This window comes from Cyrtonyx montezumae, unplaced genomic scaffold (genome assembly GCF_038088225.1).
Source record: "Cyrtonyx montezumae isolate F1298 unplaced genomic scaffold, pur_monq_1.0 scaffold_4, whole genome shotgun sequence".
In the NCBI taxonomy this organism is placed as follows: Eukaryota; Metazoa; Chordata; class Aves; order Galliformes; family Odontophoridae; genus Cyrtonyx; species Cyrtonyx montezumae.
In genome coordinates, this window is record NW_027072045.1 from 19,864,557 (window position 1) to 19,932,978 (window position 68,422).

Sequence of the window (68,422 nt, forward strand, 5' to 3'; positions counted from 1 at the left end):
CTCAGAGATTTCACGGTGCTGTTTTATGGCCACGCTGTCTTTAAAGCAAGTCGTCTTGAAGGACTTCAGGTCACATGAGAATGGACCTTCTGCGGGAAACAGCAGAATGAACAAGTTTTCTGCACGATAATTCCAGCTTAATGAACAAGCACGTGGCTTTTGTTTTCATGTTCTTTCATCCTTTTTTACTCTTACCTCTTAGAGTTGAACATCTGTATTTATGGTAGTTAAGTACAGTCCCAGTTAGTTAGTATCAGTTGCTCTTCTTGCTGAGAATGACTTCTGGATAAGTGTGTCTTGTCTTTTGAATACTGAACTTTTGTTTTTTGTATTTTTCCCCAATAGTATAATTCAGAAGAAAGGCATGGAGAAAGAACTCTCTAAAGATGAAATTATTGTAGAATTAAAAGCTGAACTGCAACGCTTATTGAGCAGTAATAAAACAAATAGAAAGCAGATTACTCAATTACAAAATGATCTTAAAGATTGCCAGAAGGAATTAGAGGAATTCAAGCAGTTGTCGAAAGCAGAAAAAACATCAAAAGAGTCGGAGGTTTGTTCTTTCACATATTTTTCAAGTCCTTGTAATTTGTACTGGGGTTTAATAAATGAAACCAATATTTAAATTTCTTACGAAAAGTGAGCAACAACAACAAAAGCTACGTAGCATTCAGAGCAGTTAAGGAGATTTGCCTTTGATCTTAAGGGAAATCTTGTTGTTTTGGCAATATTCTGTTTTGTATCTGTGGTGAGAAAGAAAGAAACTGAATAGCGTGACTTGGGCAGAATGTCTTTTTTAAGTTCTGATACAGTAGCTTACTTGGCTGATAGTGTATAATAGCCACTGTGCTTTGTTAATTAAACCTGAATTTCACCGGGGACAGTAGGTTTTCTTTTTCCCCCTGAAGACTTGTTATTTCTCTGAGAGTCGATGTGTGTAATGGATGGGACGTTAAAGCAGATTGCTTTCTTTATGGTATTCACGCTCTCGTGTGATCAATCCTATCCTGGGCTGCGTAGAAAGAAGCATGGCCTGCAGGCTGAGGAAGGTGATTATTCCCCCTCTCCTCTGCCATTCTAAGACCTCACCTGTGGTGTTGCAGCCAATGCTCTAACCTGGAGCACAAGAGAGACGTTGACCTGTTAGAGTGGACCACAAAAATGTTCAGAGCGCTGGAGGAGCTGTGGCTGGAGCCTTTCTTTGAAGAAAGCCTGAGAGAGCTGGGGTTGTTAAGTCTGGTGAAAGGAAGGATCCAATGAAACCTTTTTTGCAGCCTTTCAGTACTTAAATGTTGCTTATAGGAAAGATTGAGAGATTTTTGCAAGAGCATGTAGTGACAGGACAAGGGATAGTGTTTAGAGTTGATGAAATAATAGATTAAAGTAACACCTAAGGAAAATTATTTGCTTGATGATGGTTGCAAGGCACATTGCTCAGAAGTTGGGGTTGCCTCATCCCTGGATGTATTCAAGGTCAGGTTGGATGGGGCGGATTTGGATTTTGTGGGAAGTATCCCTGCCTGTGGCAGGGGGTTGGACTAGATGATCGTTAAAAGCCCTTTCCAACTTGGTCAATTCTGTGGTCTTCTGTGTCTCTTTAATGTTGGGTGGGATTAATGTTGTCTCTTGGCCACGTGATCAACTTCAAATTGTAATGTGATTGGAGCTGTAGCACGCACTCTTTGTAATCTGTGTGTTCTGACCTGGGTGTGGGACAGGAATACAGTTTGCTTCAGGGGTACAGTCTCTCAGTGGAATAGTAGCAGTCATTCAGCTAACAAATGCAGTGCTGAGTGTACGCTTCTGAAAAGTTTCATACTGCTATTCCTAAAGAATAACAGCGTTACTATTACTGCACTGCAGTATTTTCCTTCTTGCTTGGTTTTGCTTTCTGTAAGTAAAATACAGTTGAAACTCTTTCATGAATCTGTTTCTAGAGCGTGTCTTGAGAGTTATCATCTTAAATTTATTTTTTAGCCAGTGACAAATCAAAGTGAAGCTGTGGTGGCCAGTCCATTAGTTCCTGGCAATCTTATGGAAGAAGTTTTAGGACTCAGAAGGGCGAATGAAATTTTGCTTAGTGAAGTTCAGGTGAGAGAAAAATGCTTTGAATTCCTATTAAAAAAAAAAAAACCCAACACAACAACACAACTGAACAAACCCAAACCTGCAAATATAGAAGATGCCTTAAAACTCACCTGTTACTTGTCTCCTTTTGGTGCAGAACCATGCATTGACTATTAAACAACTAAAAGAAAATGAGGAAAAACTGAAAAGCTCAAACCAGGATCTCTGCTGTCAAATGAGGAAGGTGGTTCAAGAATCTGACAAGGATAAACAAGAAGCCATTGACAGGTTAAGTCTGTTAATAGTTTAGTTTCTTTTGTGAACTTTGATACTGCAGGCGTTCATGAGGAGGATGTGACCTGGAAACGTAGCTTCTTTGTTAAAGAAGTTGAACCCCATTTAGAAGAGGAAGAAACATAGGCAGTGTTTTTCTTTCTTGAAATCATAGGTGCGAAAGAACTTATCAGCAGCACCATGAGGATACAAAAGCCCAGCTTGAGAGAGACATGATGCAGAGGTATGCTGCAGAGAAGCAGCAGCTTATTCAAAGTTATGAAGAGACTATCTCCAACCTGAAGTAAGCATTTTCAGTTTTCTCATTGTTACGAAACGTTTGTGCTTCATGTCTGGCAATTAGTGCTTTCAAAAATGCTCTTTTGAAGTGCTTAGTGTCCTGCGAGTTTAGAGGTTGATTGCTAACGTGTGATTCGTCCTGTGAAGGGCTTCCATAGAGGAACTGAACAGAGAGATGACTACAGTGAAGGAGCGTTACGTAGAAGTTTGTGCTATTTCAAAAAGCAGTGTGAGCAAGGGGACGTTTTTAAGGTTTCAGCTCTCCTGTGCTGAAAGACTTGTATGCTTTTCAGGACGCTGTCCACGGGGAACATCTCCAAAGCCTGTGACTGCAAGAAAGGGCTGGAAGAATTGCATGCTCAGTACATTAGAGCCGTGACTAAGATAAAGAGTAAGTACAAGAAGTCCAGTTAAAAGGTTAGGAGAGCAAAATAATTTACTCCATACTTCTTCCTAACTTCAGTCAACTCGGCCTGGGAGTCTGACAGCCAAGTCCCCTGAGAATTCCTAGTTCCTTTCTTACTGCCAGGAATCTTGCCATAGTCTTGGGCAAGCTTCTTTGCAGGGATGAAGCCTTGTTATGCTGTCCCTGTGTTGTTGCACTACTTCCTGTGTTTTTTAAAAGGTACATGCCCTGCGTGTGCCAATTAGCATTCATCCCGAAGCTCTGCCCCTTGTGTTTGCTGTGAGCTAAATGCTGATGGAGGTGCAGAGTGAGCCAACTAGGCTGTTGTATGCAGTGTGCTGTAGGTACTGGCTCTGGGTCTTTCTGCAGTGTAGAGCCTGTGGAGCACAGTGGGCGTGTGGATCTGGGCAGAAGGTTGGCTGGTAAAGGTGGGCCATTGCTGCCTTGCTGCAGGTCTGATCAGCAGTCTGTTTGGAGGTGTTTGTCTCCTCTGTGGCAGAGCTGTCCCTAATGAAGTATGTTTCTTTAGGTGACATGCTCTGTTATATCCGTGAGAGTAAGCGGAGAGCTGCTGCAATGATTAAGGCAGAAGTTGTCAGAGAGCGCTGGGAGATGGCACGGAAAATGCAGAATTGCTACCTGACATGTCTCCAACAGCTTACTGACCATGGGAAACATGAAGGGTAAGCTCAGGCACGATTGGATATCTTTGGTTCCAAAAGAAGTATATAAACTTGGTATGATGCTGTTTGTCCAATAGTGTTGTTCATCCTGTGTTGGAGCAAGCATTGGCCTGTCCCGATCTGATGCGATGGGTGTGGAGTCATGGCTGAGCTTGCTGACAGAGACTTGATGAGCTGTCTCACACCTTGTCTTCTCAGTATTCTTTGACTTTTGCTATCGTAGCTTTGTATGAAATGCGGTGTCTGGAGAGCTTAAATTTTTTTTCATGCTCCATGGTCACCCGCAGAGCTGAGAAGAAAATAACGAATGCTGCCAGAAAGCTTGTTACAATGGCTAAAGGACTTGAAACACCTCTTCAACACACATGGCAGCACAAGTCTACCCACTCAGGTGTGTGGAATTGGGCATGCTTGCTTCTTCACCTTACAGATGGAATGCACGTAGTAACCAAATTCAGGACTTCAGGGATGTAATAGGTGTTTGTGAATGGATTTGTAAACATAGGCTGCTTCTTGTGTGAATGCTGACTGAGCAATATTTTAAAAGAACCAATACCCCCCCCCCTCCCTCGTTTGTTTTTTCTTTCTTTGTTAATTTGTCTTTCATTTGATCTTTTTCTTTCTCTCGTGCTCTAGCTCTGCTCTTAAATTCTGACCTGCCCACTGGAGCTGAATATTCAAGAAGAGATTGCCCGTTTGTGTAACTCTCGTTTGCTGATATACTGTGTGCTGCTGAATGACCTTTAAAATTTTTAGAAAATATAGTTTTTCTCTAATTTTCTTCAAGCTCAGAAGTTGGTTATTATATTAGAAATAATAATTAGAAAGATGTAGCTTTTTTCTAGCTCTAGTTTTTCACTTCTCACTTGACCTAGCATTTGATGGTTGAGCTTTGAAGAAATTTTGAATATAACTGAGTCAAAGAAACTTTATTGTTTATCACATTTTAATATAAATAATGTAGTTTAATCCTCTTCATTCTGGTATCATTTTTTTGCATCTGGCAATCCATCAGACGGAGTTAGTTTGACGGACGACGGACAGACGATGGACGACGGACGACAGACAGACGACGGACAGATGACGGACGGACGACAGACGGACGATGGACGGACAACGGACGGACGACGGACAAACGACAGACGATGGACGGACGATGGACGGACGACGGACGGACAAAGGACGGACGGACGCACGACTGACGATGGACGGATGACGAACGGACGACGGATGATGGACGGATGACGGACGGACGACGGACGGATGATGGACAAACGACGGACGGACGACGGACGGACGATGGACGATGGACGGATGACGAACGGACGACGGACGACGGATGGACGATGGACGACGGACGACGGACGGAAGATGGACGGACGACAAACGGACACACGGACAGATGGACGACGGACGGACAGAGATGATGGACGACGAGATGATGGACAAATGGGGGCTCAACAGCACACCCACAATGGATGGACGACTGGGGGCTGAAAAGCACACCCACGATGGATGGACGACTGGGGGCTCAAGAGCACATCCAGGATGGATGGACGAGTGGGGGCTCAAGAGCACACCCACGATGGATGGACGACTGGGGTCTCAAGAGCACACCAAGGATGGATGGACGACTGGGGGCTGCCGCTCCGCTCCGCCTTTATAGGCACCCGCAGGCGCGGACCTCTGCGACGTGTGGCCGTGTCACTGAGCAGAACGCACCAGGTGGGCTCTCCGCACGCGGGGGAAGCGGGGGGGGAGGTAAGGCAACAGGCGGCCCCAAACCCTCCATTGTTATCTCCCGTCCGGCGGTGCCGCTCCTCCGGGACCGCACTCGGAGCAGCCCCCGTGCCGTTCGGCCGTTGGAAACTGCGGCTGCCGCTGCTCGCCGCGTGGGCACCGGACAGAAACGGACCCTCCCCCTGAGAATAGACCGTACCTACCCACCCCCCTTGGGAGTTTTGTCCCCGTTTTCGATTTTCATGAATCTTTCCCCCCCACCCACCCAAAAATGGACCCTCCTCATTTTCCATTATCCCTTCCCCCATGGATACCCATCTGTTATTCCTGTGGGAAGCGGCCGCAGCCCCTCCGTCACGTGCACAAAGAGCTCCTTCTCAATGGGAAGATCTCAACCCGCTGTGCCGTGGCATTGCACAAACCCTTCCAGGTGCTCCGCTATGGGATTCTTCCTCCTGACACACGGTTGCTGTGAGTGGGGAGGGGGGGGGCGAGGAAAAGAGCAGAGCACAGGATGGGGGCACGTGGCCCGGGGTCTGAGCTCTTGGGAAGAACGCAGGAATGCTTTCAGGGCCTGCAGGGATGCGATGAGGAAGGCCAAAGCCAACCTGGAATTGGGTCTGGCAAAGGAGATAAAGGATGTGAGCTTGAATATAACTGTGAAACTCGATGTAACTGTGAAATATTTACACTGCTCTCCACAGTTCACACCTCAAGGGCTTGAAACAGAACACAGAAGCTCAGGGTTACTGAGTGCTTACTGAGTGATGAGCTACTGGACAGAGATTAGACAGAAACATCCAGGTCCCACAGGAAGCAAACAAAGCTGAACCATGAAGAGGGACACTAACAGATCCTTAAGATTTCCCCTGCCTTCCTTCAACTAGTCAAAAAAATTTTGTAAATAAAGGAAATGGAAAAGAACCCCCCCCACCATCTCGTGCAGGGTACCCCCCTCCCCCCCACCTCGTGTGCCACTGCTCCCGTGTGCGTACAGCTCACGGCACAGCGGCACCGGGTGCAGCACCTACTGCTGGCACTGCGGGACGGCTCTGGGGACACAGCCACGCAGAGGGGACGGGACAATCTGGGGCCACCATGGGACGTGGGCAGCACGGGACACGGACACCACGTGGACACATGGGACGTGGACTCATGGGACACCAAGGGGCACGGACCCATGCAACAAAGGCACCATGGGACATAGACAACCCGTGACATGGAGCCAGGGTGTCCCTGAAGACACGGACACCGTGGGACATGGAAACCACGTGGACACCACATGGACATCACTGGAGACAGACACGATGGCACAGGGACCCACTGCACGTGGATGAAGACCAGGGGACACCACTGGAGCACCGTGGGGCACAGCCCCAAGGGACACGGGTGGACAAGCACGGGACGCGCCCAGGCGGCGCTCGGGGACACCCGGTGACACGGAGCCACGGACACGGACACGGACCCCGCGCGCACGGAGCCCGGCGGGACGCAGACAGAAGCACGGTCGAGGGGTCCCGGTGCTACAGCGGTTTATTGGCGGAGCGGCAGCGCGGGGCCGCGTTCCGGGCGCGGTGCGGCGGCGTCGGTGCGGGCGGTCGCGGCTCAGTAGATGCGGCGGCGGCGGCGCCGTCTCCCGTAGCGGCGCCGTCTCCCGTAGCGGCGGCGGCGGGGGCTGCGGTAACGGGTGTAGCGTCTGCGTCTGCGGCTACGTCTGCGTCTGCGGCTGCGGCTGCGGCTGCGGCTGCGCCGGTAGCGGGCCATGCCGGGCTGCGGCGGGACGGCTCCGCGGCGGTGCCGAGCTGTGTGGGACCGGCAGCGGCACCCGCACCGGGACTGGGGGCTGCCGCTCCACTCCGCTTTTATAGGCGCCCGCGGGCGCGGCCCTCTGTGACGGGCGGCCGTGTCACTGAGCGGAACGCGCCGGGTGAGCTCTCCGAACACGGGGGGAAGGGGGGGCAACGGGCGGCCCCCGACCCTCCGTTGCCGTCCCGCGTCCGGCGGTGCCGCTCCTCCGGGTCCTGCAGAAGAAAGCAGTGACAACCACCTGTAGGGCAAATAACCGCCAAGAATGGCACTCAAAGGAAATAGCACGGAAGACGGTACATATTTAGTAGGCTTATGTAGGTGGTATACAGACAACTAGCAAAAGGGGGGGGCCCGGCCCCTGCTGCAGCGTGAGGTCCCTCCCGTGGGATGCAGTCCTTCCTTAGTTAATCCTACACGGGCTGTCCATGGGCTGCATCCTCCTTCAGGCCACGTCCACTGCTGCACTGTGGGTTCCTCTGTGGGCTGCATTCGCTTTTCTGGAGTGCAACCAGGAATTTGTTTTTTAGTTTCTAACACTTACATGCCTCTACTTGCTTATTCATGCTGCTTTTCTCCTCTGCGGACCGCCATATGATTATGCCAAATTAAAACTTATCTGCATTGTGGAAAGTTTTCCACAATGCAATGTAGGGCAAATAATCGCCAAGAATGGCACTCAAAGAAAATAGCACAGAAGACGTTACTTATTTAGTAGGCTTATGTAGACGGTATACAGACAACTAGCAAAAGGGGGGGCACGGACCCTCTGCTCATGTCAGGAGACGCTTGCCTGGCAGGCTAGCACGGGATTTGCCACGTAGACAAGAGAAATGAAGGATAAAAGAGGGATCGACCACCATGAGGTTGTTGTGGTTTTGTTGGTGTGTCTGTGGTGGTGTTCTTCCATCAGAAACCTCATGAGCTGATCCCTGCTGCTGAACTCCCTCCTAGGCCTGCTGCCTGAGGCATGCTGCTTTCTCCTGGACCTCGCCGCTCCTTCGAGGTGTTCTACCATCTGAACCCTCACGAGCTGATCACTGTTCGCTGCTTCTCCGGTGCTGACTGATACTGTTCCTGGACTTTCCCCTCGCTGCTTCTCCTGTGCTGACCCGGTGCCGCTTCTCCAGGACAGCTGCTTGCTGCTCAGGGCTGCCCGTCGCTGCTGCTGTTCTCCCCGCTTCTGCCGCCCCTGCTCTTCTGCCTCGGACCGTCGAAGCCGCTTGCAACCGGACCGCCCCTGGGATCCTGGCTGCTGACTTTCCCCGCGTTGTACAAATCCTTGCTTCTTTCCTATCTTTCTTATCGCTCGCCTTCCCTTCCCCATCACCCTTAACAGTGTCCGCCTTCCCCATCTCCCTGGTTTATAGTGGTAATAAACTGGTCGGACCAACATTTGAACCGTTGTTTCTTAATCTCACGCTGGGTATATACATAATCAAAGCACCTTCGTCTCCCTCCTTTATATTGGAGCGTGAAACCCTGCCAGCACAGCATGGCGAGGGGGTGAGCACGGCGAGGGGGCTCAGCTCGTGGCGGCTGCGTGAGGAGCGGGGTGGCAGCAATACACCCGACAGTGAGATGCTCGTGCTCTGCCGTCAGCTTGCGTCGCCAGGCGGTCGTGATTGCCGGACGTCGGGCTCTGCTCCGATGATGGCGTCGCGCGTTGCCAGGCAACCGCCGCGAGACGGCCCGCCCCTCCGGAAACGGGCCGCAGCCATTGGTCGGTCGCTTAGCCAATCAGCGCGCCAGACCCGTTCCCGCGGCTGCACGCGCCCGCTGTCAAACCGTCGGACGGGCATGTTTGCAGCGCAGCCGAGCGCGGCTGGGGCGAGGCGCGGAGTCCCGCCCTCTGGCCACCTCGTGCACTGGGACGTGACGCCGCTCCGGCTGCTGATTGGTGCGCGCGGCTGTCGGTTAGAGCAGCGGGCGCTTGATCGGCTGTCACGCGGAAAAAACGGTTGGGCTGTGGCTGCCGTTGCAGTGCCGGGCGCGTAGCGGACGGCCGCCTTTCCACGCGCATCAGGTGCGTAGCGGCGGTTGGGCTCGCGCTTTGTCGCCTTTGCTTTCTGCCGCACTCCGAGGTGGAGCCAGCAGGGAGGACGTAACCCGCGGTGCGTGGAGCTGAGGGAGCCGGGCCGCGGCCTGCAGGCGGTACCGTGCCGTGCCTCGGGTCCGGAGCTGCACAAGGGGTAACGCTGCGGTTCGTGGGTCTCGACGCAAAGCGCTTTCACGGGGAGCCGGGCCCGGTCCTTCACAGAGCGGTAGTGTACTTGTGCTGTTCTATAGGCTTGGGACAGCGCGGCTTGAGGAATGCCCACTGGAGTGGCTGCAGCTCTTCTATCGTCGTTATCGCTACGGTCACTATTCGTGATAATATTCTTTTTAGCCACAGGTGAGCCCGAGGCCTGGGGGGGCTCCGCTGTGCCATGGGGGACTCCCCTCCAGCCTGGCACTGCCCCCCACCCCGGGATTATCTGGCCCTTCCATGCAGGGGATGCCACGTCCTTTATAGGGGGAGCAGTCAGAAATTTTGTAAATAAAGGAAATGGAAAAGAACCCCTCCCACCATCCCGTGCAGGGTTCCCTCCCCCCCCACCTCGTGTGCCAGACTCCATCTGCTGCTTGATAGCAGGATTAGGCCAATGCTTGTAAGCTTAGCCCTTCATAGGAAAAAAACCCAAAACCAAATAACTCATATAGGTCAGAAGGGAGTTAAAGCATTCTATGGGAAGATATCTAATCTGAATAGTTATTCTTCCATAACTGACAAGCGCGGAATATTTAATGCACTGCTCAATGTGAAGATGTTTGAGGCTCCCAATAGGTAACACATATAACAAGAAATGACAGGTATGAAACTTAGAAGCCTTTCTATTGTTTCTTGTCCCCAGGTATTAGCAGATAATGTATGTAAATAGATTTGTCATAAATGGTAAACTATCATAACCAAAATAAGTAGGTACAACAGGAGATATTTCAGGCGCGCCTCCAAAGCTTGTTCTCCTAACGATGTAGGACCTATGCCTGAAGTGTTCATGTCATTGCTTTGGAAGATGTCAGAAAGTAAAAGCACAGGTGGTTTTCTGTCCTGCTTTCTCAGCTTCTCGTCGAACAGAGAAAGTAAATTATTAGCACTGAAACGTTTCCGTGTTATCTTTTTCATTTAAAAAAAAAATCACAATTCTGGCAATGTGATTTTTACAATTTTATGTATCAACAGATATTGGCATCTGGGTCACTTGTTTTGTTTCTTTCTGCTCATTTTTAGGCTGTTAAACCTAGCGATGGCTGAAACTCTTGTGGAAGTTCAATTTTCATATGTTTTGGCTGTAACATGTTACTATTCTATCTTTGATTTGCTATCTCTCACTGGTGATCTTGTAAATCTTTCACAAGAGATTCTACTTTTCTTATGCAAAGAGGGTGACCAAGCTGCCTGCGGAGGGTGAGCACACCCCCGTGTGGTTTTTATTTTTTTTTTAATTTGCTTTAAAAATACAGCCTGGCACTGGTAAAAGTTGCCTTTAAGTTACATGCTTTGGTTCTTGATGTCATTGATGTTTATTTGAAGATACTTCAGAACCGAGATGTTTGTTAAAAAATATAGAAATGTGTTTTTTATTAGATAGTTCAAAGAGTTAATTCTCTGTATTTTTTTTCTCTTTCTTGTTTAACTCAGAGTTAATTCAAATGACTGTAAAGTTCAGCTTTTGACTTGCCTTTCAAATGGTAATGTTTATTTTATGTTTTGTTTGGAAATGTGGCTGGGGTGTGGAAAAAGCAACTGCTCCTTTATTCAGAGAGGCTTTCTTACACTTGTGGTGGAAATGAGTAATCATTTTTTTTGGTTGAGAGAATGAAACATGTTCCACTGTAGAAAAAGCTCACAGCTTCCTTTATGCATCCCCAAAAGGAATGATTGAGAATACCAAGCTAACACCTATGGGGAGCTTTTAGCACGGGGTGAAGACTAGCAAGTTTTATGGAACACAGAGCAGGGACGTCTAGTTTGCCCCTTACTATTCCATAGCCTGTAAGGTTTCACTCCATGTAGCCTTGCTTAGAGACCAGTGACTATCTCTTTAAAGCATATTCTCAAAAAGGCCCTCATCCTTAACTTCAAATTACCAAGAGAAATGGTTTCAGTAGTACCAGATTAATCACCAACGATGTTAAATAGTTATGAGTTATAGTCAGTTGGAATTCATCTGGATTTAATGTCAAGCCCTTTCTTAATGTTTTGCTTTTCTCTGCGGATTTGAAGAGTACTTGAGAATCTGGTACTTGCATGCTGGAATAGAGTTACTACTCAGTCCCTCCTTTTGAGCAAACTGAGCTGTTTCACTTTCTCACTGCAGGATGTTTTGTCCAATCACTGCGTAATTTTTTGAGCCTTTTTCTTTTTTCTTGGTGTTTTTTTTTTGTATGCGTTTCATATGGATGAAAAAGAAATTCAAACTGAAAGCCTAGACGAAATAAGGACGCTTACTAATGGTAGAAATTTATTGTTTCCAGGAGTTGCCAAAATAGCACTTAGATGTAGCCTTTTCACCATGGTGAGGAAAAACTATCATGTTCCATTGTTGCGGTGATGCTCAGAGCATGCACCATTACTTCTTGCAATTTGACAGTGGGATGAAGCCACTCTGCAGAGTATATAGAAGTCTCAAAAAATACACTAGAAGTTTGGCCTTCTCAGGGGGAATTTTCCTTTTACTTCAAGCTGCTGAGCACTCCTGTTTGAAAGATTAGTCTTAAAAATGCTGAGTAACATGGTTAATTTGTAAAGTACAGCGTGACTGCCAGTGGTAGATTAAAGAGAAGAAAACAAGGCAAAAGGGACACGAATAACTCTAAATGGATGGGATGGAGAAAAATATCAAGGAAGAGAATCCAAATAAAGAAGGGGTCGGTATGACAAGGAAGAGAAAGACTCAGATGGGGAAAGAAGAAAATAAAATACAATGAATCAGAAATAGAATGCGTAAGCTTCTGGGGGTTAGGAACATTTTCAAAGGTCTGTGGCCAAATCTTCCAAATAGATTGCTTTGAAAATACACACAGTTGAACTTGAAACTTTATTTTAGAAATAAAATGTTGCTTGACCTCCCTAGAAAAGGACCTTGTTGATATTGCTAACAGTGACCAGCATTTCATCTTCCATGGATTAAAATTCAAGTCCTGGCCTTGAGATCTATTTATTTTAGTGATTTGCATGTTTTGTATTTCTTGGTTGCTTTTGTTGCCAGTATTTACCTCTTGTTTTCTTTGATTTTTTTTTTGTTGTCCTTTTTTTTTCCCCTTTAATTGGAGGCGTATCTTACAGTTAATTAGTTATTAGTACCACTTTCTAGAGTGATCTGTAGTATGGAAAGTAATAGTTTCTGTTTACCATGTGCTACTGTATCAATATCCTTCGGTTCTGACCTACAGTTGAATTTCCTTAAATAAATGGTGCATCTTGTGCCAAACATTTGCACGGGATCTATTTATGTTTTATAAAAGAGATGTCTAGGAATATAAAGGTCACTGAAGAAAATACTTAAATGGAATTAAAAAGTTAGTATGAAAGCAGAGACCAAGCTGATTAAAACAAATAATCCCATAAGGCCGATAACATAAGAATTCAATATCTGTTAAGTGTTGAGAAGTAGTAAGATTCATATAAATTTTTAAGTAGGTATGGGATTAACTTGGGCAGAAAACTTAGGACACGGTTTTGCATATTTTTGGGTGCAGTAATTTCTAGACATTGGAGTCTGTGGCAATTTTGCATGAGTAGAAGTTGCTGGTTTGGTCCCCCATGATTAATTGATAAGGGTATTACTTCTGATATTAGATTCAGTGAAGGATAGCAGTTGATAATGTGGTTTATTACTAAAATAGAAGATGTAAATTCTCTCACATTTCCATGGATAAAAAGATTGCGTACTCCTGAATTTTAACATGGAATACAATGAAGTATATACGATAAGTTTTCCCTGTCTTGCTGTCAACAGTTCATGGGCTGGTTTGGCCTGATTCTGTGATGACTGACCCCTGGGGAAGGGGGAAAGGGAAAAAGGGAGAGGGAGATGGACCTAGACACAGAACAGCAGCAATGATCTGAGGAGGAAAGCTAACTTAATAAAAAAGATATCTGAATGCAAAATAACATAATATAATACAATACAGTTGGAATTGAAGCTAATAGATAAAATGAGCAAGAGAGAGTGTCCGATAAACTGAAGGCCTTATGCTAAATGCTGAAGGCAAGGAGGCTAGTGAGCACCTGCTGCTGGGTCAATACCCAAAGGAGAGAAAAAGTGTTTCGTGACACACAGTCTTTTTCTTTCCTTCTGAATGGAAAAATGTAAAAATAAAAAGCGATGCAAAGTATTCTGTGGAACCTAGTTCTTTGTCTCTTCTGAGACACGTATATCCAGAAATATCGATGATCCATGGAGCTAGAGCGTTAACTCTTTAACTCCCACTGTGCTACATGATGTTATGATGTGGAATACCAATACCAAAAATCATAAAACCGTAACACTTTCTTTGTTATAATAAATTGCACTTCCAAAGGGTGAAAAGTAGCTTTAAAGAACCCTTGCCCCTTAAGGCTGAGAAAGTATTTCACCAAAATCACTTTAAACAGACTTACATTTTGTGTTGTGATTGTATGTTTCTTCTTCAAGTGATTATAGCAGACCTGTATGCTCTTGTTAAAACCAGCTGAGCACAAAGTAGCTGACTGGTTCTCAATGAGTGAAATAATTTGCATACCTATACATGATATTGGTTGTTGGTTACAATAAGGGTAGAAATAACCACATTTGGACTCTTTATTTGGGGTGTACTGTTTGTTATGTTGAAGTAGGCTTCACCCACTTGTCTTTTTATAAGCTTGTTGAGCTGCTTGGAAAGTTAAGCCTCTCAGAATGTGGAATGCTTTGGGTTAGGGTTTGAGTTTGTAGAACTGAGCTCTTACATGCAGGCTTGAAATAAGGAACGATCAGCACACTTGGTGGAAGACCTGTTCTGTTAAAATCTCATGATGCATTTTAGAAACTAAATCAGAATAAGAGAGTTGAAAATATTTTCTGAACGACATCTTTAATGAAGGTGAAAAAAAGAATCAGGATTTTTAGTCACTTGGAAGTAACAGATTGTTTATTTTGTAGCCTAAAATAAGATTTTAATAACATATTGGTAATAGGAAAAAAATTGCTATGCTGATTGTGGAGCTCTCAGAACATCTGTGCTCTGGGATCATTGCTGCCAGCTGCAGTTCTTGTTCCCTTGAAGTGTATGTGTTCTGATGATTTAAAATAACAACAAAATACTAAAACCAATATGCAAGGGGTTGCTCTACAAATAGACCACTTCATGTTTTTTTTAAACAGCTATTAATGTAAACTAACGCTGCATTTTAAGCCTTCAGATAATTTTTTATCTTGAAGTATATGACAGGCAGTGTCAAAAGTTCATTGAAGGTTAGGGAATTTGGGAGTGATATTCACACACTGCATAGTTACGGTGTAAGGGTTTATGTCTGGAGCTTCCTAGATATGTAATTTCTTTCTTAAGCATTAATGAGTCATTGAGAGAAATTATGATGAAACCTTCCTTCCATTAATCACTTATTCTCATGTAAATTTGTTTAGCTGATTGTAGTGAGTGTTTATTCCTCAATGACATTTGTGGATGTTCAGTGCTAAAAGATTTTTTACTTAATCAGATGTATAAGAAAATTAATTGACAGTATGTATGTAAACATACTAAAGCTGAGTGACCTTTATTCTAGCATTAAATGTTGTGAAACTTTCAGTGTTGACACACTGCATGAATAATTCCATCCAAATTACTTAGGTACTCATCGGTAAAGGAAAGAAGAGTTGTTTTCCTGAGTGATATATAAATGATAGATAAATGTGATATATAAATGCAGGGGAGTCGTTTTTAGTAGTGTTAGCTTTCCTACGCTCTCAAAAAATGTTGACACTCTCCTTACATTGCCAAAAGATGGCAGCATCGCTCTTCACAAGAGTTCTGCAAAGAACTGAACGATTAATGTAAATTACTTGTGAAGAAAGTAATTTTACAGAAAATGTTGTTCTGCCACATTTTTTTCCAAGTTCTTTACCTATTTTTGCTTTAAAATAGAAGGAAGAGTCTTGGAACAGAACAGAAGTTAAGGCTGTATTTTTTGACTTAATATTTACTACAACTAGATAAGGTTTGAAAGAAAAATGTTTAGTGTATGCATGTATTTTTCAACCCCAGTACATTAATTTGAGCTAAAAAGCTTTTTTTTTTTTTAAATCAGAGAACCTACATTTGTTCATAGAGCATCAAGAGCAAATGCTGAGAATAGGACTTCGCTTGTGAATAGAAAAGAATCTGAGTAAAAAAAAACCTGAAAATAAAGCTGAACGAATATTCTGTAGAGACTTAAAATTGTTGTGTGAACAGAACTGTACTTTAAAAGACAAATTTTTATAAAGCCTACCCTAAGGAACTCATTTTCTTACTCTGTTATTAGTCTCCTGAGTTTAGCCCCAAAAGTCAGGATCTGAAAGTGTGGGATCCTATTTGAACTTGTTGAAGAATAGATTAGTTTGAAATTGTAGCATTCAGCCATACAAGAGTAAACTACTGAATGTATACTTGCTCAACACTGATTGATTTTAGCAAGGGTTGGAAGGGACGTGGGGAGGAGCAGGGCAGTGGAGGACAGGAACAAAAATACAAAGCCTTTTATAGTATCTTTTCTGGGCTTAAGATTTTCAGTCAACTCTCTCCATGAGAAGAGAGTTCCGTGAGAGAATTCTTGGAAAGAATGAAACTCGTGAATGGCATTTGAGGTTAGCAGTCCCCTCATTTCCAGAAACACCTTCAACCCAACCTAAATCTCCTTACTGGATCTTGGGTAATCTTTCATTTAATGAATAAATATCTTGAACAAAGCAGTTGAGAAATAGTAATATTCTATGTTAATTCTATACTATGTTCTGTTCTCTTTTGTGTTGGAATGCATTTTCTGGGGAGTGATAACATACATTTTCTTTCTTTGTATAAAAGTGAAGTTTGTTTCTAAGTGCCTAATAAGGACTTAGGCTTTTAAGTTGCTTAGGTACTTCTGAAAATCTTGACCTTAAGAGTCTCAGATGTCCGATTTTGAAACATTTTACTCTAACAATCAACACCGAATACGCATTTTGATAACAAATGATAACATTTGCTATCAAAAATACCAGTCAGTTTGTTTTATCAGCTGTTACCAAATCTAATCTAGAATGTAGCTATTAGAAAGTTAAGATAATCTTAAAACCTACTAGAGGTGACCAAGCATGATGGTCCTTGAGTGACTACAAACTGGCAGTTCTGCTGCTGTTTGGATTTCTGTGATGATGGTTCTACTACCTTGATCTTCTGTTGTGTAACTAGTGATAGGGCGAGAGGGAATGGCTTTAAGTTGTGCCAGGGGAGATTCAGACTGGACATTAGGAAATAATACTTCCACAAAAGAGTGGTCAGGCACTGGAACGTGCAGCCTAGGGTAGTGGTGGAGTCACCAACCCCGGAGGTAATTAAGGGACATTCAGAATTCGTGTTGAGGAACATGATTTAGTGAGAACTATTGGTGATAGGTGGATGGTTGGACTGGATAATGTTCTAGGACTTCTCCAACCTTGGTGATTCTATTATCATCTTACTAATCTGATCCTGAAAAATGCTTGGGCTAGTCCAGGGCAAAATCACATCTAAAACTTATTGAAGGTGACAAGATCCTGAACGATACCTGGGTGTGTTTCTTTAATCGATCTTCCTGTGTGCTATTTCAGGTTAATCCCTTGTCATGGTTTTAGGATGCTTTGTTATTGATATTTCACTTAACATCATATAGTGCACTGGGAATTAAAAAGTTAGTGTTGGCCAATGATGTCAAAGCTAAATGTTGGCAGTATGGGAGCAGAAGCTAAACCTCCTGCCAGCGTTCCATTATATGCTATTGCTATGTGATAGATGGCAACAGGGGACCATTGACAAAAAGGTGCCTGACATCCAGGCAGTACGTAAGAAGCAAAGGTGTGTCACTGAGTTCCTGTGTGGAAGAAAAAAAAAAAGGCATCTGCTGCCCTTCATCAGTGCTTGCTGAACACTTAAGGACGTGAACACAGAGGGGTGGTGTGTAGTGCATTTCAGCAGTACTGACGTGACTGTGGGTCATGTGTGCTGATGCAGTTTTTGATGAATGGAGTGTGTGGACTCAGGCTTATTGCTGGTAAAAGTGCATGGCTCATGGTGATGACTCTGAAAAACAGCATATTGTAGCTGGGCATTTGCTCTATCAAATGCAGTTACTATGCTCATTTTATCTCTAGCACTTTCCGTGAAAATAAATAGGAGGCATTACTTTCAGAGCAAGCTACATATATGTGGTCCTAGGCAAATTATTTTCACTCAGTGAGTCCCAAGCACACCCCAAGGTGTGATGCTCGTGCTGTACGTCATGTGCAGCACCGGCTGGAGCTCTGCAGCGCGTCAGTGAGGTGAGGAAACGCTGCCCTTAGCAGTTTTTGCTGGGACGGTGTCACGCTCCAATATAAAGGAGGGCGACGAAGGTTCATTTGATTATGTATATACCCAGCGTGAGATTAAGAAACAACGGTTCAAATGTTGGTCCGACCAGTTTATTACCACTATAAACCAGGGAGATGGGGAAGGCGGACACTGTTAGGGTGATGGGGAAGGGAAGGCGAGCGACAGGAAAGATAGGAAGGAAGCAAGGATTTGTACAACGCGGGGAAAGTCACCAGCCAGGATCCCAGGGGCGGTCCGGTTGCAAGCGGCTCCGACGGTCCGAGGCAGAAGAGCAGGGGCGGCAGAAGCGGGGAGAACAGCAGCAGCGACGGGCAGCCCTGAGCAGCAAGCAGTCGTCCGTAGAAGCAGCACCGGGTCAGCACAGGAGGAGGGGTGCGGGGTCAGCACGGGAGAAGCGGCGAGGGGTCAACCCCCGGAGGGGCAGCAGCGAACAGTGATCAGCTCGTGAGGTCTCTCCAAAGAGAAGGCCTCTCCGGGAAGCAGCAGGCAGTGATCAGCTCGGGAGGTCTCTCCTAAGAGAAAGCTTCTCCAAGAGAAAGCCACTCCAGAGAAAACCCTCCAACTTCGTGGCTGCAGGACCCGTCTATTTATCTCCCAGATTTCTCCAGTCTACATGACGAACCCCTCGAACCTCTCCTGCTTGGGCATCAGGCGGGTATCACCTAAGATGGTTATCTCCCCCTGGAGATGAGTTCCATAAACGAGTGTTCTCCGGTCATTGAGCTGCAGCGTCAGGGGAGTATCACCTGAGATGGTTATCTTCCCCTGGAGGAGAGTTCCACAAAAGTGTTCAATGGCCACTGAGCTGCAGCTTAGGCAGCCCCAGGACATGCCCATCAGCTTGTCCCTGAGACAAAGGATTTCACAACCCTTTCCCAGGACTAACTTGGACATGTTCGGACATGTTCATCAGCAACCTTTGAGGCAATGGTAAAAGATATTAGTCTCTTACAGACGGCCAGGGCAGGGAGGGTGGGGCCGGGCTCAGGGGCGATGCGGGGGCTTCCTCGGCTGGGCAGGTGGTCTCCTGCGCCGAGTTCCTTCGGCGCGCTGGGTTTCCCGTTTCCTTCGGGTGGAGGTTCTTGCTGCTCCTTGGGTCCAACGGTGTCCCGGTTCACGTTTCAGGAGCTCCTGCGGAAGAAAGAAGGAAGCAGTGGCGCGGGGAGCTGGGAGGCAGGAGGGAGCAAGTAGCGTCGTCTCTTGTTTCCTGTTCTCGTGCGGTTATCTTTGGACTCTTGCATTCTGGGTTCTAATCTGTGTATAAGTTTTGATTTGTTTCCTGTGCTTTTGTCGACCTCTGCTATTAAATGTTCTTTGCTGCTTGTTCTTCTAATGAGTATCTCTTATTACGTTTTGGTGTCATAATATTTATTGGGTTTTATGAAGCTATTTCTTTCTTAGTGCTTGATTTTTTCATCATGGCTTTAGTTGCTTTCTTTCCTTCTCTTTTGAATCCTTCAATTTTATCTTAGCGCTTCTGTTTGCCTTTTTTTGGTGTTCTGTCTGATGTGGCTGCGCTTTTCTCTTATTTTTGCCCACATCTTTTGTCAAGCTGCTCTCATGTAGGTTTTCAGCAAAATAAATGTTCTCAGTGTACAGAAATCTCATGCCGAGTTGTGCTCTCATTGCATTTTTTTGTTAGTGTTTTCAGCTGTGTTCTTTTTATATTTTTTTTGGAAGGGGGGGGGGGGGGGTGAATGGAGTGTGCTCATGCTTCCCAAGGGGCAGGAGGAGTGACTGAGGAAATGGGTATGCAGGTGGAACTCATGGACCGTGATTAAAATCTGTTTACTTATGTAGAGAATGAAAGTGTAAAATAGCTTTGTGGCCATGATGCATACACACCTTGTTTTTAACAACTGATGCTCAGCCCCCACTGACAGATGCCCTGCCAGTCTTCAGGCATCAGTTGCCCTCTTTTTGTCCTTTTTCAAACTTCCTTATCCATCGTGGTGTATGTATGGAATATCAGCCTGACCAGGTTTAGATCCCCTCTCCTGTTTCTGTTCCGACTTTTTTGCTCAGCATGTTTTTCATGTTTATCTCTGGGACTATGTCCCCTTTCTAGAGTATGCAGAAGGTTGATCAGACAGGGCCAGCCCCACTGATAGTTCACCAAGCGTTGGCTAACCGTGTGGCTTTTGCTAAATGTGTGCCCCTTGTTTTGAACGGCCTTTACCCATTGCTCTCAAGGCAGTCTTTAAGAGGCCAATGTATCGCTTGAGTTTTCCCGGCACAGTGTATGTTGGGTAATGTGATATGCCCACCCACTGCTGTACTCTTTGGCCCAGATGGTTATGAGATTGTTTCAGAAATGAGTCTTCTTGTTTGATTTGGTTCTTCCTGGGATGACATGTCACCACAGGGCTTGCTTTTCAGGGCCCGGGATAGTTCTTTGGGCAGTAGTGTGGTGCATGCAATCTGTTTCCAGCCATCTAGTGCTTGCTTCCCCTGCTGTAAGCGTGTGGTGCTTGGCTGGCCATCGGCTGTTTTCTTTTTGCACTTATGATAGCTCACTTAATGTTTGGAGTCAGTTTCTTTCTTTTTCCTGTTTTAGTCATGGCTTCACTCCACCTCCATTTTAACTTATGTATTTCTCTCCTTGTTAAACTTTCTGGCTTATGTACGCTTTTTTCTTGCTTTTAGGGGATAACAGTTACAAGCACTGGTTGCTTCTCTGGTTGAACTGTGGGGCTTCTTACAGGGATTGGAGTGATCACAAGGCTAGTTGTGAGGGTCATGGTGTTTCTAGGGCCTGTTAGAAGGATTACAGTATCCACAGATCCCTCACAAGGATAGGAGGAACTGCAGGGCCTGTTGGAGGGATTGGAGCAGGTGCAGAATCTGTTGCAAGGGTTTGAGCAGCAGCAGAGCCCATCACAGGAGCTGACATGATTGCTGGGCTGCAGAGGCTGCAACCTGGCTGTTTGTCCTTGCTGGATCATCCTGTGTTGTTTTCAATTTCTGGTACTGTGACTAAGTTCACTTGTAGCTATTATTAGGTAACATAAGTGAATTAGAAGCTGTAGAAGTCTAGGCATCAGTACTACGCGCCTGTCTGTTTTCTAATGTACTCAATCTTTTTTAAAAAGAAGAAAAAGATTGTTAGGCTTACAAATACATAACAAAGGAAAATAAGATTCAAAACTAGGTCTCTTTTGAGAATACTGACTCATACTTTCTATTACTTCTCATTTATGTTATATATTTATGGAGCAGATGTTTTCTAAATTAAGCTGATTAAGTGTTCTTTCAATGTTGTACTTGGCATGTATCCTCTCAAACAATTCACAGTAACTGCTTGTCAAAAGTCAAAGACCTTTCTCTTATATTCTCCTGCCCATATATACAAAGAGGAGGGGAGAGAAGAAACATCTTCAGTTCCTTGTGTGTCCATAGTAGGCTGTGCTGGGAGTTGGGAAGACCAAATCCTTCCTGGTGTCCTTCCATGTATGTTTATGAAGCCACAGTGGGTCATTAAATCTAATGAATTTAATTCTAGGTAGAGATTATTTTGTTCATTCAATCTGATGCCATGACTTTCAGAAATCAGGGATCTTGTCCAGAGTTCTCTAAGTAGGGATTTTCTAGTAAATCTTGCTAACTGCAAATTCATGTCTTCATTGGCATTGAGGTGTTTCTTCAGCACACAGCAATGTGGGTTTTCTTTTTGTTTTCTGTTAGTTTTTAAATACTGGATCTACTGTTTCTTCATCATGTGAACAAGAGAAATGTTTTTTTTACTCTGTTTATGTGGAATTTATTATCAGGAAGTGACCAACACCACATGCTTTTAAAAGATGAAAAATTCCTTGTGGTTATAAAATGACCACTTATATATAAGTTGCTGATGTGATTCTGGATTCATTCACTGCTTATTTATGTTTGCTTTAGTATTTTTGATCCTTCTAAGCTCTTGGCCTTTGTTATACCTTGTGAAAAAGATTTCCAAAAGATATTTAGGTCCATGTTGATAAGCAAAGCACTTTGTTGTAGTAGTATTCTCTGTTTCATTGGATGTGCCCTTCTAGAGTTCTGAGGTTTTGCATTGTAATGCTGAAACTAAACACGAAATTTAGAGAAGTTTGCAAATTGGTGAACAGTTGTCTTCTGTAAGACCACTTAGATCTATCTCTTAAAACGCAGTTGTTCTGCTCGAGTTTTTGAGTTATTCTCGATGTTTTGTATCACTTTGGAGTCTTTTCTACTTTTGTTATGTCCAAACCTGGGTATCTTATCTGTTCTGCATACTTTTAAGCAGAAAAGACCACGACAGTTCTTGAAACAGTGCATTATGACAAGTTTTTCCTGCTTCATTCAGTGCTTTTAAATAGAGAAAAAAACACGACAACTGAGTAGTACAAGTCACAGTTCATTTCTCTGTAGTGAGTACTGAATCTCAGTTGAGGTATTTAAATGGAGTAAAAAAAAAATTGGAATTATTTATTCATTACTTCACATAAGCTAATTTTTATTAACATATTTTAAATGTGTCCTTTTTCTTAGCATATCTAAACACTATTCCATAAATAGTAAGAATTTTCTTCTCTGTCAACTTGTCATAGCAATAGTAAAGGCAGTATATTTTGCAGCGTGATTATTAATTGCATATATCTCTTTGTGAAGATAGTAACGTGTTGTCAAGTAACCCCAGACAAATTTGAGGGAACGTATACCTGTGATATCATTTTTACAGTACCAGATGTTGTATGTTAAACACATGATCAATTTGGGAAAATAGTTATTTGTAGTAATTATCATTATTTAATCCAAAGAGGCTTTGCTCTTTTCTGGTTTCCACATGTGTAATCCTAGCAGGTGAGATATCAACTCTTAGATGGAAATACACATTTTTGGAAAACTGCAGTCAGATTCAAATCAGAGATGGTTATTTGTTTACATGGTGAGGCTCTGTGTTTGCCAGCCTTCTGTGCTGTGTTCAACGTACATGTCTCTAAGTTAGAATCACTTAAAATCTTAGATCATTTTTATTGCCTATCAAAACTGTGATCATCTTTAATGTTACTGAAAAATGCATGGCATGTTAAACTGCACATAATGCTAACCAATCTACGGTGGAGTATTAATCTGCTAAGAAACTGCCTAGAGTATCTAGTGTGTCAAGTCTACTACTTTTCATTCTTTTACAGTTTTCTTTCTTCTTGGATGAGGAAGAGGTTTTCTTATAGCCTTGAAATTCAGTCCATTAGTTCAGATCACGCTTCAGAGTACCCCCAGATTTCTGCTCATCTGCTTCTTCTGAACAGAAAGTGGATCTAGAATTTGAGAAGTTCTCTCACACTAACGATATTGATTAGAGCAAAGTAAACAAACTGCACACTGTCACATCATGTATCAGTTAAAGCCAAAGGTGTTTTTCAGTTTTGAAATTACAAGTGTAAATTCTGATCATTTAAAGAAATATAGTAGGATTAACAATGAAAGCAGGTTGTGACACAAATGGATTTTTACATTATTCATGCTTTAATAATCTGGGATATTGGTCTTAATAGAAAAGATGCATATGCAGCCTGCAGGTTTTTTTTTTCTCTTTTAATTTTCTTCCCTTTCTAATATCCCCCTTTACTTTAAAAAGAAAAAAAAAAAACAAAACCACCAGAATCTATAAATACAAACATCTGTGGTGAGATGGAGCATGAGAAGTTTCAGCCTTAACTGTTGTTATGTTCTGACAAAGCTGCAACAAGAATGGAAGCACAGTCTCGGCCCTAATGTGAATGTTGCCACTTCTGTGACATGATGATCAGCGGTTTTTAACTTACTGCTGTACAGTAGAGCAGTTTCAAAAATACAGTGCTGTAGGCTAGATATTTCCAAATGAAGCAGAGGGTTGCAAGGTTTTTCCCCATCGGGCTTGCAGAGGACCACTTACATTGATGTTAATTCAGTGGCTACAGCAGTCCAGAGAAAAAATCAGCTTTTGCATCCTGGTATGTGGATGTGTAGTTTGTGTGTGTGTGCTTATTTTATGTGTACATACACATTTGGCCAGATGAAATCATTAGCTTCTCTTATTTGATGGCAGTATACCATATTGCCCCTGAGACAAGTCCTGTCTGTGCAGCTCTAAATTTTAAACTAGTTAATTTAATGCATGCTTAGGGATTTAGCCCTTGCCCTCTGATCTCTACTGTAGTGTGTGTCTGTGTGCAGAGGAGAATTAGGTTAGAAAGAGTAGAGCAAGAGCGTGCCAGAAAGCTCTCCTGAATGGAGGAGCTGAAGGCTGTAGTCGGCTGCTAGGGTACCAAGTGTGCATGTGCTTTATTCCTGCAAAATGGTATTACATGCTTACTTTCAGGGAGAGTATCTGCAGCAGAGAAGGAAGTGTAATTTACATAGGCTAAATAGATACTTGGCAATCTTGTTGTTTCACTTTGGCACCATTTATTTTTCAAAGATGGAATAATAAGCTCTAAATAATAAACTCTAATAATAATAAGAGATTTATTTGGTCAACAAGTGCTATGTTTTTTAGTGAAAGCACTGAAGTACAGGTGATAAGCAATGACCCTTGTCAATGTTTAGGACAATATAAGTGCTTGCCTTCTTTTTATGTTTGTTTTTTTTTAATTTCTCTAAAGGGATGTTTCAAAATATACACAAAGTGTTTATGTAATTGTTCCCTTGAACTTTTTTTTGCAGAAAGTCTTCCAAATATAGGAGCTTTACTGATCTGCATCTACAGAATCACTCCTCTATTTCAGCTTTTAGCCTTTCTTTCCTCAAGACTGAAAATAAGTTCTAGCTGTGATTATTCTGTGTTGCTGGAACTGACATCAAGCTCAACAACTCACATTATGTATCCTCATGAAACAAGCCTCAGATAAAACTGACTATAAGGCCAGCAGAGCCATGATTTGGCACTGAAACCAAGAGTATAAACAAAAAGCTTTGTAGTCATTGGCAATACCTTGAGCTGTTCAGTGTCTTGCCTGTATGCCAGAATGATTGAAAAATCATACTGAGGAGCTGTGAGGAGAGAAAATAAATGAGTGATGGAAGGTTATTTTTCTTATTGTGTAAATTTTGTGGGAGAGAGGGAATGAGAGGAAGGAAAGAGTAGAAAGCCCTTAACTCCTTAAGGTACTGGCAAACAGCAACTCTGCTCATCTTCTCTGGACCCTCCACTTTGTTGTAAACAGCAGCCCTACCTACCATTGCGTTCTCCTTCTTTTCACGGGACCAAGCCTGCACTGAGTTGCAAAAGGCAGTTCTACTTGCCTTCACTTATCTTAAACGGACCACGCATTACTATGGTCCCTGTGTTCCTTTCCTAAAGTTACCCTTTCACTAGCTTTAACGAGACTCCTTGATTCAAGTGTTTTGTGCCAGGTGGGTCCCACAGGTGCTCACACAAGCAAGGAAGGAACACTGTATGTAAACTTGAAGAAAACCTATTGAACCTATTGTCTGTCACTGGTGTTTTCCAGAATGCATTGCTTTAATGGAAAACTGCCCAAATAAAAAGTGACTGAAGGAATTCTAATGCTTTAGTAAGAAAGGTTATCTAATTGGTTCTGTAGTCAAGTGTTTTGCAGACTGAAGTATGTAAGTATTCTGAAGTCCACACAGATTTCTGGACCTTTTCTTCTTCTGAGCACAGGAGTCTTCTACTTTGTGTTCCTCTTCCTTCCTTCCTTCCCCCCCCCCCCCCTTCCTTCCTTCCTTCCTTCTTTCCTCCCCCCCCCCCTTCCTTCCTTCCTTCCTTCTTTCCTCCCCCCCCTCCTTTTGCAGGAGCCTCTGTGTGATTTCCCCTCCTGAAACCTGTTTTGATTTGGGAAACTTGTTTTCCAGTGAAACATGAAGTCAGAAGGTAGTATATTTTGTCAGCTTCTAAAGGAGGCAAGTCTATCCTTATAGCTATTTCTGGTCAAATTATCTGAAGCAAAGTCGACCTTCATAACTATTTTCCTACTGGTATGGGAGCAGGTTCTATAGACAGCCAATTTTGAGTCTCTGCACATTTCCTGTGTTGTTTCATGGCTAGAGTTTATATGAAAGAAATCATACAGCAGTTGGGTAAAAATGTAAAATGCTTCAGGTAGTGTCCACTCTGAAGTGTTTTTAAGAGACTTAATTTCAAGGAGGAAGCTACCTCATGCTTTTTACATTCAAGAGTGTTGAAGGATTCTCAAATTAGTATCCCATAAAACAAAACAGTCTGGAGCAGTTTTTGTTTTAGAAAATCCTTTTGTATGTGTTATTTGAGGACTTTGGCAATTAAGAGTGCATTTAAATGTATTCAGCTTTTAGGACAGGCAGAGAATAACTGTTCTTATGCAGAGAGCATGAAAATATACTGAAAATGTAGATGGCACTATATGTTCAGGAACAAAACTGATTATATATATTTTTATCTAGGATGACAGCAGGAAACAACTCCAGGTTTTTTCTTTTCAGAGTTGAAAATAGAAATGAGGCTCAGGATGAATGCAGCAGCAGCAAGAGCAATGGTTAGGGAAATCAGCACCTCCATCAGTTTGTTTACAGCAGTTTTCAAAACGCATCGTTCCTCAGAAGGAAGAGGAATGTGCTCCAGCCAAAGTTCCCTAAGAGCCTCACTCAGAGGTTATCATTCCTGTGGAAAAGTTTCCAGAAATGTCTTGCTTCCCATCTGAAAATGGCAGCTAGGTAAGTTTCCATACAGTGGTTTCCTTGTCAGAAAAATATTCCGTGTGCTGCTGTAGCTAGCTCAGTTTTCTGTTTATGAATGTAGCGTCAAAGATGTGGAACTCGGCCACAGAACCTGGATAAATAGAGGGATTCATAGCAGTGAGCCGTAACCTAAACTTCAGTTAGTTCCGTGGAACATTGCAATGAATTTCAGCGCAAGCACAGCCAGGTCCGGGATAAATACTGAACTGGTTGCAGCAGCACAAGTTTCCTTCTATATCCATCCTAGTCTAGGCATGATGCTCAAAGGGCTTTTTAACGAGAGAAAATAGAAGCACTGAAGTTGTAGGAATATGTTATTTCAAATTCCTCTTGAAGAAATGACCCATTTTTAGATGCCTCTGTGTCCTCATCTGGTGGGAGGAGCTATTTCTTATAAGCTTATCAGTCAGAATGACTGTGGTTAACAAAACATGTTAAAACTGTATCCCCTTTTGGGAACAGAATAGTTAATTTGATGATCCCTGGCTTTTCTTGAATGTGAGCTATTCTGTGCTCTTAATGTTTTCACCTGTCTGCACAGCAAATGTGAGGCCACGCTATGTTAAAACCTGTGCTGATGTTTAGCTTCGGCTTATAATCACAACTGTCTTTACCAAATGTTCCTTTCTAGTTCTATTGCAGTGGTTGTAGGTCAGCAATTGGCCTACCAGCCTCAAAAGGTTCTGAAGCCCTCTACATAAAAATCCCAGATGCAAAGAGGAGTTTCTGCCCTGCCAAAGTTGTATAATCCTGTGATTCAGCAAACAATGTCATTTTGATGAATATCTTGGTAAAAAATAAAAAAAAAAAAGCAAAACACTAGGCCTTCTAAGTTTTTCATTTTTGTTTTGTCCCTCTAAATGCTTCCATGTGAGTGATTCACTCATCTTTAAAGAATGCATGTAGGAAAAAATAGTTGTATTAAAAGGTTTATATGGCATTCCTTGTACTACAGGAAGTCATTGTGGAAAATCTTCAATCTGAAAATCTCTCATAGAATTTTACTGAAGGAAATGTCTGTTGTATACAGAAAGATGTTTTCTCTCCCACCTTTCCTGGGAATGTGTTTTGGGAGCAGCTGTGTAACACAGCGCTTTGGTTAGAATTATTTTGCAGATGCTCTCTGGCATAAGTGAAAGCACAGAGGTCATTATGCTACAAAGCAGCAGTGTGTAGTGTATTCCAAACCAACACAAGGGTTGGTAAAATAGGAAGGAATCTTGGAAGGTTTAAACTGGTCTGTAAACTGTGCTGTTTCCATTTTTTGAGTCAGCTTATGGGCAGTGAATATATTGGGATAGCCAGTCAAATTTCTGATTTCACTGTCTTCCTCCACTTTTTAAGGTGAGTGAACAGCGATTATCTTCAGAAGAGTAAAGCAAGTGAGCCTGATGTTACAGTATGTTGTGTGCGCTGAGATAGGCGTGCTGTTTATTGCCTGAAGGGTCTGAACAATTCCTCTCTGAAGCAGTAAGCTTGTGGTTTTAAATCAGATGTTGTGCCAAACGCTGGGGCTGGGCAGCATCCACGTCACACGGTCCGCCGGGAGGTGACAGTCCTCCAGGCGGTGACGCGCGCTGTGTGACGGGTGGGGCTGTGCGGCTCTCATGAAGCACACTTTCCACTGGAAACTGCTTTTCGTTAGGCGTGTGTGGTGGCACTCACAACCTTGTTATTTAGGCGCTCTTTTTCCTCACTGGAAAACGGAGCTTTAGCTCTCACGCAGGCCGGGGCGCGCACCGAGACAGCTGCAGCAGCGGGAGGGACCCTACGCCCACCGCGCGGCACGCTCCGCCTTCCCCTGACGCTCCCGGGCCGGCTGCGGGGCGAGCGGGCGGAGCCACCGTGCTGCCTCCCGCTGTTCTCTGCCGCCGCCTCACAGCTCGACGGGCCGCCGGCGGAGTGCGGTAGGAGCGGCCTCGGGGCGGGGGGAGCGGGGTGGAGGGCCCCGCAAAACGGGACGGGGTCGGGGCGGGAGGGCTGCGAGCTGCAGCCTTTGCCTCGCGGGCAGCCGGGCTGCTTCTGCACGAGAGCGTTTGTTTCGCCCTCGCAGTCGCACTTGCGTGCTTTGCGTGTGTCCTCGCTGTGTGTTGAGCTTCTGGTTTTTTTTTTTCTTCGTGAAAAAGAAATTCAGGTGTCACTTCTGTGAGAACTGTCGTTAGGTGCTTTATTTTCCTTCCTTTTCTTTTTTCTTTTTCTTTTTTTTTTTAACCAGCTTCCTGCAGGCTGCTTGCAACGTACTTCCCTTTTTTTCTGGCACTGCCTGTTCTTAGAGCGTCTTACAGCGGAAGCTGTTCAGTTCCTGTTATAATTTAAACAGAAACGCGTCGGTGCTGAAAAAGAAGGGCTGGTTTTGGAGGACGGGGTGTCAGCTTCTGAGGGAGCTGCGCGGTGCGGTTGTGTCCGTGTGTGTGACGGGCCACTGCTGCGGGAGGGGGGGCCGGGGCGTGAAGCCCTTCGCACACCTCCCCAGCGCGTGGTGTTTGCTGTCGGTGAGTCAGTGGCCTCATGCAGTGCGAGCAGCGGCATCAGAAATGGTGCGAGTCCCAGAGGTAGCGTGCGGCTGGTGTAAGGCGTGCGGACACTTCCCGAGAAGCTTTGGCTGTAGCTGTAATTTCCTGCCTTAGGGCTACTCTAAGAGTCACGTGCCTGAGGAGGAGTCGTGTCTCCCTCACACCGATGCTGCAGCCTCTCACGCTGCATTACTTGCACCCTCACGTCTGGCCCCTGCACGGTTCTGCAGGGTTGTGTCTTACTGAAAATGCTTCTGCGCTTACTCCTGTAACCTCTAGAACTTAAACGAAAGCACCGTACTTAACACGGATTCAGCGAGGTTCTGAAGGGCCTAGTGATTTCATGTCTCTGTCAACGGTGTGATTTACCTTTCTTTTTTCTGACCGTGCTGTGAGGCTAGGAGACAAATATCTGTACGAACCTGAACTTGAAACTTCCAGACTAGTCATCACACTCATTCATATGTTACATCCCTTTGGCTTGTTCTAATAGTTTCTGGAAGTTCTGAATTATCAGGGTGGGAATTCTTGGAAGTATTAATAAGCAAAACAAAAAACCTGTGAGATATAGTGAAACCATAGCAGGATGAAGGTACTATATAGTGCTATATTGCTAGCATAGTCAGTGTAGTACATTAAATATGTATATATATAGTAGTATGTAATATTAAGAAACTCAAAATATGTAATCTGCCCTATTAGAAAAAGGCAAGCTGAGAATCTGGTCTGCTCTGTGGCCTGCAGCAGATACTGCTTGCTAGATCTCCAGCATGCTCCATAAGGTAGAGCATCCAGAAGATCTGTTCAGTACACTGCATTGATCAGAGCTGATGCAATGTGATAAGAGTAGGAAAGGAAGTTAAAGCCGAGATGAAAAAGTGGATGCTTTAGTCATGACAACAGCAGTAGCAGGGCTGTGAATAAATTGGAAGTTTCATTTGTTTTTAGCTAAGGGGCTGTGCTATCGTGCATAGAAACGTATCTGACAGCTTCAAATTACAGTTAAAAGACCTACCCTGGGTTAAGTATGCAGCTAGGTACTGGAATCAATGTTGTTTCTTTTGTGTTTGTTTTTAGTTCATACATTTGTTATCTTTGGTAACAGATTCTTGTTGGATATCATTTTTGGTTGTGCTATATGAGTTTGCAGGAGAAGAAAGAAAGGGAACTGGTTAGCTGTATGTAGAAACTTGTTTTGGCTGGCTTTTGCAGAAGGCAGCAAAAGCACATTTTGTAAACATGCAGCCTTCTGGTTTTTGTGCTCAAGTCATAGAGTTGCACTGTTGCTTTGGTTTGGTGAAGCAGAGTTGGTTCCTTTCTTACTGCTAGTTATTGGACAACAGTAGCTTTATTTGCACTGTCTGTTTGAAATACCCACATTTAGAAAGGGAGAGGGTGTGAAGTTGATGTCTACAGGGGGCTCAGAGGCAGCTGAGGCCTGTTGGGAGTAGGAGTGTTTTGTCCTCATCCTGAGCAGCACAGATTTTACGATGTCTTTGCAGGTGATGTAGATGTGAATTTCCCTCAAGAAGTTCCTTGAGTGGTGAGAACATAATGTGGTTTCTACTGCAGGTGGTAGATAAGCAAACCAAATATTTTCACTATACCTGTTCTGTTGTTGCTTGCTGCTGTCTTTAGATTTTATCAGTTTGCTACAAGATCTTGATAGGAAGGTAGATTTAGATGGGAATTCGGAGCAAACACAGAGTGAGTCAGAGCAGAGATCCTTTCAGAAGTCACTTGAATTAAGTGCTTGTGCTAAGCAAGCAGGCCTTCCTGTCCGTGCTTGCTAGCTGGTGTGTGTGAAGCTGAATCTGTACTGCTCAGCTGTCCCAGATGTGAGTCTGGGCCAGTGCTAATCATTGCATCCTAGGAACACAAAGCCTTTTCAGTCTGTTTTCAGAAATCCCCACTAACCTGGCTGACCATGTCACAGATCAGCATCTTTTCTAAGAACAAAGAAGTGGGCAGAAGGTCTGCCAGGGCTCTGCTTCCTGGGTTTTGTGCATTGGCTTTTTGAGAGAGCCTTGTTCCTTCACTGTATGGTATACTCTTGAGCATGCTTGGAAAACGTCACTGCTTTTTCCTTCTGTTTAGGCTTTGTCTCAGCTTTCCGTAGGAGAGAGCTCTAGCTTAGATGCTTTTCTTCTTTCCTTGTAGCTGTTAATTAGTATTTGTTAGGCAGAGAGGTAGGCCTCTGCAGACTATTGTATTCCAGCTTCTGAGGGTTTTAAGAATGGCCAGCATAATCAATCCCATGTTAAAAAGTCCACGTTAGCTTGAGATTTTCATGAGGCCTAGGTTGGTTCTAGTTCTTAGTGTATTTAACTGTATCTCATATACAATCCTTTGTATATTCAGCCAATACTTCCATGAAGAGATGTTCACTGTGATTTAGGCCTCTGATTTGCATTCCTAAAAGCATCGTCAGAATGCATTGTGATTAAAAAAGGATGCTAGAAATCTAATTTAGTTAAAGGAACTTCATAAGTTCATAAGTTCATAAGGTTGGAAAGGACCTATAAGATCATCTAGTCCAACCATCCTCCTATCACTATCTCTACCCAACTACTAAATTAAGTCCTTTAGCACCTCATCTAAACGCTTCTTGAACAGCGCTAGGGATGGTGCCTCAACCACCTCCCTAGGCAGGCCATTCCAGTGCCTGACCACTCTTTCAGAAAAGAAATGCTTCCTCAGGTAATCTAAATCTTCCCCGGCGCAACTTGTGGCCATTCCCTCTCGTCCTGTCATTACTTATCAGGGAGAAGAGACCTACCCCCTCCTCACCACAACCCCCCTTCAGGAAGTGGTAGAGTGCAATAAGGTCTCCTCTGAGCCTCCTCTTCTCCAGACTGAACAATCCCAGCTCCCTCAGCCGCTCCTCATAAGACTTGTGCTCCAGGCCCCTCACCCCTCATCACTTGCTAGAGCTTAGATGCTTAAGATGCCTGAAGAAGACAGTGCGAATATCCCTTTTTATTGTTAACTGAAGAGAGCAATTTTACCCTTGGGAAATGGGTTATGTTCTGTAAACAGGGTACCTGTAGTCCACATAACTCCTCGCTGTTTGCCCTGAGCCATGATTTGAAAATACCGTTTCCTGTTAAACTGAATAATGTATGTTAAGAGTGGCAGGATTTAGGAAGATAACAATTTGTTAGTACTTAGAGCTTCTTATTTAAAGGTGATTCCACGCAGATTTGATTTGAAGACCACGATCTTGGCTTTCTTTAACTTCGCTTCTGTGGTTACAGATGGGTGGCAGGAGATGAGCAGCTGGGTGTTTTTCTGCTAGCTGCTGTGGTGTACCGAGTGTTACAATATTGCTTTAGTTCTGTAGGATTTTCCACAGAGGGTGCTTTGTGAAATAGATTAATTAGCGTCTACCTATTCTGCTTTTCTGTGAAGATGCAGAAATTTGTCTTGTATGGTAGAACTTAAAATAGATTGATATAAATCCTTGAGGCATTAGTCAGCTGAGAATATAATATAGGCTATTTATAGCATGAGTGTTTTTGCAACAAGTGATTTTGCATGGCAGATTATGACTCTGAAATAGAACCTCATTCTTTTATTTTGTACACGTTTGGATTCACTGTGTAGTAAGTCTTGTGGAGAGAGCATTGGAAAAAAGTGCTGCAGAAGGAAGCGCTTGGTTCAGAGCAGAGGAGGAGGCTGAAATGAAGCTGATATCCTAAAATCATGTCATTGCTGTACCTGGATTTCAAGAGCCCATACAGCTTTGTCAGGTTATTTGGGCTTTGTTGTCTTGAGTATGTTTGCCAGCAATATGTTTCTGATTTCTTTTTTTTTTCTTTTGAGTTTTGGCTGATGTGAATTCAGCTACGTCAGGTCTTCTTGGAAGAGGTTAACTTCATTTGTTTCAACAGCTTAGAATCGAGAGGAAAATTAATCAGAGAGTCACGTATACAGAAGACTTTTAAAGAAAGCTGCATTGCAGGGCTCTTAATTTCACAGGGTGTAGAATATTATACCTGGTACAGAGAAGAGCAACTTCTATGCTGCACTGGGGTAAGCAAGTCAAAAATAAATCTTGCTTAGGCTGTTACAATAGCAGGTAGCTGATATGATGCTGACTGTGACTTGTCCTTGTCTTCCAAGAGCATAGCAGAGGATAGCCAGCAGACCTGTGATGAGAATCCACAGCGTACTGTAAGAAGACAAATGCTGTTCTGCTGATTCCATCATTAGGGATCAATCTTGGAGCGGACTCCGCTTTCTGCAGAGAGGAGTTGTGTAATTTATAGCTTTAGGCAGCCTTTTGTTACTACATCCTAGTAATTTACCTGCAAGAAGAGTAAAGGCCAAGGAGTTAACTTCATTCAGTGTTCCCTGGAAAGCAGTTGTAATTAAGCAAATTACTTGGAACGAGCATAGGTCATGATATTTTCATAATTTCTGCCTTCAAATTATTGTAATGTGATATTGCTGGAGACTGAATATTGAACAGTAGCCAGTAAAACTGCAGGATCTCATTTGAAGTTTTTAGATGTTATGTCGAGGGTGAGCACTGAGTGCAAGGAGGAGCTTAACAGTGTCTGTTCTATATTTAATTCAAGGCACTCCCTGTTTTTGTTCGCTTTTTTTTTCCTCTCATGGGCTGCTGCTTTTATGGCTGAGCAAACACAGATCTTAGTGTTCCCGTATCCTCCCACGCAGTATTTGTATAACAGGGTGGTAGACTCCTGAGTCCTCTTTTCTGTGGCTCGTCACCATTTTATTATCAGCAATCAAGTGTCTCTGTTATGTTTTTTACAAAGACGTAGCAGAATAAAAGTTGGGGAAATGGGCCTAGAAGATTAAAAAAAGACAAGGTGGTGGGAGTGATTGGGGAATTTAATGCAGAAGGGTAAATATTGGCTGAGCTAGGGAAATGGCCAACAGAGGCTTAATGAAGTGGTGATAGTGGAAGTTTTTGAACATGAGAAGTTGGTGTCTTTGTGGATCTAGATTGCCAGGAATCAAACCAATGTGGAAGAAATTCCCTGTGGTGATACTTGGATAAATACAGCATTCAAAAGAAGCAAGTGGAACTTCTTTATATATAGTAACATTTTTTTTTGATTGCTCATGAAGTTTGCTATTAGTTGTCAACCTCAGCTTTAATGACTAAAAGACTCTTTTCATTTTTTTTATTTTTTTTTTATCAGAAGGGTACATAGTACATAGGATTAAAAGCATGCAAGTAACGTAACCACTGTAGGGCAAACAGCTCCTATTCTTCCCTACCCTTCACCACAAGCAAAGCCTTTCTGTCTTAAAGTTATATCTAAAGCTGTATTAAAAGGCATCTTGTTTTTGTTACTGTATTTATACATGAAGTGGAAAACAAGGCAAAAAAAACAACCCATCATGATTACCATTGAAGTAAGAGGGGGGGAGTGGAATTCAGTGCTGTAGTAATTAGGGCATCAAATATATAGATTTTGTGACTAATAAGTATTATGCTTTTAGGAACCTGACTTGGCTGTGTCTTTTGGGTTTTGGTTGTGGTTTTATTTTTGGTTGCTTGTTTGTTTGGAGTGATTTGAGTAGTAACTTTTTGCTCATTGTTTTACTACCATGTCTATGCTTGCACTTAATTTTTAACGAGAGTTATATCACCTTTTAGGCAGTGGAACTGCATTGCACTAGGTGTTGAAGTAGGAAATCTTTGTTAAAGAAGAAATAAAATTTAAAGCAGTTGTCTTTCATGCTGTTTGTGCCAGAGGTATGAGTAGGCTGAAGAGAGATGTCTGCTTGTTCTGCTTCGTTCAGGAGCTGCTGTAGGGAAAAGGCAGCAGAATCTCAGCCTGGTATGGTCCTTGAACAGGTCAGATGTTATTACACCAAGGCAGTTAATAACACAGCAAGGATACAAAGCTTTTTTCCTAGTCTTGGTCTGGGAGCACCGGTACCCATGGGGTTCTGTGCTGGATCAGCCTACTCCTGAAGGATGGACCTGTGGTATGGAGCCATGTTGGAACAGTGCCTTAATAGCTGCAACCTGTGGGAGGCCCATGCAGGATCAGCTTAGGGAAGGGACCTTGCATGGAGCAGGTACAGAGTAATCATGGAGGAGCAGCAGACACAAAGTGTTAGGGGACTGACTGCAGCCCCTGTTCCTCTGTGTTACTTGGGGGCAGGATATAGAACCAATCCCCAGCCAGCGTGCAAGCAGTGGCAGCTCCCCGAGTTTTGTTGTTTAGCATGATGCCATGTGCTATAGGACATCCTTTTGGCTGTTCTGGGTCAGCTGTCCTGGTTCTGTTCTTCCCAGCTCCTCAACTGGCAGACCAGCATGAAAAGCTGAAATGTCTTTGACTTGAGTGTAAGCACTGCTCAGCAACAACTAACACACTGTGTTATCAACATAGCTCATCCTAAAACCAAAGTTCAAAGCCATACCAGCTACTAGTAAAAAAACTAGCTCTACCCTAGCAGAAAGCAGGGTACTGGAAATTGTCACTGAAACCTTGGATATGTTAATGATTCACTGAATACTTTCTTCATCTGGAACAAGCTTCTTGAGTTACTTTTACCATTCTTCCTCATAATTACTCCATTTTAAAATGACAGTTTCTGTAGTCTGATATTTTGTTCTAGATTTGTGTATTGCTCTCCTTCCTTTTTAACGCCCCACTTCTGTCTGTTTTGGACAATAATTATTTCATACATTTCTGTACATTCTGACAGAAGCACTACAAACTTTTAGAGATTCGGTTTGTTTTACTGATTTCCTTTTGGTACACCCTCTATAATGATCCTGCCAGCATGAAGTGTGTCCTTTCAGCTTCTTACCCTGACCTTGTACTTCTGCAGATGTTTCCACTTAAATTGCCTCCTACACCTCTCATAAAATTAGTCATTTGAAGATGTGGCCTGTTTATCACCTGATTTTTCTACTTTTGATTAATTAAACTGCTCTGTGTAGGATGCAAACTGGGTGATTCTTTAATAGTGCAGTAATGTAAGCATTTTTGAGTGATGCATCTTTAACAACATAATAGACCAAGTGAGGAGTAAATATAACTGAATGAATAGAAGTAGTCGTCTTAGGAGAGACTGTACAGCTGTTTAAATATCTGAGCATATTTGTTAGTTCAAAAAAAAAAAAGGAAACGGGAACTGCTTTCCCCAGAAAAGCCTCTGCAACTTATCTGGCTTACATCCAAATTTCCTTGACTGGCTACTGGAAACTATCACCTCTTAATTTCATGTGGTATAATTAGTGAAGTGCTGCAGAAAATGACTCTTATTGCATCTGCTTTTCAGATCTTTGCAATGAGTTACCCGGGCTATCCCCCAGCAGGTGGATATCCACCAGCACCCCCAGGTAAGTCAGTCAGATGAAGTATCTGTTAAGTGACTGATTTTCTTGTTGTTTTATCTTGGCTAAAAAACAAGCTTTAAAAGGTGTAGTGTCTTGTTTCAGCACAGCTGTTTGATTTCAGGTGGCAGTCCTTGGGGTGGTGCTGCCTACCCACCTTCAAATCCACCTTCAAATCCACCTTCAAACCCACCTCCAATTGGTCTAGAAAATGTGGCTGGCTATGCCAATCAGTTCAACCCAAGCTACATGGCTGGAATGGTGAGTCTGCTTTGATGTTATATATATCTTACTGTGTGTTCTGTAAGTGCAGAGTTGTGGTTCTGGTACTGTAGACAAGTAGTTTACAGCAGCTTTATTTTATGCCTTTGTCTAACCTTCGTTTAAGCACTGAGCGTTCAGTGTCATCTGTTGAAGTAAATGGTTACTTCAAACTATTTCTTATGTTAGAAAAGACAGAATCTGTAGATAAATTTTGACTTAAGACCCAAACTTCAAAAGCCAAAGACATAAAACTTGACTTTGCTGTGCAAAGGAATAGGGAAACGCATGATTAACACTGAGTATCCATTGTTAGTATATTCATATTGGCAAACACATCTCTGGTTTTGCTTATTACCTGCGTTTTGGCCTGCTGAAAAAGTAACAAGTCTCTGCAATTGGGATAAGTGACTCATCTCTGAAGAAAACATAGTATTAGCTGATCAGCTCTGTTAATGTTTATCAGATGACAGTGAAGACCCTGTATTTTGCCTTAAGAAAATGCAGACTTCCAGTGTGACTTTTTTGCATAGGGTTTGAGTGAATTATGTTTCTAACAATTTAGTCTTCAGAAATGTGCTGAAAACTTAAGGAATTCACAGTATGCAAAGACATTTGCAGCACGGATATTTCTCTGAAGTAGTGATTAAAGGAATTCAGCAGTTAAAATGACTGAAAAAATGACCAACAGTGTGATTAGCAATATCCACAGCTACTGGTTTCTGGGAACACTGCAGTCATCAAATGTCACTTCTTCTGGTCCTCTGTAGAAGAGGAAAGAGAGTGTTGCTTGTGAAGTTAATTAACAATATGGCAGTTTCTGCAGATGTCTTTCCTAATGCAGTCTTAAGAACTTGTGTTACTTAAAACTACTAATGCATGCATTTCTCATGCTAAACACCCAGGGGTTGCTTGCAGTAAATCTTTGTACGTGAATAATGCTATAGTCATGTAACAAAGCTATGGGCAGAGAAGAAATGGTTTTGTGTTTCTGGGATTAACTAGCGTAAACCTTGAAGAATAAAAGGTGTCTAGCTATTCCTTTCTGGAGGGAGTGGAATGTAAAGCTGGATGCAGTGGTTAGGGTAAGTATGTAGCTATTGACTTTGCTTCTTACAGGGCAGATTACTCTTAAAGTAAAGCAAGGATCAGCTGAATTCCGTTCTTTTTCTGACATACTTGCTAGTAAAACCTGATTGCTGCTAAGTTTCTCTGCAGATGCAGGACTATATATGTTTGGGGGTGTGGGAAGGTGGATGCATTGTGTTTATCATGTTATTTGTACACCTCTCTTGCTTTGTTGGCTTCTGTTGCAGGCATCCAATATGACAGGAACATTTGGAGGGTCAAATGTACCACCAGGCATATATCCTTCAGCACCTGGGGGTTATCCTCCAGTACCTCCAGGTGGTTTTGGACAGCCTCCATCAGGACAGCAGCCCTCTTATGGGGGGTATCCTCCAACTGGAGGAAATCCACCAGGATACCCAGGTGGCCCTGCACTGGGCCAGCCCACACCATCTCCTGGTCATCAGCCTGTGGGATTACCAGGACAGCCACTAGCACCTTACCCAGGGCAGCAGCCCATGCCAGTTTATCCACCAGGCCCAGCCGTGAATCCATCTATGCCCTCTTTTCCAGGACCTACAGGGCCTACAGTCTCCCCTGGAGCAGTAAGAGCATTCAGTTTTGTTTTGTTTTAAATGTGACTACATGTGTTTTTCTGCATTTTCTTTGTGTATAAGAGTGAGTAAAATGTGTGTAAAACTGAAAAGGAAGTCACAAGAAGAAGTTTGGCTGAAGCTGGGAGGTAAAAGCAATATAGGCATATGTGAATTCAAATATATGCTATTGTACTACATATAAAGAAGAAATATATGACATAAATTCCAATTCTGTTAATTTTGCCTTTTCTATCTTAAAGTATTTACAGTTACATCTGCGGTTTAACCAAACCTTAATTGACTTTGTGTTTTATCATAATACAGGTATAGAAACAAAAAAAAAATAGTTTAGGTTGTTGTCTGCTTTGCTTTTTAAAGAAAAAGTTGATAAAAGTAGTTTTTTTTCCTGAGTAGGAGAATAGTCTTTTACTGATTAACACTAATACATGGTTCAACTTTTATGATTTCAGTATGGAAACCGAGGCACAATCACTGATGCGTCAGGATTTGACCCTCTGAAGGATGCAGAAGTCTTGAGAAAGGCTATGAAGGGATTTGGTGAGCAGGCTGTGAATTTGCTTTTTAATTCAAGTAGAATCACAGCATTGATTCAGTAGTGCCTTTCTTCATTTTTAACATACTTATTGAGTCGGCTGTTTCACATGTGTTTGTACTTGGTAATCAGAAGAATTATTGGAAGTGAATGTAGTTGAAAAACAACATGATGAATTTGGCATTTGCTAGTTTTTGTGTGGTGGTAGTGTTTTGTGTGGGTATTTTTTGTTATTACTGTATTCTCATTGTGTTTGTGATTGGTTTGAGAAGACTTTGAAGTTTAGAGGTGATATGCAAGAGGAGATCCAACAGATAAGTTAGACACATGTGTTGTGCTTGACAGAAGTAGAATCTAATGGAAACAAAAAACTGAATCCTCATGTGACATACGTGCTCTTTCTGTGGTGTTTTTGTGTGTGTGCAGGAACTGACGAGCAGGCAATTATAGATTGTCTTGGAAGTCGTTCAAACAAGCAGCGACAGCAGATCATCCTCTCCTTCAAAACAGCTTATGGAAAGGTAAATATATCATGAGAAAAGAAAGAAGAATAAGGGCCTAAATAGAATGGCTTAAGTTGGAAGGGACCTTAAAGATGATGTAATTCCACAATCCTCTGTCCTGTGCGATGGACAGGGTTGTCATCCACACCAAATCAGGCACTAGAGCAGGTTACGCAGGACCCCATCCAGTGTGGTCTTAGGTGTCTCCTTACAATCATAGAATTGCTCAGGTTGGGAAAGACCTTCAACATCATCAAGTCCAACTGCAACCTAACCATACTAACCATCCTAACTCTAGCAACACACTGCTGAATTGTCCCTGAGCACAACATCCAAATGGATTTTAAACACATTAAGGGATGGTAGACTCAACCACCTCAGTGGGGAGCCTATTCCAGTTTTTAACAACTCTTCTTGTAAAAAAGTTTTTCCTTATATCCAACCTAAACTTCCCCTGGCAAAATTTGGGGCCCTTTACCTGTCACCAATGAGAAGAGACCATCTGCGTTCTCACTGCAGTCACCTTTCACAAATTTGAGGAGAGCAATAAGGTCTTCCCTCAGTCTCCTCTTCCTGAGGCTAAACAGCCCCAGTTCCTTCAGTTGCTCCTCACAGGGCATATTCTTCAAACCCTTCACCAGCCTTGTTGCCCTTTGTACCTGCTCCAGCACCTCTGTGTCCTTTCTGCATTGAGGTGCCCAAAATAGGGGACAGTACTTGGGTTGGAGCCTCACCAGTGCCAAGTACAAGGGGAGGATTACTTCCCTAGTCCTGCTCACCACGCCATTCCCGATACCAGGATGCCATTGGCCTTCTTGGCCACCTGGTCACGCTGCTGACTCATTTTCAGCCAGCTGTACATCAGCACACCAATGTCTCTTTCTCCAGGGATGGGTCTTCCACAGTCTATCTGGGTGACCTGTTTCAGTGCCTCACCACTCTCTCAGTGAAAAATCTCTTCCTTGCATCTAACATAAATCTCCCTTTTTTAGTTGAAAACGTTTCTTTTTGTCCTATCACAATCAGGCAGTGTAAAGAAAAGTCAGTCTTTCTGTTTATAAGTTCCCTTCAAGTTCCGGAAAACAGCAAGTTCTATCTGGAGCTTTCTGTTCTTCAGGCTGAACAGGCTCACCTCCTTCTGCCTTTCTTCATTGAAGGAGTACTCCAGCCCTCTGAGCATCTTAGTGGCCCACATCTGGACACTATCCAACAGTCTTTCTTGTGATAGGGACCCAAAACCTGGATGCTCTACTCCAGATGGGGCCTCATGAGGCCAGAGCAGAAGGGGACAATCCCTTCCCTCTCCCTGCAGGCCACTTCTCTTTTGGTGCAGCCCAGGATATGTGTGGCATTCCAGGCTGCAAGCATATCCAACTTTTTGTCCACCAGGATTCGCAAATCCTTCTCTGCAGGGCTACTCTCAGTGAATTATTCTCATGCTCTGTGGACATATTGGCCTTGTTGAACTTAATTACATTAAGTCTGTCAGGGTCCCTTTGGGTGGCATCTCTTCCCTCTGTTGTTGTCTGCACGACTTAATTGAAAGTCTGAAGACTTAGGATTGCTTAAGGGGAAGATGATTTGTAAGTCTGTAGCCTTTTTACCTACTCTTGATTTCCTTGTAGTATTTCAGATGAATTATATAAAGCAGTTACTCTCTTAGGTAGTTACTTTGGCCCTTTTGTTCTGTACAGTGTCTGTTTAGTTTGACCTTATTTATATACCTACTACGTACTACTATACATACTATGTATGTTAGTTTTTGCTGTATTTAATGTTGTTAAGTAAAATGACTTTACTTTGGTGATGGATTATTGATACTTATGCATAGAGAATTCTAAGTTATGTCCAGAATTTGCTTATATTCATCAATTTTTTTTGTTCTTTTTAATGCTCATTAGGATTTGATCAAGGATCTCAAGTCTGAGCTATCAGGTAACTTTGAGAAGACAATCTTAGCAATGATGAAGACACCTGTCATGTTTGATGCTTATGAAATCAAGGAAGCTATAAAGGTTTGTAAAGAATAAACAAATTTATAAGATGGAATATTTGAGCTGATGAAATTTCTGGTAGTAGTTTAAAAGCTCTGCATTCAGATGTCATCTCCGTTCAGATATTCAGCCCACTGTACTTGATTTATTGGAGGTTTATGATAATAAAATTGAGAATTGTTATTTTCATCAGTTATTTAAAGGTAAAGAGCATTTAATAGGCTTGTGTTGTGATAAAGATTTATGGAAATGGAAAAAATGTCAGAGGCGAAGTTCTGATAGACTTTGCAGTTAATTTATTAATAGTCTTTATAAGCTGTTGAGGTAACACTCTTTTGAGACAGCTACTGCATGGGGCACCTTTGTTTCTTGATTTTTTTCTTTGAGGTGTGGAGCAGACAGCATACTCCACTCAGAATGACCTGTGACTTTATGCTCAGTGCTCAAAAATAGCTCTAATAAGTAATTTAATATAGATTTGGAGCAGGGGGTACCTTTTTCTGTTTTGCTTTGTTTTTCTCCACACGTAAAGTGTATTCCTAGCCCATGCTGGCCATTCTGTGTCTTGGAAATGTGTTATGTGTGAAATTCAAACTATGTGCTTTGACTTCTTCTGAATCAGTGTGATATTTTGAATTGTATTTGTTCTCTCTGTGTATGCATTCTTTATTTTGTTTATTTTGATTTCATACTAGATAATAGAATTAAGATGTGAATCTGAAGACTGTGTTTTCTCTTACAGTTCGTTGTGGGTTTTTTGTTTGCTTTTTTTTTTTTTTAGGGCATTGGCACGGATGAAAATTGTCTCATTGAAATCTTAGCTTCTCGCAGTAATGAGCATATTCAGGAACTCAACAGGGTCTATAAATCAGGTTTGATTTGTTACTTTTTTTTTTCCTTAATCGCTGACTGACAATATGAATTTGGGAAATGTGCAGAGGTGTATGATTATTCATGATTGTCTCCCTTACAGAATTTAAGAAAACTCTGGAGGAAGCAATAAGAAGTGACACTTCTGGACACTTTCAGAGGCTTTTAATTTCACTTTCTCAGGTATTCCTGTGCTTGTTGCTTGTGCATGGAAGCTTGTGTGTGTAATGTCTGTTGTTGTTCTTTTTTTTTTTTTTTTTTTTTTAAAGAAACCAAAAAACCGATCAGCAAAGCTTCTGTTTTTTCAAATTCTTTCAGGGAAACAGAAATGAAAGTACAAATGTTGACATGTCTCTTGTCCAAAAAGATGTACAGGTCAGTAAGAAATTCTTCATCGTTTGTAAGTATGGTCAGTTCAGTATACTGCATGTTACTGTGTGTTCTTTTTGAATTAGTTTTGGATGTTGTGTGACTTTTCCTGCAGTGGTGCTTGCATTTCGTGGATGTAAGGATAATGAAGGGAGGTAACACCATTAGAGCTATGTGGCACCATTTCAGCAGGGAGGATCTAGGGAATGGAGTCCCTTTTATTTTTTTGTTTGCTTGTTTGGTTTTGCTTTGTTGTTTTTTTTTAATCTTTTTCTTTTCCAGTTGGTGCCACTCCATTGTGCTGCTGCTAGTTATTTAAGGAACTCTGGCTTTTTGCATCAAGTAGAGCAGTCGAACCTAATAACTGTTGCACCTGTTAGTTTTTGTTTTCCGTTTCACCACACAGGAGAGAGAAAACCATGGGTCATTTCAGGTCTATTCTATCATACAAATAGTAATGCGGTTAGCTTTCAACACAGTTTGCCAGAAGAGAGATGAGTGTCTCAAAAATGCCTAAAGGTATAGAAATGAAGTTAGACACAAGTCCTTCTAGGGAGAAGAATTTTCAGCTACTTCTAAACATTTGTTTGCTTTAGTAATTCAGAGCTCATGTGTTTTAAGCACTGGTTTTGTGATTATAAGTTCATAAGTTCATAAGTTCATAAGGTTGGAAAGGACCTATAAGATCATCTAGTCCAACCATCCTCCTATCACTATCTCTACCCAACTACTAAATTAAGTCCTTAAAGGTTGATTAGTTGCTGTTTATTGCTTGCTCCTGTTTTTTCAGTGGTGCTTAAAGCAAGAAATGACTATAAAGGAAGGGAGGCTGTAAGGAAACTTATTTATAACTCATTTTTTCATCCTGATGGCTTTTCTAATTTATAATGCGTGCATTATTTTCTGAGTTTAGGAGCTATATGCAGCTGGTGAGAATCGTCTAGGAACTGACGAATCCAAATTCAATGCCATTCTGTGTGCGAGAAGCAGGGCCCATCTCAGAGCAGGTAATGGTATCCAGACCTCTACATAAACATTAAAATGATTCTGTTGTTTGTAATGATATAAATGCACAACACTGCCCTCTGCCTGTAAAATGGAAGTAATGATAACTCAAGGGAAAGCAGGGTGAATTCTGTTGAAGAAAAGGGTATGTCAGAGCCGTACATTGTGATCATCTCTCTTAATTGTCATAAAACTCTCTTAAAATGATATCTGAGATTTCAAAACTTCCATGAGTGTACTGTAGTAAAATGTTAAGAAGTGTTTTCAAAATAAAGCAATGCATCATGCACCAGTGCCATCTCTTTTCTGAGACTGACTCCTGAAGTCTTCCTCTTGTTAACAGTTTTCAGTGAGTACCAGAGGATGTGTAACCGGGACATTGAAAAAAGCATATGCCGTGAAATGTCTGGAGACCTAGAAAAAGGCATGCTGGCAGTAGGTATGTGCCATCTGTGTAGTTAGTAATGCAGACTACTTAATTCACCTCAAAATGGCTGATGAGGCTTTTGCTTCAGGCAAACTGCTTAAATTTTGCATGCTAAATTTTGAATGTTAAAATGGAGAGAGAATTATCAACTTGTCTTTGTTTTAAGAAGTGATTAAATGTTCTGCCAACCACTGTGAGAATGAGGATAAAATATCTGGGACATCTTTGGAAATAAAGCAAAATAACATGCATTAAAATTGTATACCTCTAACTTGTTTTCATTAGAAAGAAGACTTAAATTTGATTCCAAAGAGGTTATTTTGTCCCATTTCCTCTGATGACAGCTTCAGGTCTTTGTTCAGACAAAATCACATCCCTCTTTTTCATTTTGTCTTTGTCTCTTAGATGAAGTTACTTCTTTACATCTCCATTTATTTTTGTGTACTGTTCTGAATTTACTGTGGTATTTAGTTGTGCTTCTTTTAAGTGTTATTTTTTTGCTTGTTTTAATTATGGTAGTGATAAGAAAAATGATGTACTTAGACGAAAAGGAGAAACTAACTACAGCAACAAAACAGGGCTTACTCTACTCCTATTGAAATAAATAGGGGTATTTATCACTGGGCATAAGATAGTAGAAAACATTTGGCTCTACTGCAATGAAGTTGTGCATTTTTTTCCATGAAACTTTCTAACAAAATCTTGCAAAATAAGAATTTCTTAGAAACTTCTCTCCTTCACTTCTTACATGTATGTGAACTATATAGCCATTTATCTTCACAAGGTGCTGCTTTTTTAATGACAGGTGTTTTTTATGACCCAGGCAGAGTCCAGCTCTGTTGATGTGGTACATTTGCAGACCTTTTCCAGGGTTCTGAATCTGTCACCTCAAAAAGTATTAATGTTAGAAAACCAAACTTAAAAAAAAATATTGTTTGGTGTTTGCAGAACACTAGCTCAGTAAAGAAATTTTCTGTATGAGTTCTTAAGTTGTTTGACCTCATGGAGCTTTGCAGTCACGTGACAGATATTTCTTGTGGATACAGAGTGAGAATTGGGACAGTAACTTTCAAGTAAGTCGACAGACTTTAGAAGATAAGTTTTCATTAATATCCACTAAATACCTTTATTGAATAAATTTTTGTTTTATTTAGGGGTGTGTCCATACGTATGTATATACGTATATATCCATGTGAACATGGATCGAGCATCGTTTGTTGTTTTAATCTTCCTTTCCAGTAAAAAAAGGGTTTTCTAATTGAAACTAATCAATTTTGCTTTTCTTAAAGCTTTCTGGATTGTACAACTGGTAATTTACAATGACATCTTCAAACATCTTAAAGTGTGATTGTGTTGTTTTAACGACAGTCAAGAAACATGCATTTCATTTGTCCTTTGTTTCTGAAATGTTGTACATATCTGACAACTGTGTGTTAAACTATTCTCTCATCTACATTTTCCTATCCAGAAAAGTACTTATTTCCTATATAGAATGTGTACTGCTGTGGTTTATCCCTTCTGTTCTGTCTTGCTTTGATACTTTTTGTGCTCTCAAATATAAGCTGGTTATGGTTTGTTTCTGTATAGTTTGCCATAGATTGCATGGTTGTTTATCCAGCATAGGATCGATACATACAATGTAATTTTAGTGAGTGGTGAACAATTATCCTATTATACTGATAAACATAAAAATAATTTGATTCAGATTTTGCTTTTTAAGATTTCTAATAAACTATGCTAATTAAAAATAGAAGTTGGTCATTACTAAATAAGCACACCAAGGATTTTTTGAGAATCCTTGCAGACTTTCTGACTAAAGAAATGCGTTACTAACTTTGAATAAAGGGTGTGGTTCCTATCATGGATGACTTCCTGTCTTAGAGTAACCCATCCCAACTTAGGGCAGGTTTTGAATTTGTCATGCCTTGCAGATGTATGGCCTAGAGTTCCTTAAAGTTAGGAAAAGCTAGGAATGCTCAACTCTGTTCTCTTTCAAGCTTCCCTTTCCATTCCATACTTCTCTTTCAGAGTCAAGAGTCTGGTCGCTAGAGGTAGAAGGTGTAAAATTCTTCCAGTGACTAACTGGAGGGATGGAAACCGCATCATGTTGTCCCTATGTTTATGTAAAATTAAAGCATGGGACTGAGCTTAAAAAATAATCATGCAATTTTGTTTGGGTAGGAATACGTGACTTCAGTAATACTCTTTCTTTTTGCAGTTAAATGCCTCAAGAACACACCAGCTTTCTTTGCAGAGAGGCTGAGGAATGCTATGAAGGTAGGTGCTAATGACAACGTGCATAAATTTGACATGTGATTTTAAATGATTGTACTGTTCATTGGAATGAGTGCTTCGATCACCTTGGAAAGAATTAATGACAATAATAATAATTAAAATAATATAATAATAATAATTAAAATTACTAATGAGTTGGAGGTATTAAATTTTTCTGTGAGCTTAAGATTTAGTCACTATTGTGGAAGGCTGGAAAAACCTACCTTATTTGATGAACTTAGCAAAGTGTATATAACCACATCATAAATTTCTTGTTTTATTATGGGAATTTCTTCCCTTAATAAAACAATTGATGTGCTTATGACTTGTTGATAGCTTTAAGGCGGGCTAGCTGAAATAAGCAGTCCACTAAACTTACTAAACATTCCTGGATTCCTGTCATCTCAACCTCCCAAACCTGTTTCTGTATAGAAAATTGCTTTTAAGTGCATTACTAGTACATTTTGTTTATTAATGCCTGGTCTAAATTCATACCAAGGTTTTTAAAGTCAGCGAGGTTTTGCTAGTAAAGGGCTTTTATGGTGTGGTCATCTCTTTTGATCAGTGCTGTATCATCCACAATTTCCACACATTATTAATGTAGTACATTGTATTTTTGTTTACTTCAGGGAGCGGGAACAAAGGACAGAACTCTGATTCGAATCATGGTGTCACGCAGTGAGGTTGACCTGCTGGACATACGTGCAGAGTACAAACGGATGTATGGCACATCTCTCTACACAGATATATCTGTAAGTCTTAGGGCTTTTGTTTTCCCTGCCAAAGGATTCCAGTAGTGATTTAGGAAGTTTCATTCACCATGTAATGAGGGTGCCAAGTCTGTTAAATCCCTATACGTTCCTTTGGTTTTAGACGTGGTTCACAAGGAAACCTGGAGTATAGTGAAGGATGTTGTGTGCACCATAAAATCTTGGCTATTCTGCTAGCAACTATAATTGGCCATAAGCCACCAAGGTTCAACTTGCAGGAGATTTTTACAAATCAGCAACTCTCAGATGAAGATGACACTTGTTACAGTGTTCCATGAAATTTTACATTTCAGGAATAGGGACACATCATTTTCCATTTACTTGGCTGAATTTATTCAAAAGATAGTTCTGCTAAGTGTGGGTATACGTGTAAACCCTGCCACTTCTGTAAAACTGGAGTTAAACTTCAAAAGTAATTCCTTAATCTTCTACCTTTGTTCGTCAGCATGCAGCAGTTATTTAAGCAAATGCATGATCAAAAGTGTTTTACTTTTTGCGGATTGTACTTGTTGTAGGGTGTGTTATTATTTGGCACAGTGGATAGCACGTTGGGCTTCTAGCACAGCAGTGATGGGGGTCATTCAAAGGTTGTGGGTTTGGGTCTCACCAGAGTTGCATTTGGGGGTTGCACTAGATGATTTCTAGAGGTCCTTTCCAACCTGTACACTTCTGTGATGTTGAGTCCAAGGAAAAGGACTTCAGCATTCTGTGTTGCTGTTTCCTTCTTTTCTTACCTGTTGCTGGATGATAGCTTTGCAATGAAGGTTTCTTTTGAACTTTTCTATAACATGCAGTTGACTGTGTATACCAAATTCAGTTTGTTAAAGAAATATGTTCTTTTATTGATGTTTTCCACTCTGCAGAGAAAAGAGCATATTTCACTGTTTTTTGTTGTTATTTTTGTTTTTAATAAGAAGTGAACACTTGCTTTCTTTCACCCCTGGCTTTGTTTCCTTTAGTTATTAGTTTGGCATTTAAGATGCTTAAACTTCATTTTCTTTCTTCCATCCCCTTCCAACCTCCATGCCCTCAAAAAAGCAGAAAACAAGCCTTCAACTTTTCTTTTTCTGGGTCTGTTTCCAGGGTGACACTTCAGGAGACTACCGGAAAATCCTACTCAAGTTGTGTGGTGGAAATGACTAAATGGAACATTGAGCTTTCATTTAACCAGAAAACAGGGGGGGGGGGGGAGAGGAAAGACAGCTTCTGTTTTCATGGTTTTGCTTTCAAGCATCTTATTTTTTTTTTCTTCCCAGAAGTAAATATGTTATGAGCTGTCTCTCTAAAAGCTATTTGCTAGGTAATAAATACAAAAACACGCAAAAAATCAAGCTTAGATACCATCTGCTTAGGATTCTTTATATTACCCTCTACAATCCATGAATGACAGGTTATTTTTCAGCTTATTTTGTTTGTCTGAAGTAATATGATTGTTTTGTGGAGTGAAAATCACAATTGTATGATTTAAGGTTTTATTTTGTACAAATATCATGTGCCACTTTATTGCCAGTTTTATATGTATTATAAGCAGAGGTGGTTTCACACTGACACTTTGCATTTGTGTCCAGCTAGGACCTTTTAAAAAAGGTTTTGCTGAGTTCTGTTTTCTTTGTTGATTGTATGTTTCTAAGAAAGTTGTTCTACATTGCATTATCACCAGGGCAGCTGTCACAGGGCAGTAATAAATGTTGATTTGAGCAGAGGTTTTGTAGTTAATGCCTTTAAGGTTTTGGATTGTGCCTTAAATATCTAAATATATCTAGGAAGAGATTATAAAATTAAAGCTGTCTGTCTTCTAACCTTCTGAAAGCTCTGCTTTTTGTTGTGCATGTTGATGACATCTTTACCATTCTCAAAATGGAGATGTAGAAATAGAAATGCTTAAAAAAAGAACTTTAGTCGAAGGGGCATAGAGATAGCTCAGTTAAAAGGGATTGCTTATTAATCAAGAATGTGCAGACTCTTCTGCTTATTACACACGAGTGCACACACCTTTCTGTAAAGGCCAGGTGGGTCTTTATTCTTAGAAAAAGTTGTTGGTGTTTGTCATGGAAGATTTCAGATGTTTTGAATGTACGTTTAAAGCCATAAACAAATTTCGAAAAAATAAAAAAACAGTATCATTATTTAGTGGGGAGAAAGGCTTACGTGAGATTAACAGGTAATTAGATAGGAGCTTGAAACATTTTTCTTTAAAAAAAAGTATATATGCTTTTTCTTTTTGAAACCTTTCTGTTCCCCCATCTGTTGTCCTTTGCGTGTTTTACTGATTTTGTGTCTTGAAGGTATTGTTTTTTTCTTTTTTCCTCCTCCCTGAAATGGGGAGGTGGATGTTGGAATTAACTTGAGGTTTCATTGTCACCACAGCAAGACAGGTTGAAAAGTGTAAATCTAGCAGAAAAAAAATTGGCTGTGCAACCTAACTACAAGGATATGCAACAAGGATTCTTATTTCAGTCAGATTCAGCAATGTGACTGTGATGGAAGCTGAACTTTGTCAGACAATCTAACTTTATCTTGAGAGGAAATTGTAGCTGAGAGTGTATCTTCAACAATTTACTCTCATAGCAAGGACTCAGCTCGTTGCCAGGTAAGATCTTTTTGAATTAAGGGAGGTACGTTTGCTGCTTTTTGGTGCAGCCACCCTATCTGATCTTATTTTCTTACAGAGAATGCTGTACTGGAAATGCATTTCTGATTAAATATGGCCTACTGAAAATTGAAAAATACAAAGCTTTTAAATGATATTTAAAAGCAAATAAACCTTTTTATTGAAAAGCACAAGAACACCGAAGGAAAAGTACTGTTCAGGATTGTACATATCTACTCAAATTCTGGAAACACCAGGAAGCATTTTAAATGACCAAAATTGCAACTGTTTGTAACAGCCATCCTGTTACATTCATCTGTCTTCAGTTTCTGCTGTGCTCAGCTGGCATCTGTATAAAGATGATGTGATATAGTTATTCTTGGTTACAAGATTAGGATCATTTTTTCTGGATAAACATTTAAAATGGGATAGCTGTTACTTTATAGAGAGGAGAATTCTCTGTTTGGTTCATCGAAGCACAGAAGGAAGGTGCTAGAGCTCTGCAATCCTTGAACTAGGTGGTAGTCAGTGCAGATTAAATCTGAGTGGTACTTACTGTACATGTGCTAGAAGTAGGCAGAGATTGACTTGGTATTTCCGTTTTAAATTTACTGTAACACTTCACTGGGACACTTTCTTAAGTAAATGGTCATTGCAGGGACATAGGTTATTTCTTACCTACAAACTGCCCCTTACAGAGATTCAGACGTAGAATTAAATTTTAGTTTCTCTAATAGTTATAGTGTTTCTGTACAGCCAAGGCATTTATTATGGTTTAATCTGGAAAATGTTTATCTAGGAGCAGGTTTTGCATGCGTAGCAACTGGATTTAAGAGGCTAAAACTGTAGTATTTTCAGTAGCATTTTTTCTTGTTGTGTTTGTCACCTGAATCTGAAGAATCAACAGGACCTGTGAAGAGGACCTGAAAGCCTTGAGATTGTTTGGTTTATCTTGCTGTGTGCTTCCTATGTCTAGCTCCTTGACTAGTTTGTTCATTTTTTTTCTTCCCTCTCTTCAGTAGTGGTTGACAACGTGTCCAAAACTGAACCTAATATTTCAACTAAGGCCTTAGCTGTGCTAAACTGAGTCAATGAATTACTTCTCATCTGATGTGGAAAGGTTATATATTTGGAATAGCACATGCAACAAAGTTGTTGACTTAGATTTTATCCCACTAGATACTTACTGTCAAAAATGTCTATCAGTGGGGTTCCTGCAGCAATGGGGAGGTCTGATGTTGTCTCACTGATGATACTGAGGAGTGATTTGACTTCTGATTCTAGATGCTCCACAGTTTTTATTACCTTCTAATGAAAAAAAGAAAAAAATGGAGAAGGGGACAGTCAAGGGGTCAAATGAAAGGAGTTGTGTACCAAATGTGTTAGCGCAAGAGGCATCCTACTGTGCCATACTATTATGAGTGGATGGGTGGAGTTGATGAGGTGGGCAGAAGAGAGGGTTCGTGCTCGAGCTGGAGAAAAGTGGCACTGCTGTAAAGGAACAAACAGAATGCAGTCTGGCAGCTACACAGCTGTGCATACTTAGCACTGGGCACCTGTCTTGTGGGAGCTTAAGACATTGGGGAAAAAAACATTTCAACATTCCAGCTTTCCTATGATCCAGTTACACTGTTCATTTAGTTTTGGAGTGTAATTATGAGTAGATGTGAAAGGCTGGCTTGTGTGTAGGGTTAGGGTGATTCCAGTGGTAACCAAATACTGCTGCTGTTAGGTGCAGTAAGAATTTGTCCTAACAGTTGAAGATACTTTGTCATTCCCTGTACTCTACACAGCCCAGCTTCTATCCTTGTGGGTGTCATCCCTTTTACTAAAAACTGGAACAGTGGACTGGTGAATGTCTTAAGACTGCAGGTTTCAGGCTAACTTGATAAGCTTTAGCTTTGTTACATTAATGACCAGCATTTTTAGAAGAGCTGTTAATTCAGTGATTGTTTAATCACTTGTTTGGAATTCAGCAAGATAGTCTGTTTCTGGTAATGGTGGTTTCAGGGATAGTTATAAACTATGGCATCTGAAAAAGGTAGTCGGGCCTCAAATACTGTCCTACAGAATTAAGAAGGTTGATGGAAACACCATTCCTCTTCTTTTTTCTTTTGTGAAAAGATGGGGACAAAGGTCTAGTGTTTTCCAGGAACCAGTGTTACAGCTCTTACCTCTTCAATAATATCTAAGCGTTCGTGCATTGTATCATGTTCGTGACACCAGCTTCCCAGACTTCCAGGTAACACACTGATAGGGTCTGCAGCAGCTGGAGAAAACAGCCACAGTTAAATTAGCAGGAACATTTTGGTAATAATGCTTACCTTAATGGCTTCTGAAGTTGTATTTGGCACGCTAAAGAGCATTCTTTATTAAACAGAGGGTATCCTGTCCTAAGCAGGATTTACCCTGTAAATACAGGTATACCCAACTGTTGTGAACATTTCCCAGTGGCATACAGATTGTCAAGGGTGTTTAGAACAAGCTGTTTTCTTTTGACTGTTTGCTGTTGTTGTGGTTTTGATGCTGGTATTCCACATCGGAACATCATGCAGGCAGTTGAGGAGTTGATGCTGTGTTGGGGAGCCCAGGGGGTTGGAGCTGCAGACCGGATGCCAGGCCCACTCCCTCTGGGCTGCTGTGGAGATTCAGCACCTGTGCTTCCCTGCAGTAGTTCCCTAATGTAAGCTTTCTGGCTTGGTTTGGAAACTTTGTCTCTCTGTTGTTCCTCAAATCGTGCCCTTGTTTTTTCTTGTAGACCCATCTATTTTCTCTGTTCTTAGCCCCCACAGAGCACCCAACTCTGCTCAGGCAGCCACGTGGCCACCGACGGTGCAGTTTTTTTTTTTCTCTCTCTCCCTTCTTTCTTTCCCCTGTGTCACTGTCATGGATAACGCCATCACAGCTATTTATTTATTGTGTTTGTTTCACACAACCTGTTTTCCTTCTCTATTTAGGGCAAGCTTATAGCTTGTTCTTGCACAGCTCGGTCTCTATGAGTATAAAACCTAAGTGCTGGAGAGGTCTGCCTTACATATCAGTTCATCTGGGATTCTCTTCAGAAGCAACTAGCATAGTATTGAAGAGCAGCTGAGTTTGTCCACTTTCACCCTGAATTGATACAACGTGGTAATTCCATTGTGCCAGAAACTTGCACATAATCATGTGATTTTGCAATGGGAAGAGAAGCAGGAGAAGTGTGTATAGCCAGTGCCATTTGTTGACCAACTCACTCACGGTATTATGTACAGAATCACTCATCTCAGTCACTTAGCTGTGTTTATTTCTCAGTACATGTGAGTTCTTTGGACGGTTTGTTCTGGCTGTACTCCATGTAAAAGCAGTACCTGCTGCTGTCTGTGCTTGAATGGAGCATATTTCCTTTACACAGCTTTTGTGCAATGTTCAGTAACTTTTGGGTTTTAATACACATATGTACATATGTACAGCAGTACCAGTATTTTAAAACCTGCTAAATTTTGCATTATATTTTTAAGTCCTGTTCTTATTGGAGACCTTCAGAGGCTGCAGTAATGAGAAAGCAGCAGTAACTTGTGCTATCATTTGATTATGATGGAGAAAACCAGAGCACGCAGTGAGCTTGTGTTCATATGAGCACTTAGAAGCACAGGAGGAAGAACTGTAACTGTTTCCAATAGTGTTCTGTGAGTATAGTGATTCGAGCCTGATGCAGTGCTTAACGGCAAGTCTGTGTCAAGGGTTTAGGTGTTAGGTTGTTACGTGTTGGTAAGGATTGTAGCCATTGCAGTTTAATGGTATCAGGTATGTGCTGTGAGCTGGTATGGAATCCTGGAGGACAGAGAGGAAGAGAGGATAGAAATGTGATCTAATGTACTAGGTGTGGTGTTATTTAAGAATTGACTTAGGGGAGTTTTAGACAGTTTGTTTGAAAATGCTTGGTAGTTGATTTGTAGGCTTGGTTGGGTTTTTGTGCATTCACCAGCAGGTGGTGCTGTGTGCCCAGAATCCCAAAGATTTACTCTGTGTAGTGCTCACCAGGACTTGAAATACAGCAACGACTTAGAAGGCATCTGCTTCACAGTTTTTGTCGGTATTTTGGGAATGTTGTTACTCTGTAACTTAGTCAAGTGAAAAAAAATTCTTCAAAAAATTCTGCTTACTTTTTTTTGTTTGTTATTTTTACCACAGCTAGAGAGAGCAATGTGGAAATGCTGTTTTTTGTGTCAGAAATGGAGGTTACAAAGCAATAACCAGTCTTTCTCTACAAACCTCTTGTGCTCAAACAATAGGGTGATAATGAGAAACTCTATTACACTGTCAGAGAGTAGTAGAATTTCCACTGTTCCAGTATTTCCAGTCATAGCTGTGTCACCCTTGGAAAAGCAGAAGTAACTGTTCGTGTTGCCTACATCAAACTCTGACCTTTCCAAACTGTGTAATGGCACAATGGACACTGCAGAGGCTCCTTTCTGCTTTTTCCTGACATAGGATCTTGAATTCTTGAAGGAACTCTTCAAGCAGAAATGGTACAATGAGTGATTTGTTTGAAACAGAACAAATCCCATACTTTCTGTGAAGTTAGCAAAACACTATGCTGCTTTGTACACGTGTGCACAGCTCAAGAAGGAAGCCACTGTGAAATACAGGTCTCAGTAATGCTCTGTTCTTTGGGGTGGTTGGTACTTTTTTGATGCAGAACGAGACTGTTTTCTTTCAGTGAGGGGGCATTGTTAATTTATAGACTGCAATGGGCTTCTTAGGGGGGGGGGGGGAGAAGTGTCTCAACTAATCTGACAGACCTAGAAACACAGGAGTGATGCTGTGACTAAAAAAGTTGACAAACGGTCCAGGCCTAAGTGTCTCACAAAACATCTGATACCTCTTGTGAGTGACAAGAGTTAGGAAAAAAAGTCTGTTTTAAAAAGCATACTGTTTCTAGTTCCTGGGTTTCGTGGCTTAGAATTCTGTGACCCAGAAGAAACCCTGTCAGGCAGGGTCTATGTCTCCATGCCTGCTTAGCAACTTTCTCACTGCAGCAGAGATGCTCTTGTGCTTGTGGTGCTCTTCACCACCATGCCAGAATAGAATACTGTAGGAAGGGGCAATGGATCAGGGAGACAGTGCTTTAGTCAGTGCAATTCCTTGCATTCTGCTGTTCTATGAGCTTTAGCTTGATGCTGCTGGGGACCTGGTTATTTTGTTAGCCCACAGCCTTCACCTTTGGGATGGGCTTGTTCACAGGAAACATTCAGTCCCTTGCATGTAAATATGACGTATATCTGGGTCACAATGGTTACTCATATTTATATAAGGGCAGGGATGAAACTTATTTATGCTTCCAGTCACCTAGAAATTCTGACTTACTTTGTTTTGTACGTCTTGTTCTCTATGCCAGGTGGATAATGCTTATAAAAGCAGGGTGTTTCTATTGTCCTGTGCTGTGGTACCATTGGAAACCAGTAGAAAAAGAAGAGAAGCAGAATTTCTGAGTGAGATTTAAGGATGCTGAGACATAAGTGCTTTTGTGTGAGAAGTTTAAGCAGGACTCATAAGCGAGAAGCTTGCTACTGAGTGGAGGGAAGTACAGTGGTTGTCATTTCCTCTTCTACGCAGGAACTTGTTCACATGATTGTTACCTGCCAGTATCTGAATTCTAGATATATACATACACCTGCTTTTTCACTAAATATAGAAGTATATAATTGCTGAATAGCTTTTTAAATCTATATTCCTATATAGATTATTATGTGTCTAGTGTGTGCATATATAATATGTAAACATAAGTGTGCAGCTCATGTTGAAATTGGTGTCAGAATTCAGAGGGCAGTTTTAACTTGTACTTTACTGATAAAAGTTCTACAAGATACCGTTTTTGCTCTCCTCTGTCTGGTCCCAGACCACTAGTTGTACATATAAGCAAACTCTTGTCCATGTACCTGTGTCACAAAGATTTAAATTAAAGCATCACAGAATTGCAGGCTGGAACACACCAATTCATGTTAAAATAAAAATGTTTAAGTCAGTGAATCAGGTCAGTAATTGAAAGTACCTTCTGTATTTCTTGTATTCTTTGTAAGAATGTTTCCCAAAGATGCATTACAAGTCAAACTGAAGTTACAGACTAGCTGCAGAAATTACTGGGTTGGATTCTTGGGGCTGTGTTATGGAGAAGGTCGAGCTAAGTGACCATAATGTTCCCTATTGGTCTTAAAGTTGATTAAGAAGCTTTTTTGCATCATTCAGTGACCATTGTGGTTTTGATAATTGACTGAGAATTCACGTGTGCTCAGCAGGGAGAGTGAGGTAAAATAAAGCAGACCACAGGCCAAATGAAAGATAAGTGAGACTGAAAAAGGAACCAGATGGCATATAAAGCCTGAAATCATGTGATAGGTGAAGATGAATAAAAGGGAACGTTTATAGTTACTGAAGGAGACATGCTATGGTGTGTGTTTCTGTTTGTACTATGTTAGGTTTAACAGTATCATTTTATTCCTGTAAGCAGATAGCAAGAAGTGATATGATAGCTTCTACCAAGAAAACAAACAAAGCTGATAATAATGGATTTGTGTTCCAACAGGGAAAAAAAACCTATCAACTTGGGTACATTTGGTGACCCTAACTCATCTGGGAAGAGTATGATGGGTGTCTGAAGGGATTTGCCAATCCTTGCTTAAATTGTTTCTTATCTATATATAATGTTGAACTCAGGGTTAAGACATTAATGTAACTTTAAAGTATTAGCTCAAGAATTTACAGTTTGCAAAAGTAGTTGGTGAGCTTAACTTGCCACTGAGTACAGAAAAGATTCAATTTCAGAACTCTTATCAGTATTAATGTTTTCAGACCTAGGTCCATCTTAAGCCAAGACTGCTAGTCATATTTAGTTTGGGGGGATGTTCTTAAAGACATCAAGATTAGTTTCCAATTATGTCAAATCTCCAATCTCCTTTGGATGTAAGAAGCACTGAAGTTTTGTATATTTCTATATAAAGGAAGTAAGATAAAAATAAATCATTTCTCTGTTGGTTTGAAATATATTTACAACATGCTGATCTTCTGAGCAAGCAGCCAGAGAACATCTTGTGCTTGCTGCTGCAATGGAAAATGGCTACAGGAAATCGGAGGGAAAGAAAGGACGGGCTACGTAGCTTGCAGGTAAGTTTCTCTTATTCATTCTGTAACTTAGGATATTCTGATGTTTTCAGCTACAAATGTTTCCTTTTATTATGTATTTATTTCTGTACGTGTTTGGTTTTAAAACCAAGGCAAATTACTAGGATAATTATGACTAGTAGCTATGAAAGAGTTACTTGTGCATGCAGAGGAGGATGAGCTGTTTCAGGAAGAGGAGGAAGTATGTAGTAGCATATATGAAGAATGTAAGTTATGTAGAATGGATGAGCTTAATCCCATTATAGAATGGAGGAGGTGACAGAGGTGAATATTTGATGCCACCCATAAATTTGAAGATGACCACTGGTATCCGGGGATAAGGATTTCTTCTGAGGATGTGGCTTTTGGGGTGTGTTTAGCAATAGGAGCTACAATCACGGTGAGTGGGGTGTCAGGTGAGTCTGTGACTTACTAGTCAACTCTGTGGCTGTGTAGTTTGCATGTGAATAATATTTGGCCATAGAAATAAATACAGTAGTACAGGAAAGACAATTTCTCAGTTCTGTCCTAATACTTAAAAAATTCTAGGAACTTGACTGAAGATGTTTTCCTCTCACAGACATTTCATATGTACTGTGACCACTCGAGAAGTAGCATAATGATATATACACACACAAACTACATCCCAGTATTCATGGATGTGACATAAAATTTCCTCACCCAGAGCAGATCAGGTGGATTTATAAGTTCAGCTGGAACGGCAGGAATCCTGTATTTCCAGACCCCTGACTTTCCTGGAGTTTAAAAATAGCTTTTGCTTTAACTATGGAGGTTACAAACTCCAGATAACTCAATAAATTTGTTTCAACCAAATAGAACATAGAGTTTTACAAATATGTTAAATCTGTTAAAGGTCTTGCTTCAATGCAAAATCCCTATGTTCAGGTGTCTTGTGTTTTTAAGAAACACACCTACGTCTGGGTACATACTTTGATTCTTCCTTGTTGGAGTTCTAAGATGAACATTTGCAAAGACTTTCCTTGATTTGGGGACAGTAGTGGCTGTAGGCTTCTAGAAGGGAAGAAAATACCTATTACATGAGGTGTAGATTAAATTACTATTGGCTTATTAGTAGAAAAATATGAGTCAGGCTGGTTTCAGGTAGTACCTCTCATGAGTTTTACTATGGATTTAATTACATGGCTTTGAAGTTTAATTTTCTGGGAGCAAAATACTGCTCTATGAGAATGCAAGCAGTTGGTTTCATGCAAAAACAGGCAGTACTGAAAGTTTGGTTGGTTGGTTTTTGCCCTCTCCAGTTTCTTAACTGTAGCCTACCTCTGATTGCTGAATATTGTCTTTATAGTTGCCTAATCACTCTGAAGCTTTAAGAGTCTACCCAGCCTTAGGTATACCAAAGTATTCTGAAAAGTCATGCTATGTAAGCTGAATGAGGAAGAAACATTCCCTTACACTTGATTTGCCTTTTCTTGCAGTTAAAAACAGATTAACTTGTTTTAAAAAAACAAACCAGACCACAGTGGGCAGTACTGAGCAGCAGTGGTTCTGCTCAGGCTCCCCTGTTGCTCTCTCCCCAGAAATATGCTCAGTATTAGGTATGCTTATCTAACTGGAGCACATTGTGGGGCCCAGCCTGATTCCCTGATAATTGTTTACTCCGGATCACCTCTCTGCCATGTATAAACATCTAGGAGACATTGTGCTGCTGGGATGCTGCACCCTCAGAGCAATTTGCTCAGAGCTTTTTGTAGGAATGGAAATGTGTTTAAATGGGACAGGTATTGAATGACCCAGTGCATATGACAATATTAAATGTTATGTTTTAGTAGCAGCAGCACTTCACAAACTAACCCAGCAGTAGCAGCAAGGAAGGAAATACTGCAGGTGCCTGGTAGGAGCATGTAATTACCCCAGCTGGACACCCACACTAACCTCTCACCGTGAGCTGTTTGAAAGCTGACTCCATGAACATGAAACTGTTCCTGTTAATGGCTGAATTAAAACATAAGCTCTACTTTGGCCAACTCCAACCTTTTTTTTTTTTTTTTTTTAAGAGAAACAGTTGCCAAACAAAACAGGAAAAACTAATGGATGAATCATGGGGGTGGGGAGGGTGGTCAGGGGAAAGATCTATCATAAAATTAGTACTTGCATTCTTCATCTCAAAAGTAGAAAAGGGAGAGTAGGATTGACTTTCCTGAAGTCTTCCAGCCAGCTAAGATATGCACCTGGCTGTGGCAGGCACAAACTCAAATCCTTCCTCAGCTTCACTTGAAGAAATCAGCCAGTGTGGACCATGAATTCTCCCCCCCCCAAAAAAAAAAAAAAAATCTGCCTCCCTGTGGCAGGAGCTGTTCTGAGATGAGGCTCTTTATTTTTTCCTTTTTTCTTATATATAGGGAGGGAATAAACAAAAACAGTTTTCCTACAGTACTCCTGAGGTGAAAACTAGTCAGAGTGCCCTTGCTGGATAATAACTGATAATTCAGTTAATCACAGATAAACATTAGGAAGCCAGTTGTATGGGAGGGAGACAGGGCAAGGAAGAGTGCCTGGGACTTGGGGGCTGAAGGGGCAAAACAGTTTTTTGAGAAACGTTTTGATTGTAATGGAAATAATGGGAACTTACTGCCCTGCCCTGAAATACAAACACTGTATGTTGTCAGGCAGTCTGAGCAGAGGGAGAATGATGCTAGGTCTCAGCTAGCAGAAAACACATAATGCAAACAGGCAGTGAAGCCAGGTTTGTGGTAGCATGGGGACTATAAAAACTGGAACTAGCTGAACAGAATAGCTCCCAGTCATACCATCAGCTGAAATGTGATTACAGGTTAGGTTGGGCCAGCCCTGTTCTTAACATAAGTAAAACTTTGATGACAATTTATCAGCTGTTGTGTGCTTCCACTTCTTACTCTCAAGTTATTTGAAGAAGCCTGAAGAATCTCAAAAAGCAGAAAAGACAAAAATGCAGTACAGTTAACAGAACATTTAAAAAGGAGGCTTTGAGTGAAGGAAGATCTGTCTGTTCACCTTGAAGTTTGGACTTAGTCCTAGGAGGATTCATGTGAGTGGTGTTAAGGCCCCGGAGCAGTAATGATGGAGTTTCAGGGCACTGAGTGGAGCACATGTCAACTGAAAATACACTGATAGCCTATTTCCCTATTCCCGTGAGTAAGGAAAGATCTCTAAGAAAGCCATGTGCCTTCAGGATAGATTCAAGAGCACAGAATTAAAGTTTTTTTCTCTAAAAAAAGCAATATTCCTGCAGAATTCTGACACATACCTGCGATGCCTTCATAGAAAACCCATAGAAGAAGCACTCACCCCCATCCAAAGTCTTTTACACAGCGCAGTTTCTGCTTTTCAAGCTTGTAGTCACTCACCAAAGAGCTCCCGCTCCTGCAGGACTCCAGCAAATGCCAGTGCCCAGATGATCAGCATGGTCCCACACTCCGCTCTAGTCCTGGTGGAGAGCACAGTAGGATCCCTCCCGGGCTGTGCGTAGACTGCTGTGTCTGTCCGTCCAGCAGTTTGTGCTGAGGTTTAGGCAGAGCTAGGAGGAAATATGCCCAGGCTGAGCCAAGATTCTGAAGCTGTGCTTTTTTTTTCCCCTCCCTTTAAAAAACACCCTTCCAGCTCCACAAAAAGTCCAGTTATCCAGGCAGCCTGGCAGCGCTCCAAGCTCCCCAAAGTTTTTACCCTGTATTTATTTATGGAGCCTGCAACTGGAATGTGCTGGAAAACTCTGAATCCTGTAAGTACAGCAAGGGGGGCAAGAAAAGGAGGAGAGAGGAGAGGTGTGCGAGATGTTTCTTTCCCCACAGGATTTCATATAGTGTGTAGAAAGCAGGAACACTGGAAAACCCAGTATTATTAGGGTTGTGTGAAAATGGGGCTCTTAAGTTATTTGTTTTTAAGACTGCAGAAAAATCTCTTTTGGGCGGGCAAATGTTCTGCTGGACTGAGTTCAATAGCCTCATGTTTGTGATGCCTTGCCTTTGGAAAGCAATAGAGGCTCCTCTGATTTCTTCCCAGTTTGGAAGGTGTTTGAAATAGGGTAGATGTGATAATGTTGTACGCAGAAACAGCCCTGCTAATGGTATTCTGACTGTGTGCTTGATTTCCAGCAGGTTTTAGTTAAATGTTTATTTTCGGAGTTCATGGGTGTTGATTGGATGAGTGTACAATGTGAAGTGTGTGTGAGGAAGTAGACCTCTGGCCCTGAGTCTGCCACAGGTTCTTGGCACAGCCTTGGTCATGACCCTCCCATTTTGCAGGTCTTTAGTTTCTACTTCTGAGGAAAAATTAATAAGTAGGATAGAAGGATTAAGAAATAAAAACAAAAAATATATTTTGTAGTGCTTGAGTAGAAAAAATTTCCATTGAAATTCTTACATTTTATCAAAGAGTAGTTATTATAGAGAAAGTTAGGAATGCATTGCAAAGCTCATGTACAACTAAGACTGTACATGCTGTACAGAGGCTATGTCTGCTGAAGCTTATAAGATGTTGTCTGTGCTTTGCCTGTGAGAATGTCTGTTCTGAGGCTACAGGGGAAGTGGAAGTAAAGCAGATGCAAATGCTGTGTTGGTCACCGGGATGTTGACCCGCAGGAGTGAGAGCCCTGTACTACTTTGGAAAGAGAAGTAACAGGGGTAGAAGAACATTTATAATAGTTGGTTTCTGTTTTCTGAGTGTGTGTCCTGGACCTTTGTCCTTACACTAAGTGCCTTTCTCAAGCAGAATCACCCTTGTGTTCTCTTGCACGGGGAGCCTGTTTGTGGATGCTTTTCTGCATGTTTTCTGTTGCACTCTACAATACACTATTAAAAAGCAATGAGCATTCATTGAATTGGTTTTCCCCTCTGCACCAGAAAAGCTATAAAAATGTATTAAAACTGCCGTTCCAGGCCATCACTGTGAAGGTCACTCATCCCCTTACTGCACATTTCCTGCAGATTCCTAATGAATTTATCTCAGGTTCCTGAAACGGTTACGTTCTTCCGAGGCAATTCCTTCTTATTTGTCAAACAGTGTTAGGATCAACTGTCGTGAGATCTGTGGGTACCAGATAAGTAAACAAAACAACGAGGATTTTCTCTAGTATCATTCTCTGGAGGTTGTTTATATAGTGCAAGATGCCCTTTCTGCAGGAGGGAAATGCAGCCAAAAGTAACAGTTATGCTACATAAGATTCTAGTTTTCAGTAGAGTACCTGTCTAAAACATTTTGATGATCTTGGGTAATTGCCTAAATAGAATATTGTTGTTGGTAAGCACTCAGAATGAAGTTGGAGGTGAACAGATCTTAATGAATATTGTGAATTACAGAATATTCGGGGTATGCATCAGAAATCATTAAATTGCAAAGTAGATTGTTCAGTCCAAGGCAGAAGATTTGGGTGTAGTGGAGAGAATGTGATATATATGAACCTATTTGTCTTCTGGAAAGTTAGTCAGTAACTGATTACTATCAGAGAAAGCATTCTTCAGCATATTCATCTTGGAAATGTCCATATATGAGAATATAATGAGATCATATGAACATAGGTTTGCACAAAATCCAGCTGTTGAGATGTTCCCAAGACACCAGCAGCCAAAGAAAGCATACCAGTGAACAGGGATAGGAATTTCTGCCAACAGGCAGTCTGGCAAAAGGGAGAGCAAATACAAGGTTTGAGTCTATTTTGGAAGTGTTGGGGCTTTTTTTGTTTTTTTTTTGTTGGTTTGTTTTGTTTGTTTTCTTACAGCCTTCCTACATCTCCTTCTTGGACAAACCAAATGCTTGGCAGAAGCAATAGAGAAGGTCATAGAGATACCACTGAGTGCATAGGGAGGAGGAACAGAATAAACAAAGGCCATGTGTCAGCAGAGGATGTATGTGCCATGAGAATGGAAATTGTATCATTCTTAGGCATGAAATCGTGCAATGTGGACTGGTGGAAGAGTATAGCTGAGCATAAATTGGGCAAAGATTGAATTGCAGTCCCTTGAGATTGTAAGTGAAACAGGGAGAAAATTAAATGGAGATTACTTGTAGAACAAAAAGTAGAAGACCCACCCATGTAGGGGAAGGAAAGTGCCTTCCATTTCAGAGAATAAAACTGAAGAGAATGATCTCTGTCCTGGTTTTAGCACTGAGGGACAATGAAATTGGGGCAAGGTTACTGTGGACGTGACCCTGGGAGAGCATGTTTGCCCATCAGGGTCTGCAGAGTGTGCTCATTTATTTATTTTCCAGCTGCCTGTGACCTGAAGTTCTTGCTATCTGGAGGCTGCTGAATCCCTTAGGTGAAATGAGAATTGGTTTGTGGTTCTTGTAGAAGAGGTGAATTATTTTTGCCCTCTTAATTTACTTGATTCCTGAATACTGAGTTGAAGCAGTAACTGAGTGTGTGTGGAAACAGATCTTGTTGCCTGGAGAGGCTGGTTTCCAAAGAATGGCTATGCAGCTTGTCAGCTACTTCCAGGGGAAGCAGAAGTTTGCTTTGCAATGAGTGTATCATTTGGTCAGCAAACTGAAGGTATCTTAGAGTGGTGATATCACCAGAATGAAATAGACATTGCTACTTAGGGCTTTCAATTGTGGTATCTCTTAGCACCACGTTCCCAGAAGAGTCCACCGAGCCTCCTCATCTCTGTTGTTCATGGGAGCAGCCTCAGTTGGTGCTGCAAATCTTGTGGGCTACTGCCTTCTCTTCCAGTGTAGTCCCCTCTTCAGTATGTTTGATAGCAACTTGAATTAGTGGTTTCTACCTTGATTTATAAGGGATGTAAAAAAGTGTGTATTTCTCTTGTCATTATCATAAAGGCACAATCTTAGATTTCATTAAAAAAAAAAAAAGTCCACACAGTATTACGAGATGCTGCCAAGATTGGCTCCAGTTGTACCCTCCTTGGAGAAGTTTAGCAAATGTGTGCCATGAAGCAGACTACTCTGGTCCAGCCTTCTCTAAAACAATACATTTTGTACTTCACCTAAGGCCAGCAGTGAGTCAGCTTCTCTCTGGAGGCGATTCCCTTGTGTCATCTTGGTGCCAGCACACTAAGCTGGGCTTTTTTTGCCAGCATTAGGTAAGCAGATGATGGGTTCAGGCTGTCTTGCATCTGTGATTTCAGCTTCCTGAGAAATCATCTGCAAGAAATCTGAATCACAAGACTGAAGGAAAAGGCAGGTTGCATGGGGTATTTGTGAGTGGTGTCTTGGTGACTGTTTTGTATTTGTAATCAGCTCTTAGATCCTTTCATTTCACAGATGTTAATAAGCTGGCTGTGCCTAAGGAACCCCTACAGAACATGCTATGTAGTGTGCCTGCTCTTTCTAGAAAGAATACAACTTAATCTCAATAAAGCTGATTTAACTGTATGCTCAGCTAAATTAGTGAGTCTGAAGTAGACTGTTGACTCCTAACTTAATATTGCACATGTGCGACTCTGATAACATACAGTATTTTTTATTACAGAAAGCTGCATCCTTTTGCTGTTACAACTTTGTATCCACCCATTTGAGTCACATAAAAAATGTGAAATAACTCCGTGGGTCCACATCAAATAACACTGTAGAAAAGAAACACTCATGGGGGAAGTACTTGATTGTTTTCAAATTGGAATGACTCAGCTAGTGATTTTAGAAGGCCAGTGTTGCTCACCACACTAATTGAAGGAAATAATGGCTTGAAACTGTACCAACATTTTCACTCTGTGAAGGAGTAATTAATATCTGAGAAGCTGTTTGTCTGTTGACTAGCACCTTGCTGAACACAGGACATGAGAAACTACAGTGAAACAGAGGTCTGTGTTACTTAATGTCTGTGTACCTTTCTCCATTAGGCAGCTCATCAGCTGTGCATGTGAAGCCCTTGAATATAGGCAGTGTTTACCATATGAGCAAGCTGTGAGGTACAGATGTTTAATGAAACAGAAACAGCTGGGAATGAATCCCATTTCAAATCAATAGTCAGCCTGTTCTCATTTTTGCCTTAATTACTGCAAGATCGTGGATAGATTCCAAAGAAAGAATAATTTGCCAGAGAGAGAAGCCAAGCTAACCTCTTCGCTGTCATTCCCCTGTAAATTTATAGTATGTGTATTACTTTGCAGCTGATGGAGTAAAAATCCCAGGTTGAGGCTCCTTTTGAAATGAATGTGGCTTAAGAAATAGGATATTGTAGCAGGATGTTTGTGGATCTTTGCTATTACTTGTCCCATCTTTAACTGCAGTTTTTTTCAACGCATGCTTCCGACACTTACTCCAAGGCAGAGACTGAGTAAGAGCATTGTATGATTTTTTTTTTTTTCTATCCTGCTGTCTGGTGGATTCTGTTCAGCAAGAATCAATACAGTTAGCTATTACTGCATGGTGCCAGCTTCTCACCTCTAATTCCATCTGCTAAACATCAGTAGAAGATGATGTAAATACTTACATAATGCTGCTATTTAACAAAAGAGTTTGTTCTAGTTGCCAGAGGGAAATTTTCTAATCGTGAATGGAAAGAAAAGTGCCCATGAAACCATTTTTATTAAGTGTTCATTCAGGGCATGAGAAGCCTTGTGAGACTGTGGGCAAATAGATTAACAAGATCAGCATTTACCACAAGCTCTAGAGTCAGGGCATTAACTCATGCTGTTGGAAAACAGATGTGAACTCTGGATTCCTGTCCTCCTCCCTTTGTTTTGATTTTTTTTCTAATGAAATCCTTGAAGGGTGATCAGTTCCGTATGCTTTTGGGGGGAGGGTGAAAGTGGTTACACCTGTTACTGGTTTGCTGCATCTGCACTGGTATTCTGGTTAGTGCCCTTATAAGGACAAAACAAGTAAGAACAAGAATTATCACCTAAAACTCAGAAGAAACCAGCATTGCACTGATGCTGTTTCTAATGCCAGATTTTAGGACACCCTATCTTGCTTCAAGAAGTTAGTTGAATCTGCATATACTAAAATATCTGTAACAGTGCACTGTCTGGACGTAATAAAACATAATAGATTTGCTTTAAGTCATCTGCTTCAGCTAAAGAGTTACTTAATTCAGACCCACCACTGGTACTCACTAGAAGAGTAACAGAAGTGTTATTTCCCATAGTCATCTATGCAGTTTTGTACTTTTCTGTAAGTGCTTTCTGGTTTCTCCTGCTTGGGTATTGCTTTAAACCATCTATAGCAGTGACTGCCTTAAGCTTCTTCTGATTAATACTGAGAAAAGAGGAAGCAGAAGATTAGTGGATAAAGTACACGGAAAGGGAATGAAGGGTTTCTTGCATGTGTTTAAGGAATAAGAAGCACCAGAAGTGAGGATGGAGGAGTCATGTGAGGCTCTATAAATAATTCCGATTGTCTGTTCTCCCTAATTATAAAGTTTATAGAGCTAAATGACAAGCTGATAGGACAGGTGGATTGAATCGAGAAGAACTGACACCATTCTAGGGAGTAGAAAGTGGTCTGTTCATGTGGATGAAGAGGCCCTATGCTGAGAGCATAGGGTGGGGCCAGCAGGAGGAGAGGTTGTGGCTAGGCTGAGGCCACATGGGCAGAGGACAAGGAGGAGCAGAGCATGCTGCCCTATGCTGGCGAGGCAGCCTGCAATGGCAGAACCCTGCTCACTCTGCTGCCTGGGAGGTGGCTAGTCAGGTTACCTCCTGCTGGCCCCTGGAGCTGCTCTGCTCTATTTCTCCACCCCTGTTTTCTGTGCAGCTTTTGATTTGTTTTGATCTTCTCACAACTGCCCACTGAGGTGTGGGCTGGGTGAGCTGATTTTGAGCACAGCGTGAGCTGCAACCTAGAGCTTAGCGATTTAATTAGATGCAGTGAGAGGAGAAGGAAGAGGATTTAGATCATTGAGAGTCTGGGCTAAAGGAGCAGGCTCTAGGCCATTATGTACTTGACCTTGGGATTACGTGCTAACCAGGAAGCAAAGGAGTTCAGCCCATCCCAGGAGCAGTGCTCCAGTGAAGGATTTATTGCCTCCACAGAAGTGCGTGTTCTTTGCATGGCCAGTGTGTCAGAAACCTTTGAAGGCCTTTTGGAAGACTAAAGGCTCAGGGTTAGTGATAGCACGAGGTACCTTGTGCTAACCAAAAAACACCTAGGTAGCATCCACTAATTATCATTTTGCAAGGCAGATTTGAGTAGATCATCGATACTTTTGTGCATTTGCAATAGTAATTTATTGTCTGTTATACTGCAAGTGTTAAATCATTATCCTAAATTTGAAATTGAGATAAGAATATCACAGAGTTAGATAACCCAAACAGCAAAAAGCAAAATGTTTTACTGGTTCTTACCTTTTCTTTACTTCTGATAGTAGAGAGTCTGTTGTTGGTTTGGGTCTGGGGGAACTTTTTATTGGTTTGTTTGCTTGTTTTATTGCCAAAGCAGAAGCTTTATGCTGTAGTTTCCAGTTTTTGCTCAGCTGTTGTAACATATTCTTTCTGTAGTATCCTTAAGTTGTCGAATTCTAAATAATATTTTCAGACAAGTTTTTTACTGCAGATATCGGGTTTTGTTCCTTGCCTTAAGAAATTTCCTTGTCTTAGGAAATATCTCATCTGTTCTTAAAAATATGTAACTTGTGAGCAGATAGTCTGGTCCGCATCGTAACCTTACACAGAACACACTCAGACTGTTCTTCAGACTGATGCACTAGCAGACACAACCCTTGAACTGATTCCTGTCCTTTCTCTTAGCCCCTATAAGATGTACTCTGAGAAAGCTAGATCTTTTTCCATTGATTTTAGTCTTTAGAGGGTGAAAATCTGGACAGCTTTGTTATAATTAACTTATGCAGAAACTGAGGAGGAAGTCAAATTATATGCCAAAGAAGAAAATGTTGCCTATTCCTTTTCATTGTTATTATTACTATTGGAAGTTATTTTTTGCATTTTCTATGTTTAGTTATCCACACTGATTTTTATAGTGGTTTACCACCATATTCCTGTTGCATCAATGTGTTGTGCAATCATAAATTATCATTTTTGGGTTTGGGGTTTTTTACCCTGAACAACATTTGTGGTTTTTTGTTTTCTGTTTTTGTTTTTTTTATAACTGTAGACTGTCTCCACGCTCTTCTCTTCTGCATCTGACAAAATTCTGCAAAGAGCTCTCTACTTTGGACAGACTATTGTGTCCCACCCACTGAGGTTGGAAATGTTATTAATTTTATTTTAGTGGGGGAAAAGCTTGGCTAACCCTTCAAGACTATCTTTCAAGTCCTGTAATTCAATGAAGTCTTTATTTACAATGCTAATAGCTATTTCTCCTTGTGCTGTCCAAGCCGAGTTCTCTCTGGTTTCAGGAGAATGAGGTAGTTTTCCATTTCCAAAGCCGCCAAATAGTCTGTAGCTCAGGTCAAATCTTCTACCATCAACACAGAAGGCAGAAAAGTTACTGCTAGTTCTTTGATTAGCCTTCTTATCTATACTTCTAAATCTGAACAGTTACTGGACCATTCCTTAGACAACTGCTCATTTTCCTTTTATTTCAGTCTGCAGGTAGTTATCATCTTGATCCTGTTAGAGATGAACAAATAGAGTGCAAGTAAACCACTTCATTACAGTTGCTAAGAGGCATTTGTGGTTTTCAAACTGAGTCAGGACTAACATTATATATGAAAGGTTAGCAGGGTCAGATATTGAAAGATGATG

General features: G+C 41.6%; 2 protein-coding genes across 2 annotated transcripts; one reads left to right on the forward strand and one right to left on the reverse strand.

Moving 5' to 3' along the window:
- Window positions 1–28,424: 28,424 nt before the first annotated feature.
- On the forward strand, window positions 28,425–48,263 carry ANXA11 (annexin A11). Its single transcript, XM_065746997.1, has 15 exons — window positions 28,425–28,448; window positions 36,333–36,393; window positions 36,512–36,648; window positions 37,965–38,321; window positions 38,783–38,870; window positions 39,292–39,386; window positions 41,270–41,383; window positions 42,144–42,234; window positions 42,336–42,415; window positions 42,551–42,607; window positions 43,515–43,608; window positions 43,950–44,045; window positions 46,252–46,310; window positions 46,937–47,059; window positions 48,161–48,263. Exons 2-15 carry the CDS (start codon window positions 36,342–36,344, stop codon window positions 48,218–48,220), a joined length of 1,503 nt encoding a protein of 500 aa, XP_065603069.1. The 5' UTR covers window positions 28,425–28,448; window positions 36,333–36,341; the 3' UTR covers window positions 48,221–48,263.
- A 1,539-nt stretch (window positions 48,264–49,802) lies between these two features.
- PLAC9 (placenta associated 9) lies at window positions 49,803–60,392 on the reverse strand. Its single transcript, XM_065747011.1, has 4 exons — window positions 60,170–60,392; window positions 51,842–51,936; window positions 50,855–50,975; window positions 49,803–50,016 (listed from the first exon to the last, which is right to left on the reverse strand). Exons 1-4 carry the CDS (start codon window positions 60,225–60,227, stop codon window positions 50,006–50,008), a joined length of 285 nt encoding a protein of 94 aa, XP_065603083.1. The 5' UTR covers window positions 60,228–60,392; the 3' UTR covers window positions 49,803–50,005.
- Between the last annotated feature and the right edge of the window lie 8,030 nt (window positions 60,393–68,422).

Coding starts and splice junctions, on each gene's coding strand:
- ANXA11 (XM_065746997.1), top strand. CDS start 36,342: ATGAGTTACCCGGGCTATCCCCCAGCAGGTGGATATCCACCAGCACCC. Junction 39,387..41,269: donor TCAAAACAGCTTATGGAAAG/GTAAATATATCA, acceptor AATGCTCATTAG/GATTTGATCAAGGATCTCAA. Junction 42,416..42,550: donor TTTTAATTTCACTTTCTCAG/GTATTCCTGTGC, acceptor AAATTCTTTCAG/GGAAACAGAAATGAAAGTAC.
- PLAC9 (XM_065747011.1), bottom strand. CDS start 60,227: ATGCTGATCATCTGGGCACTGGCATTTGCTGGAGTCCTGCAGGAGCGG. Junction 51,937..60,169: donor GCAGGAGCGGGAGCTCTTTG/GTGAGTGACTAC, acceptor TGTTTTCTCCAG/CTGCTGCAGACCCTATCAGT. Junction 50,976..51,841: donor GCTTAGATATTATTGAAGAG/GTAAGAGCTGTA, acceptor TTTTTTCATTAG/AAGGTAATAAAAACTGTGGA.